This window comes from Arachis hypogaea, chromosome 7 (genome assembly GCF_003086295.3).
Source record: "Arachis hypogaea cultivar Tifrunner chromosome 7, arahy.Tifrunner.gnm2.J5K5, whole genome shotgun sequence".
NCBI lineage: Eukaryota > Viridiplantae > Streptophyta > Magnoliopsida > Fabales > Fabaceae > Arachis > Arachis hypogaea.
The window spans coordinates 13786711-13844548 of record NC_092042.1 but is presented as its reverse complement, the minus strand read 5'-3'; the positions used below and the strand labels follow the sequence as shown (position 1 = coordinate 13844548).

At 29.3% G+C, this 57838-nt stretch overlaps 2 protein-coding genes across 2 annotated transcripts; one reads left to right on the top strand and one right to left on the bottom strand.

Annotated features, from left to right (window-relative positions):
• Window positions 1–16078: 16078 nt before the first annotated feature.
• LOC112702548 (15.7 kDa heat shock protein, peroxisomal) lies at window positions 16079–16947 on the bottom strand. The gene is made up of 2 exons (XM_025753638.2): window positions 16741–16947; window positions 16079–16529 (listed from the first exon to the last, which is right to left on the bottom strand). The coding sequence occupies exons 1-2, from the start codon at window positions 16880–16882 to the stop codon at window positions 16234–16236; spliced, it is 438 nt and encodes a 145-aa protein (XP_025609423.1). The 5' UTR covers window positions 16883–16947; the 3' UTR covers window positions 16079–16233.
• A 9290-nt stretch (window positions 16948–26237) lies between these two features.
• On the top strand, window positions 26238–29982 carry LOC112702547 (mitochondrial succinate-fumarate transporter 1). The gene is made up of 3 exons (XM_025753637.3): window positions 26238–26536; window positions 26854–27300; window positions 29160–29982. The coding sequence occupies exons 2-3, from the start codon at window positions 26872–26874 to the stop codon at window positions 29694–29696; spliced, it is 966 nt and encodes a 321-aa protein (XP_025609422.1). The 5' UTR covers window positions 26238–26536; window positions 26854–26871; the 3' UTR covers window positions 29697–29982.
• The last annotated feature ends 27856 nt before the right edge of the window (window positions 29983–57838 follow it).

Genomic DNA, 57838 nt, shown 5'->3' with positions numbered 1-57838 from the left:
TTGACATAAATATTGAGAGTTTTTTTTTTTAAGTTGAAAAGAGGATTGAATTAAAAAACAAAAGAAATTATATACTTTAAGATAATTGGTGCAGTAAATCAAAAAAATAGGATATTATTTTTGCTTTTGAATTTATTTGAATGACATTAAATTGTTAAAAAAACATTTTTTAATAAAAAATATTTTTTATATCTTTAAATATGTTTGATAAATTTTTAATATTAAAAACAAAATATTACAAAAATAAAAAACATCTTTTTTAAAAGTTATAATCTATATTTTTTTAAAATATCTCTTTTACTTTAGAAAAGATGTTTTAATGTAGTAAATAAATAAAAAATTATTTTTATGTCATTGTGTTTAAATATAATTAATAAATAAAAAATATTTTTATATAAAATATCCAAATATAAAATTATTTTTTATTTATAATTTTTTTTAAAAAATACTTAAAAATATTTTTTTAAATTCATCCAAATAAACCCTTTATCCTATACGAAAAAAAAAATAAATAAGGGAAGAAGATGACACAACCATGTATTTTGTAATGACCCAACTTTTAGCATGTCGTCACTAATGCTAGCCGTCAGACGCTACTTCACGGCTTTTTCTAGAGACTCTAGACCTTATATTAAATATATACATATGAGTATATAGCGCTAGTCGAGATCGTGTGTGGAAGTAAAAGAAGTCGCTCTAACCCTCCGGTAATGCTACTGTTGCTCGTTAGTCTCAAGGCTAAAAACTCAAAAAAAGATCTCGCCGGTTTGCATCTGCGGAACGGGGAACTAAGGGGTGAGAACCTAAGATTTTCAACAGGGTACTACATAGGAATCCTAAAGGGTTCCGCAACCTAAGTCTAAAACTTCGCGCAGTTAGGTCCGTAAGTCACACAAACAAGTACAAGCACAAGTATATAGCAAAATAGTAAACAAACACAAAGTACATGAAGTAGAGATAAATCACAATCATAGATAAATGCAGCAACCAAGTATGATGCATGCCTAGTCCTATGCAGGTTATAAACTCACGTGTCGGTTTACATTCCGCAACCCGACATTTTCTAGGAACTTGTCCTAGATATAGTTTCCCGATTTGTGTCCGATCGTGCATACGTGTCGATGTGGTCAAGAATACCACCAGTCTGTGACAACAAGCAATCGTCGCAAAGCTTGACGCCATAATATATGTATAAAGGGGAAGTGAAGTTTTAGCAGTCAGTGGGTAATACCCATCTCTAAACAACCTCAAGCACCTTGGGGCTTACAGTTTTTTTTTTCTGCAGCACATCTCAATAAAATTGATCTCTAAGGGACTTCTCTGCTCTTCTTTTTGAAAATTTGTATCCGGTCCTTTCTTAAAATATCTCAACCTTGTCACATATTTTATTAATTTGCCCTTGGTATTTTTGTACGTTTTCAATTTTACCTTTTTTGTACATAACTGTGTTTTTCTAGTTTTCTTTAGGCTTTTAGTGATGCTTTTATCACTAGTGTTATTACTTCACCATTTTACCCGCATATTTTTTTCTTAAAAGACCTTCTTACCCTTCATTAAGTTAATTAATAATTTTTAATTTGACTTTATGCCTAAAATTACTAATATACCACTAAGTACTCTAGTTTTACCGTTTAACCTGATTTAGCGTCAAAATGTTACCGGATTAATTCTAATATTTTTTAATGACCAAATAATCGATAATATTTTTAATTAATTTCAATTAAAACCTTAGGGACCTAAAATATCAGTTTACCCTTTATTAATTTATTTACTTATTATAGTTACTGTTTTTTTACCGTTTTACTTCTAATTTTTATTTAAACTTTTATTTAGACCCAAAACTTTATTGTAATTATAATTTGACCCAATTAATTTATATATTTACTAATTTATTTTTTATGATACTAAATTCAGAATTTTATTTATTTTTCATTGAGATTATATTTTTAACCCTCTTTTTACCCAAAAATGACCATAACACCCTTTTTACTTTTACACATTTGTTCAATAGGATTAAAACCAGTTTTCTAACTTATTTTCAACCCTTATACATGTGAACTTCATGATCATTTAGTGACTGAATTTTCAGGGGAGCAATTTTTTATTTTTATATACTTTTATTGACTCTTAAGACTTGAAACTTAAATTCCAAGTGCTCAAAATAATTTCAATAATTTCATACAATTTTTAGAGGCACATAAATTTCATATATCACTCAAATAACAACCTAAAAATATAGAAGCATCACTAAATTTCAAGAATTAAGAATCACACAAAATCACCACAAAGTGGCTCATATGAACACCGAAAACAAGTACAAACATACTCTAACTAATCCTAACACTTACCTCTTATGTACTTCAGTTATTAAAAAACGTGCACACAAGGGCAAAAACATAGCTAATGATGGTGAGTTTCGTTTTTGGCCTAAAGTGTCGCAAAACGTCGAAATTCAACCACTTTGAGCTCGAATCTCTCTAACTCCTTAAGCGTGTTCCATGGGTGCTTCAAGAGGAGTTCTCTATACATGAAGGAGAGTAAGAATTCATCATGGCTACTATTTCAAAAAAAATAGAAAATAAAAGGAGAAAGAACAAGAGTTTACCTAGCCAAAATTTCGATATAAACGCAAGGATTAACGAAAACGGGCAATAGTTTGTTCTTGTATGATTTGAGTCTTTGAAGAACATATGAATAAAAATGGAAGAAGAGTTGAAATAGGAGCTAGGACGCAGAGAACAAGTTCAATAATTTTCTCTCTTTCTCTCTCAAGAATTCGGTCAAAAGAGAGTAAAAACGTGTAAAGTGTTTTGTGAATTTTGTGGCCAATACTTCCTTAAATAAGAAATCAAACTCTTTTTGAATTTATGATGATAAAAGAAGCTGAATTTTTCGTGGTCAAGGGATGGCTTTAATGAAAAAGGGGCGTTAAAATGAGGAAGCTTGGTCAGCGCTTGCGTGTCGAGCTTATCCACAATTAATCGCAGTTAGGTACTCGAGATTAAAAACACAGCAGAGGGAGGTGAAAGATTGAGATAGTCTCAGTCCAGAGGCTGAGAAGGAGAGATAAGTTACTTGGATAGCAAGTAAGAAGATTTGGGGTCTCTAGAAGTCATTTGTGGAATACTAGTCAGAAATTCGATTCGGAGTAAATTTTACCGTGTGGTAAAATAATTAATGGCTAAGATTTATTCTTAAAGAAATAAATCATGAATAAATAGCTAGTATTGATCTTGGGATACAATTACTAAAGTAGAAATTATTTTACTACTGATTTTGAAGTTTTTGGTTATAACAATTTTTCTTGGCACATGCAAAACCGTCACAAAAATTGAATTTTCGGCTCAAAAAGTCTATAGTAACAAAAATAAACCAATGGTAAGCTAATATTTATTATTTACTAATCAAACTTGACTTAGGATATTAATTACCATCATAAAGTCAATTTTGATCTTATTAATGACTCTTTTCTATTTAATTTTTCATTTTTTCTTTAATTTTCACTTTTTCTTTCTATTTTTTTTTACTATTGGGTCAGTCTCATTATTTCTTATTGGACCTTGGTTTGGAATTTTTTAAAATAAATTTTAAAATAACCAGAGAAGTCTGAAAATTAGGTTGTTACATATTTTGACTCAGATTTCGTATGCAAAGAGAATTACATCCGGTTTAAACCATAAACTATGACGGAATTTTTACTATAGTGTCTATAACTTGGTGTCTAACTTTTGTCTAATTTACTTTTTACGATCAATTTTAAATATTTAATAATTATTTATTTTTATATTTTAAAAATTAAATATAAACTTTTAATCTTTTATAATAAATTAGAGAAATACTTTTAGACATCATAACCATTACCTATCACTATAATCAACATTATTACAATGACTAATCCAATAGTTCAAACCAAGTTCTTAACACCTAAATGTAACCTACCTTAAAACACCTCTAAATACTAACACAAATGAGTGAAAAAAAAATTATATGAGTTCAATCTAGCCATATTTCTTGAAATCTAACACTCTTATTTTTTGTCACTCTTTACGACTTTTTTTTATCTATTTATTCTCATACAATAAAATCAACTTTTTATAGAGTGAGATTTTCATATATAAAGGGAGTTGCCATAACAAAATGATATTTTCTTCTTTTGTTCTTCAGACTATTGTTACATCTAGAACTTATTATATCTAGAATTGTGAGAGTTTGTATTGAATGAAAATTATTTATTATTTTGCTTAATTTGATCTCGTAAAATCTTCTCTTTTGATACCATTTTGTTTTGATAAGATATGTCACATTGAATGTTGATTTACTTGATATGTGTCTTACTGAAATTCAGATTCTATATTAATTTTTTTTCTTGACCTGCGTGCAACACTTAGACTTGATTTGATAAAGATTTTTAAAGAGGTATTTGTACTCTTTAAAAATACAAATAACTCATTTTATATTTTTGAGTAAACTATCATTTTTATCTACGAAAGTTTTATACGCTGATAAATTTACTCACGAAAAAAATAAAATTACAATTGAACCCATAAAAGATAGATTCTATATAACAAAATTATCCAAACGTTGAAAAATAACTTAAAAATCCCAAATTACTCTTTTTCTAACCCTAATCTCAATACCTCTCTCCTAAATCTTAACCCTCTCTTTATTCTTTTCATAAATTTTACCACCTTCTTCACCAACACCATCATCACCGCCATCGTCACCAATCGTCAGCCTCATCTTCTTCCTTTTTCATTGTCACAGCCATAAACAACAACAACTATAAGTAATGAAACTACAAAAATATTCAGATTTTCTTTTTCAAAAAAAAAAATTAATAATAAAGAAGAGTTATGGAAGTGAAGAGAAGTATTGCGAGAGGGACTCCAATCCAACTAAGATGTGCCACTGCTGTCCACACTATCCCTATTTTTTTTTGTTATGATTCCGCATATTGGATTTGCAGATGTGGAGGAGGAGGAGGAGGAGGAGGAGGAAGGAGAAGGGAGCACTATTCGGAGGAGGAAGAAGAAGAGCATGTATCGTCTTTTGGAAAGATAAAACTGAAGAAGGGAGCACTATTCAGACCCAGGAGGAGAACGAAAGAGAGTTTTCAAGGTAAGGGAACAATTACTTCACTGTGGGATGATCGATTCAATTTTGACAGTCACATGCGCCAACACTTACTCTTTTACAGCGACCATAACCAGCTTCGCGCGCCGGCAACTCCTCCATTGCCCAGTTTGTGAAGGTCAACGCCTTCCAGATCGGGGTAGGAGCTGATATCATAGAATTGGAGATTGAAATAAGCCACAAAGAGGTGTGTCGTCTCACATCGGAGCTAGCAGAGGAGAAGAACGTAAGGCGTAGAGTAGAAGAGCAGTTGCAGGAAGCAAAGGTTGCAAGAAGTAAAGGATCATCACTGTTGTTGTTGTTTATGACTGTGGAGAAAGAGAAAGGTGAGATTGACGGTTGGTGGCGGTGGCGATGGTGATGGTGGTGGTGGTGGTGGTAAAGAAGGTGGTGAAATTTATGAAAAGAATAATGGAAGGGATGAGATTTGGAAGAAGGGGGTTGAGATTAGGGTTAAGAAAAGGATAATTTGGGATTTTAAATTAATTTTTCAGCATTTGGATAATTTTTTCATATGAAACCCATCTTTTCTGGGTACAATTGTAATTTTATTTTTCTCATGAGTAGATTTGTCAGCTTATAAAATTTTCGTGGATAGAAATGGTAGTTTACTCTTTGGTAAATTAAAAAGCTCATATGCTTGTGCTTGCAGCTTTTAAAAGTTAGGAGTAATTTTGAAAGCATCTAAGGGTGAATTTTTTAAATCTAGTCTGTGCTTATCAAAATAAAAAGTCTAATATAATTTTGTATATTAATTAATATCCAAATTTAATTTTTACATTAATGTCTATTATAATATTTTTTATTTTTAAAAGTTTTTTTTATCAAATACACTTCTTTTGCTTGTGCTTTAAAAGTTATTTTTAATTTAATTTACTAAACATAAATGCTATAATTTTTAAAACATTATCTTTTAAAAGCAACTTTTAAAAAGTAAAAATTTTACCAAACTAAGTCTTAGAATAAAGGATTCATTAATACACATATTTAATTATGGTTATTAGAATATGCTATAAAGTAATTACCAAATCAGCCCTGAGATTTTTAAGACCGGACACTTTAATCCCTCAACTTTTGAAATACACAAAAAACTCTCCTAAGTTTAATTCCAGCAGACAAATCAGTTCCTGGCCTTGTTTTTCCGTCAATAATAAACAAAAAAATGCTAACATAGAGGCATGTACTAGTATACGTGTCAGTCAGTTGTCCACGTATGCAAATAAGACAAATTAATCTATGGACTTATGGTTCCAAAACTGCGTTTGATTCCCTTCTCCCTTCTCCCAAGAATACCAACCCCAAGAATGCCAACTTATACCCAATCAGATTCACCTACATGACGGTATCCTTAATCACCGACCATGAAAGCTTAATCAGGAGCCAATCCTTCACCACTCCAACAAAGTTCATGGTCAAAGCCGAAGTCTTTCCAATGAGCAAGAACATGACAAGGTTCAAAGCAAAAGCACAAAAGGAGTTAGTCCCAAAGAGGACGAAATCCATATGGAAACTAAAGTTATCCCTGAGAGAAGGGTAATCCATAAGCGGCGAATGGCAACATCGAATGAAATGGAAAGCATGTTGCTTATGGTCTTGTTCTTGAAACTCTCCTTCTTGAAGAGAACACCGATGGAGTAGATACCAACGGGCATGAGAGCCTTCAGCATTTAGATGAAGGAGACGGAGAGATAGATATAGGTGAAGTTGGAGAACAAAAGAGAAAGAGAGTAAAGAGTGCCAATGGAGAGCATGTTTGCCATGTTTTCGTGGGTTCATTGCTCTCTACCATAACCACTTCTTTCTTTCCCAATAGGTACAACGCAAGTGGATCAGAACTAAAATTCGAATCAAAGTTCGATTGAATAAGGAAATTACGAGAAAAATAAGAGATTCGAGCAACGAGAGACTCAGGAGGTGGTGACCGAGGAGGGATAGAGTCTAGAGATGGAGAGGAATCAAATGCTGCGTTTTTTGTATTCTCCAAAACGACACAGTTTTTAAACCTAAGTTCAGAAACTAATTTGCCTTGTTTGTACGCATGGATAACTGACCGCCACATGTGCTAGTCTATGTTTCTATGTCACCATTTTTTATTTGTCATTGATGTAAAAATAAGGCCAGGGACTGATTTGTCTGAGTTAAATTTGGGAGAGTTTTTTGTGTATTTCAAAAGTTGAGGGACTAAAGTGTCCAATCTTAAAAATTTAAGGAACTGATTTAAGTAATTATTCTGAATTATATAATAAACTCAATAAATATCTTTTAAGTAAGGATTTAACTAATATATATTTTTAGAATACATGATAAAACTACTATTGATATAAATTTTTAAATATTTTTTTAAAAAAATATATTAAATATTTAAATTTTTGTATTTTTTAAATTATAATCTTAACATATCTTTTTGAGATACAAATTAACTAAACTATTTAAGTAATAATAGTTAAAGAGAAAAGGTATTAACTCTAATAATTAATTTGGGAATTAACTCTTTATTTAATCAATACTACTCATAAGCTTTGATACTAGCTTAGTACTCATTAATAAGGAGTAATATTGTAAAGGATAATGTTAAGTAATTAATGATTTTTTTTAAACAACATGAATAATTATCAATAAAATAAAAATACATTATATTTTCAAATTATTTATCTAAATCTTAATATTAAAATAACTATTAGTACATCTAGTGAAATAAATATCTGATATATCTATTATTCATATTATTCACTAACATTATTGATTATCTATATTTTTTCTATTGTAAATATAAAATGATTAAAGTTTCACTCTAACCCCTAAATATTTCGGTAAATGACAAGCTATTTTCTAACAAAACTAAAATGTTATGTTAACCCCTATAATTTATTTTGTTTGATATCCTAAATTTTTTTTGTTCATATTCATTTTGTTAAAAGACGGATTATCACTCATCAAAAATTCAAAATAGCTAGGAATAGGAGGGAGGTTTACTCATCTAAAATTTTAAATTTATAACCACAGGTCCACAGCCCACAGCCCTTAGGCAGCATTTGGTTTGAGAGACATAAACACTGAGATATAGACATAGTGGTATACGGTGACACATGTCTGCTGTTTGATTTGTTAAGATACAGATTTTCGAAGAACACGGGAAGACACAGATGGACACAGAGACATTAAATTTGTGTACCTCCAATTTGGTGAGACACTAAAACACAACTTGTGAGACACTAATTTTTTACTCTTTTACCCTTATTTAAATTTTAAAATTTGTCCTCTTATCTCCCCAAACCTTTCTTTTTTCTCTTCTTCTTTTAGATTCTATAACTAAATTTATCTTTCTATTTTCTTCAAAAAAAAATTATACATTTAATTTTTATTTATTTAAATTTTGATTAATCTTTGATAAATTCTGAGCTTTAGTTTTTTATTTTTTTCAAAAAAAATATATATTTAATATTTGAATGATAATTTAAGATGATATTAGAAGAAATAAAAAATATTAAAAGAAATAAAAATTCAATGGTGATGACATGTAGTGTTTGGGATAATGGATGTACAGTAATAATAGTAAAATTTGTGGTAAAATGAAAGATAATTCAGTCTTTTTAAAATATGCGTGTCTTGTTATTTATTTTTATCTAACACAATATATAAACACAAATATTTTATATCCATATCTTTAATGTCTATGTCTTTGTATCTATATCTCATCATATACATCAACCAAACAGAGCCTTATTATATTCGTATTCGTTACAGACTTACAGAAGTATTGCGACTTTTCTCTTCTCTTTTATTTTTCTTCTTCTTTTTTTTTTATTTTTTAATTTTTATTTTTTTGAACGAACCCTTTGTCTAATGATTAATAATTTATTATCCAATAAAAATGTTCTGTATTGTGTTAAGATACATTCGCAACGGGGTCTTTTATTTCATGGTACATTTGTACATTAATACCACACCCTTTCCTCGTGCCAAAATATATTAACATTTATACATTTAATACAACATATAACATATAACATAGTAATTAATTTATATATTCTGAGATATTTAACAAATCATCACAACGTATACAAATCTACAATAATAGACATTTCCATCAAATTTATTTTGTTAGGTTAAGGGAAAAAAAATAATTCTTTTTTTTTCCTTTCCAACGAGGGCTAGCTAAGCTTGTTGGTGGAGCCCACGAGAGAACAAATGGTTGGGTTCATGGAAATTCCGAAACGCATTCAATTCAATTGCAATTTGGTTTGCATAGTTTTAGAAGGAAGTGGAAAAAGGAGCTGAATTTGCTCATATCTACTAATAATAACAACTACCCTTTGACATATTCATGTGAGTGTAACTAGCTATGATCATCCTTGCCCAACTACTACGATTTTTATGTTCATTAATTAGTTTGGAATATGTCAAAGGTTATTGACATAGATGGTGAAAAATGATACCATAGCTAATAAGGATCATGCTTGAGTTTTATTTTCACTTTGTTTAATTTTGATGAATAATTTTTGTTTTTTGTATTTTGGCGAATTCATTGCATTCCGTCGATCATACCTAGAGGGTTTAATTTAATGTATTAATTATATGATTGATTGAATAGCGAAATTGTATTCAATGTAACATATTCTCAACTATGATTAATTGATCATCGCTATTTTGGCCTTTAGGATTCTTAATTATATGCCAAAAAAGCTTAGTTAATTATATTCAATTACACCCACTATACATACATTTATTCTGGAAAAACCCTATATATTATTTTTTTGAAAAGAAATTCAACACAACAAGATGAAATATAAAAAACAAACACAAACACCAAAAAAACAAAAAACAAAAAATCTACAAAAATAGTAAAATCAATTTACAATCAACCCATTATCATTTTGGGTATTGCTATCAATAATTAAATAAGTCAATATCTATAAAACATGGACACTTCGTTGAGTTGCTGTATTCGCGTGTCGAATATATTTTGGCCAAGATATTCATCGACACGCGTGTCTGTTGTGTCTAATCGTGTCTTAATAAAAAATAAAAAATTCTTCTTCAGACACGTTTGGACACACCTAAATACTATCACGTGTCAGCGTGTCCAATCTTATTCTTAACATATATTCATGATATAATTAAAACAAAAAATATTTTAAATATTTGATATAATTAAAATAAGATATTAAAATAATTTAAAAAATAATTTATATTTTAATATTAATAAAATATCAAAATATTATTACAATTTATCTAAAAAATATTTTATATTTTATATATATGCGTGTCTCTGTGTCTTATAAGATTTTAAAATTTGTATATCGGCGTATCCAGTGTCGTATCGTATCCTGTATCTGTATTAGTGTTCGTACATTATAGATCAATACGATACCACTCTTTATAACTCAAGAAAAATTTATTAATAAAGACATCAACACATATCTCTTTGTTTCTAAATACTTTTTTTTCTTTTTTTTCTAAATATTTTATGTTACCACAAATAACTCAATCAACTATTTCTTATATATTTTTTCTTAACTAATTTTTTCTATCCAACTCTCAAAAGTGTTATTTTTTTTTTTTTGGTTTCCCACGGTATCCCCCAACCCGGCAGGTCAAGGACTAATCCGTCGCGGTACTGAGCTCCATTTAAGGGTTTGCCGCTGGCCAATGGATTGCTGCATGCACAAGGCGGGATTCGAACTCTCGACACTTGCTTAAACGGACTAGTGAGCTAACCACTAGACCAACCCAACTTGGTTCTCAAAAGTGTTATTTGATGCAACTCTATTTGATGCAACTCTACATATCAATAAAGTGGGTTCAATTTGATGGAGTTTGAGGTCAACTTTCACTCTTTTGAAGTCAAACCAACCTGATAGAGTTTCATTAACGTAAAATATTACGAGGCCTCTATTTTCATTTTCATTCTTAATAAAAACAGAAAAATAAGTTTAAAAATGTTTGCTAGCACACAGTTAAAAATGTTTTCATTCAAAAATATAAAAATCATAAATATTTTCACAAACAAATAATATTTTTATTTTTTTTAATAACTCAACTCGCAAGAATCACTGAATTTGAATTAAAATCGGACTTTGCAAAATACAAATTGCAAGCACCGCTAAATAGCATTTTTTAATATTTTTATGTATATCTAAATTATTTATTAATAGTGTAACTTTTTTTGGGCAAGAAAATAACAGAGCAGCTAGCCTGAAGTAACCTGGCCCAACCCATCACTCTGAATTATTCAACTAAGAACATTTTCGACCATAAATAAATAAAATAAATAAATAGTTATAATAAAGTAGTGGATATTATAATTGAAATAATTTGCTCCAACTTTTCTAAAAAAAAAAGAATTATAGAAAATTTGAGTCAATGAAAATTTTTTTTCAAGTACTGTTTAGTTGACATGAATGTAGTTTGATACTGATACGGATATTAAGGGAGAAAAAAAATCTAGAGTATTCGTTTCATATATGTGGTTATTAATTCATCAATTCATGAAAGGACACTAATATATTCTTATTATAACTTTATTATAATGCCATTTTGTATGGGAATTATAGGGCCGAAGAAGGTGCATCATACTTTTGAGGATGTGCAGTTCAATAATATATTAGATTAGGTCTATGAGATCATTATCACTACTTTGGTTTTGGCATGTCTTCATTGTGCATTTTATGAGATGCAAACAAGAAAAACAGTTACAATGGAGTGGAGATAGTTTGTTTAGACTTCTTTGTGTGTATGCTTTTACACACAACTTTTTGTGTTTTACACACTAATTTTATTATAGTAAATGATTGATGCCAAATACCTATTTTTAAGAAAAGTACTATTTTGATCTCTAATATTTGGACTAAATTTTAATTTTATTTTTTATATTTTAAATGTTTTATTTTTAAATAATTTTAAATAAGTTTAATATCGTCCAACTATTAAATTTAGCACTAATAATTAATAAAATAAGTGAGGTAGATATTAATAATATTACTAGCTAAGTCATATATTTTTCTATGTAATAATTTATTAAAAAAATATAACAAAAAATCTTCTTGTAACAATTTTTTTTTTCAATTTTCTTTTTCTACAAAATTTTAAATCCTAACAATCAATCCTCAATACTTTAAAATTAAAAAAATTATATCAGTGATCATTAGTAAATTAATTTTATTTATATACTGAAATTAAATATTATTGGCTCTTCAATATATGAATTATTTGTGTTAAATTTAATAATAGGACACTATTAAATCTATTTAAAATTTATTCGAAATTGAAATAAGATGTTAAAAATTTTTTAAAACTGAAATAAAATATTTAAAACGTTAGAAATTAAATTAAAATTCAATTCAAATATTAGAGATCAAAATAATACTTTATCCTAATATATATTGTGATAGGAAGAAGTCACAAGGTCATAGATGATTGGACAATGTATCTCTATGATTTTAAAATAGAAAATAAGAATTTGAGTATTAACATAAAAACGTACAAAACGTAAAGTTAATGAATTGAGTATCAAGACATGCATAGTAGAATAATAAATATTCAATAAGACAATAACCATTTTTTTGCCAACCGTATTATGGTGAAGAGTATATTTTAATAAAAATAAAAATACTATATATAATGTATATATTCTTTTAAAAAATTTAATTCCAATTTTCACTCATTATCTAACTCTGTTTTTCACCAAATAAATTCCTTTTCCATACAATTTCTTTCATTTTCATTTCTAACTTAACTGTTCAAGAGCACAGAGGCAAATGTACAGATATTTCCCACAAGAAACAAAGGTGAACAAGGCAATTAAATATTCTTTTGTCAATAATAATCATGAGCCACAAAAATAAGTCTTAACATTCCAAAATTATATAAGCTCAAGTCAACATTTTAACTTTTTAAGTCACTTTAGAGCTTAAACCACTAATTTGCATTGGGTCCTTTATTTGTAGCCCTCTCTACCATTCTCCCCACTAGCTATTTCTTCCAACCTCAAATTTCTTTGGAATCTTGTTGGTCATTTACTGCCAATTAGACAGCTTCTATATAGATATAGTGATGTATCATATATTCATATTATTGATGAATAATAGAGGGATAATAATACATCGCCTATTTAACCTTAGCATTTAGCAGTTTGCATGAATTATGTTATTATCTTTCTTGTAATATGTTGTTGGTCATCAATTATGCTTATAACTAAATGGATATAAGTCAATCTTAAAAATAATTTAAAAATATAAATTATTTTATAATTATATGTTAGAAAATTCTATATTAATTATCTTTCTAAAAACAGTATTTAAATTAAAAAAACCCTTAACCCTTACAAAAAAAAAAAGAAAAAGAAATAAGTATTTAATTTAAGTTATTTCCTTGTAAGTAGATGTAGAAGTGGGTCGGATTATCCAACAAAAATTCGTGGCACAATTTATTTTAGACTTAACTTGCTTCGATTCGTTTTATTAAATAAGTCAAACTTAAAATTTTTGTAAAGCATATTAGTTAAAAAGGTTAGAATATAGACTTTAAAAAACTTACGAAATTCATTGAGTCAGCTCGTGAAAATATTTTTTTATAAAAATAAATTATTTTTAATTTAGACTTTCAACTATTTACTTATATTAAATACAAAATAAAATTAAAAAATTAATGATCAAGATTAGTTAAAATTGTGACATTTTTGTTTAAAAAAAATTTATAAATTATAAGTATGATTATAATATGTGACTAACGATTGATATAAAAATAAATTATACTTTACAAATTATAAATTATAAATTTTAAAATACATTTATGTCAATTTAAAATCTTTTAGTTTATTGTTTTGAGTTATAATTTTTTTCAAATAGACTTGTGGATTTGTTAGTTTTTAAACAGAATGAAGTATTGAACTCAAACCTGAAAAAAAAAACTATGAAAAGTAATAGACACAAGCTTGAATTATTTATTTAGTATTTAGTTACAACATAAAACAGATTCATCAAAACTAAAACTCGACTCAACCTATTTCTATTTATACTTATTACTAGCTTGATTCGGTTCAACCCATTTCTACCACTATTTATAAGTAATCAAAATCCAATTTTTATAAACTTTATACCTCATTTCTACAATTTAACATACATGCGTTGCTAATTAAATATGAAAGAGTTATAGGTGTATATTACCATAAAATCATTTTAACCCTGTGATTTATTTTAATGGAGACAAAATTTTTTGATGGGACGAATTACTTCTACCGTTACAGTTTTGTTAGCACAATTTGACAGCTCAAAATCGTACATTTTTTATAGATATACAATTTATTATAAATTTAATTATTCTGTTGGTCTCTATAGTTTTGCAAAATTTTCAATTAGGTTCCTATATTTTTTTTCCTTTTAATTGAGTTCTTGCACCAATTTTTTTTTTAATTAGGTCCCTTTTAACAGTAATCGGCTTAATTTTATAGAGACCCAACTAAAAAAAAAATTAGTGCAGGGACCTAAATAAAAGAAAAAAAAGTGTAGAAACCCAATTTAAAAAAAATTGGTACAAAGACTCAATTAAAAAGAAAAAAGTATAAGTACATAATTAAAAATTTTGCAAAACTATAGAGACCAACATAGTAATTAAACTTTTATTATAATTATATTTTTGATAAGTATATTTCAGTATATTTGAATTACAGCGAGGTTTTAAACATTTTTTTTGTTTTCCACGGTATCTCCCAACTCGATAGGTCAATAACTAATCCGCCGCGGTACTGAGCTCCATTTAAGAGTTTGTCGCTAGCCAATAGATTGCTGCATGCACAAGGCGGGATTCGAACCCTGACACTTATTTAAACGGACCAATAAACTAACCATTAGACCAACCCAACTTGGTTAGGTTTTAAACATTTTAATACAGAGAATACTCTCTCTTCTAATTTTTTTTTTTATCAAAATTGGTTCTTTTTGCTCCATAAATTTCACCCTACTCAAATGTTCACATGTCCATGTGTTAGTACTTAGTACACACTTCAAATTTAGCCTTAGCTTACACGACATTCCGCCTTTTTCTCATCTCAAGAGTTTCGGGTTCGAGTCCTATCAGCTGCAACTGAAAAGAAAAATTAGTAAGTATATGAAGAATGTGTAGGTATGTATTGTGTACCTAAAATTGAGAATTGTCTAATCTACCGACAAAACAAAATTTATATCTGTACAATTCTGAAACATCTATTTAAAGAATACAAATAAATTATAAGTTGGACTAAATTTACCAGCATAGACATATTGCCAACGAATTTACAGTTCGTCCCCGAGCATCCCCAGGAGAAGTCCCGTTGCCTAACTCACTGAGAAAAATAAGTTGGACTAAATTTAAAATCGTCCGCACCACCCAATTCATAGAATTACAAGTTTATCATTATTTTTTTTAATGAAAAATGATAATTAAAAATATTTTAAATTATAATTTAAATTATATTTTATATTTGATTGATGAAAAATTTAAAGATGTTTAAAAAATATTATTTTATTTTTTACAATGTTAATTTTATTATTTTATTTTAAAAATTTTAATATTTATGAATTTAAAAATTATAATTTTTTTATATTTTTAAAAATTATAAATTCATTAAAATAGTTTTAAAATTATATATATTATTTAATATTTAATAATTTATTAATAAAAAATAAAAAATTAATAAAAAAATTAACAGACCTAGCCTGCCGTTAATGGAACGGAAAAAAATTTCGAAACCGCTCTATTAGAGAAGCAGAACGTACTAGCCCGTTAAATGACAAATTTTTAGGAGGACAGACCGGGACGGACTAATCCGTTTGCCTCATTTCAAACTACAGATAAGACAAAAATGAATGAAATTGAGGAATTAGTTCTAAAATTTTGGTGGCAACTGTTAAGTAATTTATAGAAGTTACACACGGTTCGCATAAATGATAAATCTAAGAGTAAGAAAGAGTAAGATAAAGAAACTCTTTAATTAACCACGCAATCGTTTTTTCTTACATCAAACATTTTACATCACAGGATACATCTTTTTTCTTCTTTTCATCTTTTGTTCTTTGAATTCTTATTATTGACCTTAACAATTTTTTTCCAAAATGATCTTAGACTTCAGAGCTTGCTAGTAATGTTAATGTTACGAACTTTAGGGGATTTAGGTGATGCATCTTTAGGCACAACAACAGTGAGCACACCATTCTCAACATGTGCCTTAATTTGATCAATCTTCACATTCTCTGGTAACTCAATTGCCCTTGAGAAATCACTTTTTCCAGTTGTCCCTCTCTCAGCAACATGCCAGACAGTGTCTTTCTCTTTTGCTTGATTCTCCTCTTTCCCACCTTCACCTTTGATGTGAAGAACATTTCCCTCCTCAACTTGCACCTTTATCTCATCCTTGCTGAATCCTATATTATTATTATGATCCCACACACACACAAATCATAATCAATTAACCAATTTATTATTAACAATAGATTCTAATAACATTGATCTAAAGCTAGATTAATAGAAAATAAAATTTTTATTGTAATCTACTTGAGATTAGAACAGGACTTAGTTTATTCAATCATACACGATGAAGTTATAAGTGATTGAGTTGGGTATAGTTTTATTTACCTGGAACATTGATTTTAAAGATGTGGGAAGTGGGGGATTCAAGCCAATCCAGGAGTGCAGTTGAACCAGACCATTCTCTGAAAATAGGAGGATGACCCAAGAAGAATCGTCTAAAAGGGTATCCGAATATACCATCACCCATTGATAAAGCAGAAAAATTTATCAAGGTCTTGTGAAATCTTGTGATACCAATTTTATATATATATATATATATATATATATATATAATAAATTTGTTGTCCTTAGGATAAGAGTTTGTGGTCAGAGACACTCCAGAATGTTCTATGATTCTTGGTTCTTCATGAAACATCATGGTTCTGGGTTCTTCCTGAAGGAAAGTGATGAAGTGCAAATTGGTTTTCCAACACTAGCCCGTTCTTTTTTTGGGCCTTGTAATTTGTTTTTAGTGAAATTTTGAAGTTATGGGCCCAATGGATGGTTGGTCTTCAAACTATTCAATACCGTCCCAAAAAAAAAAAACCAGAGACCAGTCTCTCTCTCCCCCCTTTCAGACATGCATGTATACAAAATTTGTGTTCATAAAACAATACTACTGTAGTACATAAAGCACGCCCACTCCTCTTGTTCATATTCTTCTCATTTCTCCTTTTTTTTTTATTTATAAAATAGAGTTGCATTTGTTTATCTCTTCGGTCCTAAAAATCTAAATAAGTTAGATTGTAGTTTGGTTATCATTAGATTTGGAAGAGGATAAGAAAGGCAAAAGAAAAAAGTCTTCTTTGGTTTCACATAGATATTGTCAATAATTTCGTTCTTACAATCAAATTAAATAATCGTCAAAGTCTTTGTTCTTATTTTCAATGAGCATCTCTTAATTGCATCAGCTTGTAAAATTTTCTTTCAAAGGAGAGAAAAAAAAATCTCAACATTACTGTAATTTTAACTACTTATTTTTCTGTTAATTAGTTCATGATTTTTTAATTAAAATTTTATTATCTTAATTTATTTTTATTTTAAATGGATACTTGTATTGTTTATATATTTACGGAGCTTGTGAGAGCATAGTAGAAACATCCAACGGTAAAGATAAAAGGCTGATTGAGCTTAATATTGGTAATTTAATAAGAGGAATGGAAGATAATTATAAAGTTTTCTACGCGGTTAGATTCATAACGTAAGAAGTAGTACGAGCCAAAAGAAAGTTGACTGAAGATGGATGTTCAGAATGTAGAAGATAATTATAAAGGTTTCTACTCATTCTCTTAGCACTAATCTTCCTTATAGTTATTTTCTACTCATTGAATGTCCATTCTCAGTTATCTTTTTAGCTCGTACTCCTTCTTGCATCATGATGCATGATGAATCTAGTCAAGAAGTTTTATAGTTATCTTCTATTTCTCTTATTAGGTCATTAATATTAAGTTTGACTATCTTTTTATCTTCATCATTTGATGCTTCTAGTATACTTTTACAAGTTATAATAAATGCATAGGCAATACAAGTGATTAGAAATAAATTAAGATAATAAGTTTTTATTTAAAAAAATGATGAACTAATTAACAGTTAAAATATCGGTGATTTCCTTGTTCTTGTACATTGGTATGAATTTTGATTATCTTAGCACCAATCTTTTTTTTTATCTAATAAAATATTTTAAATGTTGAGACTATTTCCGCTCTTTCTTTTCCGGCGAAGAGAGAGAGAAAATTTTATAAGCTGATGCAGCTAAGAGGGTCGTTGAAAGTAAAAACAAAGACGACTATTTAAATTTAATTGAAAGAACAAAATTATCCGTTATTAATATCTGAAACGAAAGAAGAATTCTTCTTTTCTCCTTTCTTACCATCTTTCAAGTTTATTGATAATCAAGCTACGACTTTTCATATTTAAATTTATAGGACCGAAGAGATAAGCAAATTCCTTTTGGTTTACCAAAAAATAGGAGAAATGAGTAAAAGAAGAAAATGATCATATGAGAGGAGTGGGAGTACTTTATATACTACTGCATTCTAGAATTTTAACTCTATTCCTGATTTGTTCTTGGTTGATTAATTCTGTTACTAGCTTATTACTTGATGATAAATTGATTCGGCTCATTCTTACTTATTCTTGATTGAATAACTGTTTCATGATAGTGAATCAACTTATTTGAGTTTTAAGTTTTTATCTTTAAAAATTTTGTTAATCTTAGTTAAAAAAATTGTACTCTCCTGGTTAATCTTAAAAAAATTTGTTGCTGCTGTGTAACGTTTTATTGTGTTATTTATGATTTAATTGTTTGTATTCTTGCTGCGTAACTTTCAGTTTTTTCTATTGGCGTTGTTACTTTGTTTTAAATTTTAATTGGTGTCTTCGTCTTATAATGTATTATAATTTGGTGTAAATTTTCTACTATCTTTCTATTGGCGTTATTACTTTGTTTTAAATTTTAATTGGTGTTGTCGTCTTATAATGTATTATAATTTGGTGTAAATTTTCTACTATCTTCGTTTTAATGGTTCAGTTATTCTTTTTTCATTGTATTAGTTTTTGTGGTACAAATTCTCTTGATTTAAAGTTTTTTTTGCTCTGGATAAGCCTCTATTTGGCTTAGATGAACTTAGATCTCGTTTTTATATATGCACGATATCAAAAATATTATCGGTATATCAAAATCAGTTACTAAAATTATTTATTAATGTATTTGTATATAAATATATATGTAATTTAATTTATTTTTAATATATATTTATATTCCAATATATATTTTATACCAATAATTAATTTTAGTAACTAAGTTTAGTATACACATAACATAATGAAAAAATACATAATTATATATAGTGTGGTACAATTCTTACAGTAGGAGTACGTACTCCTCATCTAGCGCCCGACGCTCTGCTAGGGTTTCACTGCGCCCCCTCCATGGTTACACCTTTCTTTGTCTTTTCTTCGTCAAACTCTTTTCCATCTTCTTATATTTTTTATTTTCTTCTTAATTTCTTTTCCACTTAACTCCCTAATTTTCGTTTTCTCTCCCAATTTTGCTCTTTTAATTTATTCCATTTTCTAATTCACTCATTCCATATATCTTATGTCTCTTTGGAATCATTGAATACCAATTCTGATTTTCTCTACACCATGAGCAACAAATCAGAGACTCAGAACCCTCATATAATTGCTATGACCTTCAAGTGGCACCCAAAGAAATATGAAACTGCTCTCGTGGAATTGTCGGGGTTTGGGGAGACCCCTGACAATCCACAATCTTGAAGGGATTTGCAAATCCTACTCCCCCGAGGTTGGTTTTATCTGTGAAACAAAAAATTAATCTCGATAACTTGAAAGAAAACTAAGATCTTGTGGTTTCAAGGAATGGTTTATTGTAGATCCGGATGGATTATCAGGGGGTTTGGCAATGGCATGGAGGGATGGTTGCACTGTTCAGATTTTACAGCATGGTAGATTTTTCATTGCGGCATCAGTTCTGACAGCTGGTTCTAATGATCCTTATGGTGTTCTACGTGTTTATCTCAGTTCAAATGATCAACATAGAATGGCTCAATTTGCTGAATTAACTTCAGTCACCCAACAATTCGATGGTAAGGTTGTGTTAATGGGGGATTTTAATGCCATTTCTAATCAATTGGAGAAAGAAGGTGGGGGTGCTAAATCTCCTTCTTCTATTGAAACCTTTAATAGTTTTATTGATGATAATTTCCTGATTGATATTGGTATGGTCGGAAGACCATTCACTTGGTCAAATAGACGGAGGGGTGATGAGTTGATACAGGAAAGACTGGACCGATTCCTGGTAGGAGTTGATTGGCAGCAACTCTATCCCAATGCAACGGTTCTTAGACTGTTAGAATCAGGCTCGGATCATGCCCCTCTTCTCCTAGACTCTAATCCGAGAATTGAGAGATCTAAACGCCGATTCAAATTCCAAGAAAGATGGTGTTCCAATGATGAAATACGCCAGATTATTAGAGAGGTTTGGCATGAACAGGTTGATGGTTCAGCCATGTATATCCTAGCTCAAAAAATAAAGCGTTGTCGGCATAAGATTGTCAAATGGCAGCAAGAACACAGATCTAATTCGAAGGTGGAGATTGATTTACTACAGTCGAAATTAGAGGAACTTCGTTTAGCAGGAATTCATGGAGGCGACATCATTTCAGAAATAGAGGACAAACTTGAAAAAGCATTGCAAAATGAGGAATCTTATTGGAAAGATAAGTCTAGAGTCAAATGGCTCAAATCTGGTGATCAGAATAGAATTTAGAAATTTAGAAATTTAGAAATCGAACCCGAAGGAATAGAATTTGGCAACTAACTGGCAATGATGGTGAAGTGGCTACTTCAAATGCTGATATTGCTTCTATGGCTGAATCTTATTTCAAGGACATCTTTTCCTCCACTTGTCATGAGAACCCTGAACCTCTGTTTACTAATTTTGAACCTAAGGTTACAACTCAAATGAAACGTAGGCTTCAAAGACCAGTGACTATGGAGGAAGTGAAACGCGCAACATTTATCATTCATCCTCAAAGTGCTCCAGGAGATGATGGTATGACAGCAAAATTTTTTCAAAGCTTCTGAAACATACTTAGTGGTGATGTGTTTCGAGCAGTTAAGAGCTTCTTTTCTGGGGGCAGAATCTTGAAGGGTTTTAACCACACTCAGATCTGTCTTATTCCCAAGATTTCTGATGCTAAAGATATGACTCAGGTAAGACCAATAAGCCTATCTTCAGTCTTTTACAAGATTATCTCCAAAGTATTTGTACATAGGCTTCAGAGTATGATGAATAGACTAATTAGCCCTACGCAGAGTGCTTTTATTAAAGGCAGATTAATCTCTGATAATATCCTAATTGCTCACGAGTGTATGCATTATTTGAAGAACAAAAAAAGGGGTCTCGAAAATGAAATGGCGCTAAAATTAGATATGAGTAAGGCATATGATAGGGTGGAATGGCACTTTCTTTGGTTTATACTGGAGAAGTTTGGTTTTGACACTCGATGGATCATGTGGATTCGAGAATTAGTGACAACTGTTTCTTATTCTATTATTGTGGAAGGACAACCTTATGGTTTCTTCAAACCAAATAGAGGTATTCGACAAGGAGATCCTCTATTCCCCTATCTTTTTCTTTTTTGTACAAAAGGTCTCTCCTTCTTGCTACACAAGGCAGAACAAAATAGACTAATTCAGGGTCTTCAGATACATAGACGATGTCCCAAGGTCAACCACCTCCTGTTTGCTGATGATTCCATTTTATTTTGTAAGGCTAATCCTGAAGCATGTTCAAATATCCTGCATTTATTGAATTCTTATGAAAGCATAAGTGGCCAGAGGGTAAATCTTAATAAATCTGCTGTATTCTTTAGCCACAACACTCCATCCACTACTCGTACACTACTGGCTAACTCTATGAATATTAATCATATTGGGGCTCAGGATAAATACCTTGGTTTGCCTTCTACAGTCTCTAAATCGAAAAAGGCTTCTTTTAGTATGATCAAAGAAAAGGTTCGGAAAAGAATCCAAGGGTGGAAGCGCAATCTTCTTTCGTCAGGTGGTAGACACATATTGCTTAAGGCAGTGGGAGAAGCTATTCCTATTTATACATTGTCTTGCTTCAAGTTGCCTGATGGTTTAATTTCGGAAATTCACTCTCTACTTTCTCAGTTCTGGTGGGGACAAAAAGGTTCTGAAAGGAGGATGGCTTGGATTAGCTGGGACACTATGACGCGCCCACGAAAAGAAGGAGGCCTTGGATTTAAAGATCTCAGAATCCAAAATCTTGCGCTTTTAGGCAAACAGTTTTGGCGACTTGTAACACAGCCTACTTCCTTATTATCCAAAATCTTAAGAGGTAAATACTTTAGCAATGGTAATGCTATAACGGCAGAAATTGGAGTCTTACCTTCTTGGGGATGGAGGAGCATACTGGAAGGCTGAAAGATTGTTGAAAAAGGTCTTAATTGGGCTGTGGGTACTGGTGAGGATATCCGAACCTTTGAGGATCCTTGGCTGCCTCCTCCGTATCCTTTAATAATTTCTGACATGCCAAATAGACAGGCTATTTCTGAGTTGTTTCCAAGGGTTAAAGATCTAATTACTGAAGATAGAAATTGGAATCAGAATCTCATTCAAGAACTATTTCCCCAAGACGTTGCAAACAGGATTTTGTCAGTTAAAATTCAGCAGAGTAGGGACAAATTGCAATGGGATTTGAACAAATCCAAGCAATATGATACAGCTTCAGGTTACAGAATTGGCTATTTATTTTACCATCCGCCTCTGGAGCTTTGCCCTAATTATATGCAACAGAAAAAGCCATGGATTGATCTATGGAAGTTGAACTTGCCTCACAAAATTAAGCTATTTATTTGGAAAGCTCTCCATGGCCGACTTCCGGTGCTTGCTCAGATTCATCACCGCATTCCATCTATATCACCAATATGCCCTTGCTGTCATGAAGCAACGGAAACCGTCACTCATTGTTTGATCGATTGCTCTAGAATTAAAGATGTATGGTCTCAGAGTTCTAACGACTTTTGGACATGGTGGACTGCATCAACAGAGATACTTAACTCGTTGAAGAATGCTGACCGTAATCCTCAATTGCTTGCCATCATTTGCTGGAACTGTTGGAAAGCTCGCAACCAGTTGATTTTTGAAGGTTCTACTTCTATGCCGTCTGCCATTCTAGCAAGCTCTGTCAAGTTGCTCCGTGAAATCCAAAGAACTCCCAGTTTAGGTCGTCATCTTCATGAGACAAGCTCTTAGGTGCATTCAATTTGATTTATCATTATTTCTTCTTTAAGATTTTTCTTCGTTTTTCGACCACACACCGTTGGATGAATACCTTCAGTGTAGTGTTTTTGGAAAATCCCCACCTTTTATTATGTTGTCCTGCTTTTGGACATCTTTGTATTTCATTTTTTTTAATAATTAATGAAATATAACCTATTATCTTTGGGAAAAAAAAGTGTGGTACAATTCTTTTTCTTATTCTTGGCCTTTTGATTATTGAGTGGTTGTTTTTTGTTAAATTGTTAACTAATTTTTGTTGTTAATAAATAATGGCTTTTCGTCTGATTATTATTTTTATAATTTTTTTTATTTTTATCTGATTATTATTATTTTTTTATAATAATGTATCTGTATAAAATAATTTGGCTTCTAATTCTTTCCGTTTCAATGATATTTCTAATCCTCCTATTAGATTATAATTGTAATTATATTTTAGTATTTTTATTTATATTTATTTATTATTTTATTCTAAAACAGTTATTTCGATTGAACTATAGTTAAATTTGTCGAATTAGTAAAGCGATAAATCAATAATTAGACCATAACTGGTTTGATTTTTAAAATTTTACTCTTTTTTTTTCTATTCATACACTGAAGGTTGAAGACAAAAAAACGACGAGTGAATATTCATTCTATTCTCTGATCATTTTTTCGAAAGATTACGAAATTTCGATAAAAAAATTCATCCTTTTCAGTTTTTGATATTTAACTTTGAGATTGGTTAGTTTCTCTATTAATGATATCTCTTTAGAACATATTTATGTGGTACGCCAATTGCAAATATATCTTTTATTTAATTTTTATAAATAAAAATAATTAAAAAATTATTAATATTTTTTAGTTAATATATTTAAGAAAAATAATAAAAAAACTAAATAATTTTGACAATTATTATTAAAAGATAATAAAGTTTCTAAGAGAAAAAAATTATGAATTTTAATTAATTTTTGATAGATAAATTAACAGCTTAAGACTTGTTTTGAGGTAATTATTAGGAATTGTTTAAAAAATTTTTTCTCAAAAAAGAAAAAAGAATAAATTTATGACTCTTTGAATTTTCAACATGACAATTCTAAACATTAAATATATAAATTAATTCGACTACATTAAATAAACAAAATATTCAAATAATACATAAATATTTATAAGTTAGTGACTTAATAATATTAATCAAATAAATTTTAATATTATATTAAAATTAATATTTAATGTGTTTAATTCAATTTGAAAAACATTTTATAACCGTACATATAATGTTATAAACTATTTAGATTTATAATTTTAGAGAAATTTTTTCTAAGAGACGTGAAATTTATAATACTTGTTTGCTCAATTCTTACTCTTCCAAAGATGCTCCATTCTCTAATTATAATTAAGTAAATTTTTTTTGTTTTATTACAAATAAATATTTAATTAATTAATAATGATAATAAATATCACGAACCTAGGTTACATTTTAGAAATAAAAAAGAATTATTAAAAGTTTTAACGTAAATTGTTACGGCCGTCGGCCCCTCCTTTTTCCAAATTACAGTTGTCCCTTTTTTTTTTTCAAATTACATTTGTCTGTCCCTCATAACTCATAAGTCATAAGTCACATGCCTAACTTGTGTTATGTCCCACTGCTGACTTTATTTGTTACATAGGTCACTTTTATAAATAAATGTATTAATCCAAATGATTTTCTAATTCATTCTATAAATTTTTGATGTTTTTTCACTTTAAAGACCGATGATTCTATTAAAATTAGAATATATATTAATTTTTATTTTTTAAATATTTATAGATGTTTTACTAAAATAACTCTAATATAAGACTCAAATTAGTTGAAGCTCATCTATTTAGTTCTTATGAAGAGACATTTGTATATATTTCATGGAGTAGTTTTTACCCCATAAAATAATCTTGTTAAAATAAAAAATGAAAAATTTTAAGAAAAATAAATATAATATATAAAAAGTAATATTAAAACAATTAAATTTAAGAAAAGTATGAAGAGTCAATGAAATATTTGTACAATGTATACAATGGAAATTTAGGGAGTATTAGAGATATAACTATTAGTGTTATCTTTTCACATCAGCTTAGAGTTCTAAATCTGAAAGGTCAAAAATTCGATCATTGGTGAATTCCAAAATCAATGTAAACTTTTGGGAAGATGTTTATTATCCCTAGTATTCGAATGATTATTCTAAATAGTATAGAAAATGTTCATTTTGTAACTCAATAACCTATTATACACATTGTACAAATAATTCATTGTCTTCTAACAGAATCCTTAAATTTATTATATAAGGTAAATAAGAATTTCTCAAAGTAAACTCAATCAAAGACCCTCCTGGCTTTCAATCATTATTACTTTTTTTTCATCTACTCACATCATGAAAATAATTTTATAAAAGATAATAATTACGATATAAATGCATATTATGTTAAATAATATTAAAAATAAAGTCAGTTATTATAATTGAAAGAGTACCAATACAGCAACAGTCTAATATTTTTTAATTACTATTTTTAAATAAAGAGATTTTTACATAATAAGTCACTTATTTTATTACAATAATAAATAAATCAGAATCAAAATCCGTGAACAGGTGCTTTATAAAATTTAATTAAAAAATATATAAAAATTTAATAAAAAATTTGGTAAAACCAAAATAATTAAACCAATAAAAAATTCTGATTCTGCATGTGCGTGACAAAATCCCGAATTTTTTATTTTCTTTCTCAAATAACAAAATAAACAAAAGAGACAAGATTCTGTATCTGAGTCCACCACCCTGCGCCTCGCTCCCTTCAACATCAATTCCTCTGACGAAAAACAAAAAGAAAGAAACACAAAAATTGATTAATTTTATTCTAATTCTAAAATTTATAAACACCAAAGGAAGGAGGGATTCTCAAAAAAGACAGAGAGAGAAGCGTAGAAGACGCACCCACCGCGTGCGAAGCTTCCTCCGCCTCCGCCGCCACTCCTCGGTCGCAACCTTCTTTGCAGCCTCGTCGGTCTAATCGGCTGCACTTGAAGGTACTCAAAGCTCCCCCACTGCTTCTTTTTTCTTCTTTATTTTAATTTTCAGTTTTCCTAGTATTTAATTTGTGCATTCTTTTTTCGCATGTTAATGTTACTAGCTTATATAATCATTTTGATTATCTTTACTTGTTCACTGACATTGGCATGATGAAATAAATCAAAGTAGAAATTTTTAATTGAAAAATGAAAAAGAAAGGAAAAAGAAAAAGAAAAGAATCAAAAGATTAAGTCATCAATGTATACCTTTCATTGTTGGTAGCAATTTTTGTTAGTTGGTTTGAATACAAAACAAGGTTAATCCAAATTTGCAGAGCAAAGTTTGATTAGTGATGAAGCAAGAGGATGGTGGTGCAAAAGCACAAGCACAGGGTAACCTAAATTCAGCTCCAAAGGCAGCAATTCCACCTTACATGAAAGCAATCTCTGGCTCCCTTGGAGGGATTGTGGAGGCTTCTTGCTTGCAGCCAATTGATGTGATCAAGACCCGGTTGCAGCTTGATAGGTCAGGGAACTACAAGGGGATAGCACATTGCGGCACCACCATTGCCCGGACTGAAGGCGTGCGTGCCCTGTGGAAGGGCTTGACGCCTTTTGCCACTCACTTGACCTTGAAGTATGCATTACGGATGGGATCCAACGCGATGTTTCAGTCCGTGTTTAAGGACCCCAAGAGCGGGAAGATCAGCAACCAGGGTAGGCTGCTTTCTGGCTTTGGTGCTGGGGTGCTTGAGGCTCTTGCTATTGTCACGCCTTTTGAGGTTTGGGAATTTTATGTTCTTTGATGTGTAATTGTCAATGTCATTAAGTAATTATGCTGGTTTATGCATATTGGACTATGATTAAGTAGCATATGAACCAAAGTTAATAAGTATGACTTCATGAAGGGAAAATCATATAAACAACTTCTAAGACTTTCTTGCTAGCAACCAGTACTAGTCTCTGCATTTTCACTTTTTGATATTTGTTTAAGTACTTGTGGTTTGGATCAACAGCATTTAGTGCTTAGGTTTTTTGTAGATGTTAAGAATTTGAGGAGACAATTTATTTAGCTTTTATCATAGGGCTCTTTATAGGCATATATTACTTTGTCTAGATATTTTCCTTTGCATACTTTGCTATTAAATAATTAGATCTTGATGGTTCAAAATTATAACCTGATCCTTTCTTATATTGTTCCTGTTTGTGTTTGTTATCTTGACTTATCGGTACTCTAAATACCTAATTATATGAGTCCCCGTTGTGCCTTTTAAAACATTAACTCTATATTCCATTGTTCCTAGTACTATAACTATGCTTAATTATATTTATAATCAGATTGAACATGAAATCTTAAATTTTATGTTGAATTAGTTGATCAATGTCATTTCGATTATCCGAGGATTCCTTTTACACTGAACTACAATTTACAAATTATATTTCATCAGATATTCATGCCCATATTATCTGCCTGTGCCTTGTGATAGACTAAAGTTTAGTTGTTTACAAATGACATGTTGATAAACTGTTTGGTGCAAGGTCCTGGTTGAACACATAGGATTTTATGTCTTGGAATTCATAGTTTTACACAGTAGCCTTTGTTGGTTAAAAACATTTTCAAGTTCGTATCTAAATTCTATTGGATGGTTGGATAACATTCCTTTAATGTCAGTTGTACTGGTTGTTCTTGGAATTTTAATGAATAAATTCTTACAATGTCAATGGTCATATTTTATTTAAGCTGCACATGGTCTGTCAGATCATACATGATGCATGGAAATTCTTAAAGATTTCTTTTTAAAATGCCAAGTCAACTTGACTAGTGGCTAAGATTTGTAAAATCTAATGACCATTAATTGTGGTAAGTGCTAGGAAGAAGGTTTGTGCCTTGACCCTTAATAGTTTATATATTTTGTGTATAGTACAAACTAATAAATCATGTCATTGATTTACTTGGGTGTAGCATGTTACTATGCATTCCCACAATGCTACCTATTACATACTCAACTCAATCAATTGAAAATGCATCCACAATACACTTACAAACCGGCCCATACTACTTAAATGTCGTTGGTTCTCTGATCATGGTATCTCATAATGACTGTTAAGAGCTTTTAAGATTACAAACCTTTGAGACCAATGATAGGACTAGTACTAAAAAAATAAGCTGCAGATATGTATAGAGATGGGTGTGTATGTATCTTGATTAGAGAGATCAAAGTATTCAAATGTTACTAACACGGAGAACCCTTCCCTCTTTTCCTTTCTCATTTTTGTTTTTCGCTAACTTCTTGTTGTCTCTAGCTCTTTCTCATGCTTTCGCGTGAACTACCAGCAGATATTGTCTGTGCATTTGCCCAATGATATAAATGCACTATTCATTCGAGGCCTAATTGCTAACCTGCACATCCTCCTTTTAATTCTTCCTAACATAGTTTTGTGTGTTGCAATGATGAGTGCATGACTAAATGATACTTTTTTTTTTGAATTTTTTATCCTAAAGTAATTGTAATAAGGCACTTTTTTTTTTTCAAGAAGAAAAGAGAGAGTTAACATTGGTGTTGCTATTCAGCATAAGGCATCACTAACATGTTTGGCATGTGGTTGCTCATGTTCATAATATGTGTTCGTGTCTTTGTAGGTTGTGAAGATTAGGTTGCAGCAGCAGAGGGGACTAAGCCCCGAGCTTTTAAAATACAAAGGTCCCGTGCATTGTGCTCGAATGATTGTGAAGGAGGAAGGCATTCTTGGGCTTTGGGCAGGGGCTGCTCCTACTGTAATGCGTAATGGGACAAATCAAGCTGCCATGTTTACTGCCAAAAATGCTTTTGATATACTTTTATGGAGCAAACATGAAGGAGATGGAAAAGTACTCCTACCATGGCAGTCTATGATTTCAGGGTTCCTTGCTGGCACCGCAGGCCCTATTTGTACTGGTCCCTTTGATGTGGTGAAAACAAGGTTGATGGCTCAGAGCCGAGAGGGGGGCGAACTGAAGTACAAGGGTATGATTCATGCCATCAGAACAATATATTCGGAGGAAGGACTTCGCGCCTTATGGAAAGGTCTGCTGCCTCGGCTCATGAGGATCCCGCCTGGCCAGGCCATTATGTGGACAGTGGCCGATCAAATCATTGGTTTGTATGAGAGGAGACATCTCAAAATGGCAGAATTATAGGTAATGTACTAATATTTTCTTTCTTTTCCTTTTTCTTTTTGGCAATCATTAGTTTTTTAAGCCAATTTCAATGCAAGGATAGAGTTAATAATCATTTTTGTCCTCTTTCTCTAAGGCTTATTTAGTTAATTCCATTGAATTTGATGAGTGGACAATTGGGGTCCATATAAAGCTTAGTGAATAACTAGCAATTTTAGCCTTAAACAATTTTCTAAATACTTGCACTACTAGCTAGCAAGTCATTTTATGCGAAGTTGTAGCAATCTGGAATAAAGTTTTCATGCTATTTTCTGGAGTGTATTTATATTGTTTATCAGTATTAAAATCAAAAGCAGCATTTAAGAAGTTGAAGCTTTTCAACAATGTGGTGGACGATGAAATAAATAGCGCCAAAAGAGAACTATTAGCTTCCCCTAATTTCTTGCCAAAGCCACTCTTTTGCAGCCTGTTTGTTTGAACCGGGAAACATTGGACTCGCCCAAATGTTCCACCAACACCGCAATAAAGCATTACAATCTTCTTTCTACACTAAACACTCTTGATACGTACAAGCATAAAATTATAATTGTTATTAATTAATTTTGTATTTTGGGGGTTTCAAATTTCACCTTATACATACAACATTTCATTGGTTAGTGGCAAATTCTTAACTGGAGCTTAAATCTAAAGCGGATTAGACATTAACCTATCGAGTTGGGAGATATTGTAAAAAATAAAAATAAAATATATTTAACTAGAAATAACGGTTTTTTTGTATTAACTAAAAATAATGTTATTTTGGGCCTCAACATTATTTTTCTATTATGGTGCCCAAAAACTATATGGATTACGGACTCATTACATTAACTGACGTGGGGTTAGCTCATTAGATGGAGAAATCAAAACTAAATTTTCAATGGGATTTAGTAAATCTGTCAAAAACGGAGAACAAAAAATAAGCCTTCACCAACCAGGCTTTGTTTACTTTAAACATAAAGTTGTATTTCTTTGCATCATATGCAATGTTTTTCGCCAACCAAAAACTAATTCTTGAATTTTGAAATGAAACGGCCACTAATTTTATTTTACTTTTCATTTTTTTAAAAGACAGAAATGAAACAAAATAATTCGGTAAACTATATTTAACTTTATTTGTGTAAACTATATCTAAATTTTATTCATACAATTTAATTTAAATTAATAATACATAAAAATATTTGTTTAGAATGAAAGAACATTAAATTCCTTGACTTAGTTGTTTTGCTTTATTTTATTTTATTTTTTTTTGGGTCTACGACTTAAATTCCTTGACTTAGTTGTTTTGCTTTATTTTATTTTATTTTTTTTGGGTCTACGACTTAGGTTATGTCAAAAGCAGGTCGTCTGAAAGAGGGAAAAGTTTGAACATGGTGCGTTGAAGTGATCATAATATTTTTAACTTTTTTTTTTTTAACTCCGGTTCAAACTTGAAAAGGGTTATTATCCGCTAAAATTCTATGCATGGAGCTTTAAATATAAAAGATTTTTTTTATATAATTTACTTTTTCTGGTCAATGAGTTGGTAGGTGTTTTGACTATTTTCCATTCCAAACACATTTAATGTAAATGAAGAATAAGCGATAGTTATAAACCAGACGCTTGGTGAAAAAGATGGGGGATCAACCCCTGCCAAAAGAAAAATAAAAAATATTATTTATACACTAAAATTAATTATTATATATTTGTATATAACTATATATATTGATTAACTTATTTTTAATATATATTTTATACAAATAATTAATTTTAGTATATATTTATCACAGTTGTAAAATACATTCTAATAAATTAGTGTTTGAAAATAATAATTGAAGTTTACACCAACCCGAAATATCTCAGCTATATATTTAGGTTTGGTAAGACTTTTAGAGTATCTAATCAATCGTTTTTTCTAGTGAACATATGATGCTAGCGTTTCTTCTGCCTAATAAATTTAGAATTGTTGCACTTATTATTGTCTGAAAATATTATTGCACTTAAGTTATATGATCCAGTATTATGCTAATTAATTTTAATATATAGTGACGTATTTGATGATCTTGCCGTAAATGCAATGTTTTTGACACAGGTCACACTGCAACAATTCGAAGAAAATATATATATGCATGCAAATGCAATGCATAATAGGATTTTTATGAAGTGTCATACATTAAATTGAATTGGAGAAGAGAGAAAAAATAATCATAATTGGGCCCTTATTTTCTCTTTTTGGAAATTTCTCGTACCACTATCTTAGTTCTGCTTTGAGAGTTTGTGGTGTTTAGAGTAGCACCTAGCAGCCAGCGAATCATATTAAAAAGAATTTAAATTAAGTTTTTCTAAAAAGAAATTAAAAAAATTTATATTAAAAATAATTTATAATAAATTATTTTGTGTTTAATTTTTTAGTTATAAAAAATGTTTATTTTAAAAGAAGAATAATAAAAAAATTATTATAAAAAAATTATTTTCTTATTTTTTTATAACAATTTTTTAAAAAATCACAAGTTAGTTTTAAAAATGATACTAAATATTATTGCTATAAGCGTTTATATTAAAAGTTAAAAATGACTTATAAACTTATTTAAACTGAGTTTAAGTAGTTAGTTTACTTATTTGTTTAAATAAATATCGAAAAATTAAATTCTGCTTTATATATATAATAATTTATTGATTAATAATAAATTCTTAAATAAAATTTAAATTTTTGAGAAATTAATTTTTAATCGGCTGATTTAAAAAATACCGTAAATAATATAAGAATAGCAGCCAGTACAGTGTGACAAAAACAAAGAACTAGCAGCCAGTAACATCTAAGTTGACTAATAACTCAGCATATATAACGTCAAACGTTAATCTTCCTGTGGTAGAAAACAGTGATGTAAGCACTTGCAATGTAATGAAGAGAGGAATGAATTGAATTTAACTACTAATAAATAATTAAGGAAGAAAAAGACATCTATAGTATGTATTTTTCAATCAGCCAAACTAAGAATTAATTAGTCGTAAATTTAAATTGTATTTAAAAATTTATTGTTATCAATAAATTACTATATATATAAAATAGTATACAAATTTTTTATACTTAATTAAGGAGATGAGTAAACTAATTATTTAATCAAGTAAAGTTGATTAATAATATTTTAGTTTAATAGGTTTTTTCCAGCCATGAATCTAGAAAAATTTAGCAACAAAAATAAAGTAAAATATAAGTATTAATATATATATATATATATATATATATATATATATATATATATATATTCTTTTTTAACTTCCCACTATATATCCAACAAGTTAAAAACTAATTTTTCGTGAATCTAAACTTTATTTAAGGGTCTGTTATTGACTAATGAATTACCACACATACGAGATAAAATTTAAATTTTCGACACTTATTTAAATAGATAACTAATTTGATCACTTGACTAATCTAAATTAATTTAGATATATTTAAAATTTTAAATTAAAACTATCTATATGTATTGATGAAAATTAAAACTATAAAGGCTGACGTCTATATATACAAACATCACTTATTATAGTATTTAAAATAATAAAAAATAATTTCATACACATATTATAATATTTAAAATAATAAAAATATTTTATAATGATTTTCTCGCTCTTTATATTTAACATAACTAAATATTATTTTTCTATATATATTTTTAAGCAAATATTTTACTTTTTATTATCTCATATTTAATTGAAAACCACTACAATAATATAGATTATTTTTTAGGATTATAATGTGTAAAAGAAAAATAAAATTTGTCAAAAAAATAAATTTTGACACTATTTTAACTATGAAAATATGTTAATAAAAATTTTGTCAAAAATAGTATTTTTAACATTTAAGTGATTGTGAAAAAAATTTAAATCTTATTTTAATAAATATTGGCTGTCAAAAATAATTTGTTAGAAAATTTTGAGCACATATTTTCTGTGATACTTATTAATTGTCAAAAATACTATTTATTTTGACACTTATTGACTATAAAATATTCTCAACAAAAAATTTTAATAAAGAATGAGATGAGATCTTGAAACTAAAGAATAAATTGAAATTTTGAAGATAAAGAATAAGTAGTATAATCCTAAACTGAGAGTAGTATGATGTCAAAATTAACAGAACCCAAAGAAGAAGAAAAATAGTGGAGTAAATTGAAAACAAATGAGTGTCAAAATTGAGGAATAATTTTCTACGGTCAAATTGTTTATCAAGAAAACATAGAAAATTTAAAATTTGTGATATTTGTCAAAAATATATATTAATTTTGATATTTAATTATAGTGTTAAAAAATAAAGTGTTAAAATAATTCTATTTTCTTGTAGTAAACTCTACTCATTATAGTTTTTATGTGGTCAACCAAAATAGTTATTATAATAAGATCATTTTTTAATAATTTATTTAATAAAGTATAGTAATATATAGATAATATTTCTTTTATTTTAAATAATTTTTTAAAAAAATTACAAATAACTTAAATTATATTTAATTAAAAAATTAAGTTTTAATTTAATTATCAATTAATTAACTAATATCATGAAGTTATTTATCATTATTTTTTTAGTTAATTAATTAATTAATTTATTTTTATTTTTATACTAAATTAAATTTAATAATATAATTATTATTATATGTTAAGTTAACAAAATATTTTTAAGATAAACACAAGAAAATCGTTGCTATTTTATTTTGGGAACAAGCAGAATATAACAATGGGTAAATATATACCTCTATATATAAGTATTAGTATTTTTAAAAAAAATTTGTGGGAGCAGATGCTCCATCTTTATTGGATGTGAATCTGTTTTTGCTTTGTCTTTTATTTTTCATTTAAATTTAAATATTTTTTCATATTTCATTTTTTTGTCCTTCAATTAATCATTAAGGATAATTTTTAAATTAATTCATCATTCACTAAAAAAAAGCGCAATTCTGAATAAATAAATAAATTATTAAATTAAATTAAATAAACTGAAATGACTCGCTTAATATTGATTCACGAGTCTTTGTTGCTGTGATATAATAATTTATAATTAGTTGTCACTTTGATTTATTTATATTTTTATTTTTAAAATCACAACCTATAAAGTTTAAAACCATAGGTCCCTAATCCACCTCCTAATTAATAATTGAGCGAATCGGAGGTTGAGATATCTTTCCTTTGTTTAGAGCCATACGCCTGCACTTGTTTTAGCTTAAAAGGTGTTAACAGAGTTTGGATCAAATCTAAACGGTGGATTTTAGTGCAATTATGTTATAGTAATTATAGTGATTATATAAATATTGTTAAAATTAAAATTATATTTTTTTATATTTTTGTAATATTTTTTTAGGTAATATTTTTTAAAAATATGGTTTAATAATAAAATATATATATCATTTTAATTTTAACATATTTTTTAAAATATTATATCATCGTAATATAGTTGTACTAGAATGACTCAATTTAAATACCGTACGTAATTAATTTTTTATTAATTATTATGTTCTATTAAAAATTTACCATTAGATTATGATGATAATTGATAAATTTCCAAATACAACATATATATGGAAAGCTAGCTAATACCTAGAGTTTCATGATCTCTCAAAATGTTTGCTTCTTTTAGTATAAAAGCAATTTAATTAGTTATTTCATTGGATCATTTGGAAAATACATACATTATTATATATCCCTAGAAATTTGTAACCCTATATCATGAAGGTTGAAACATTTTTTACGTAATAACATAGGCATTATCATTGTTCACTCAATGAGTTTGTGTACGACAATTCTGTCTCACTCAGGCAAGAGTAAGTGGGTGCATACATCAGCCATACGTTAGAATGACATAAAAAATAAAGAATATATAGATTTTAAAAAAAAAAGTGACGAAGTCAAATATCAAAGTCACCTAATTAGCCCTACACTATATGTGTCTTATAATTAGTTGGCACTACTTTAGTTTGTTGAGAGGTTGCTACACACACAAGTCCAAGATTGGTAGTGTGTGTGTCAAAGATTTATTTATTATTTATACTCCAATATAATCAAACTTATTTTAGTAATTTTTACTAAATGTAAAATTTGAATATTAAACGTTTGGGATCTTAATTTAATATTTTATTTTCTTATTTTTATTTGAATTTAGAAAAGTGATTGAAATATATGGAAATTATAAAATTTAAAAATAAGTTAATATAAAATTATATAAAAATACTATCCGTATGTTAAAATTAAATTAACCACTAAAATCAGTCATTTATATATTTGTGTATAAATACATATGCGATTTAATTTATTTTTAATGTATATTTATATTTTAACATATAATTTATACCAATGGCTAATTTTAGAGTATATGTAGCATAATCCAAAATTATAGTTAAGAGTAATAATAGTGCTTTTAAAAATCCTTAAAAAATATCTCAAATACACTTTATTTTTTTAGTTAATTTTCTAGCGTTTAATTTACGAAATATCTTAATATTTTATATAATTAAAAAATATATTAAAAATAAATAAAATATTAATTTATATTTTAAAATTAATAAAATATTAAAATATTATTATTATTCATCTAAAAAATATTTTATATTTTGTACATATGTCGTGTATCAGTGTATTCCATATCATGTCGTATTTCAAATTCATGTTAGTGACTCTATATCATAAGTCTATTATAAAAAATAGGGTTAAATATGATTTTGATCCTTAAGGTATAGGTAAAAAAATTTTTTCATCCTCAATTTTTCTTACATACAGAATCATTTTTAATGTTTAACTTAATTTTAAAATTGTCCTTTTTTATCTAAATTTTAAATTTTATTACCAAATTATCTTTAACAAAAAAAATTATAAAATAAAAAAAGAGAAAGAAACGGATAAAAGGGAGAAGAGAATCACCTACTGCGGGAGGGGGGTGAGAAGAAGGAAGAGGGGGGAGGGAATCGATACCATTCTTCTTCTCCTTTACCTACCATAGCGCCGCCGCACTTCTTTTTACCCTCCTCCCTTTTCTCCCCTTTGCGCTAGTTCTGTCGTAGCAAACTCTCTATCCCATCTCCGTGAACTCGAAATTTTTCGAACCTTAGCACTGCCGTCAACACTCTGGCCACCGCGACGTCTCCCTCCTTCGTCCTTTCCCAACCTAGCTGTTCACCTCTGCCCGCCCCCTGCCCCGTGACCCCAAAAGCCTCCCCGTTCCCGCCCCATATTCATGACGGATAATGGGGACCAGTATCCACCGGATATCCGTATCTCCGCGGGTACCCACGGATTAAAAAAAACTGAAAAAATAGAAAAAAAGTAGATAAAAAATCAAGGATCAAAGGCCATAAACATAACCATTTAGAGGCCATGAACATAACCAAAATAAAAAATCTGGAGGCCATGAATATAACCAAAATTTAAAACATAACTAAAACTCTATCCCGAAAATCAGTACAAAAAACACGTCATTTATAACAAAACAATCAGATGAAAAAATAAATCAGAGAAAAAATAAACCAGTTTAGATCCAAAGAAAAAATTAAAGGACGGCGGCTCTGAGAACTGCACAAGAGCGACAATACAAAGAACACATCATTCAGAACAAAAAATTCTGATGCAAAAAAAAAAATCATTTCAGATCCAAATAAAAAATCAAATGGCGGCGGCACTGAGAACTGCATAGAGGGCGACGACACTGCCAACGAAGGAGGCGTTGCAAACTGCATAGAGGGCGATGACGGCGCTGCGAACAAAGGAAACACAGCAAACGAAGGAAGCCGACGGTGGCTGCGGAAAAGGCGACGACTACTGCAAAACGGATGAAGGGACGCGATTATTGTTACTTCGGTGTGACGCTGTCCGCCGACGAAGAGTGAAGACCAACTAGAGGCGGCCATATGGAAAAACGGACAAGCAATCTCGCCGATGAGAGTGAGACCGGCGGCTGACAGCTATGAGGGTGGCAGATTGGCGGTGACCAGCGAGGGTTGGGAGAATAGGCAGAGATGAGACATTAGGAGAGAGAGGAGAGTGAGAGACGGAGTGACGGACTGATGGGGGAATAGGGATTAGTGAGAGAGGATTAGGGTTTCTTAAATTATATATATAAGGGCTATTTTAGTAATTACACACTAACGGGCATTATACGGATACCGACGGGATGAAGACTTCATCCCCTGCCCCCGTCCAGTTTATTTAACGGGTTCCCGCTCCCCCCCGGTATTCGTGGGTAGAAAAATCTACCCAAATCAGTCTTCCGGCGGGTAAATTTTTGCGGATACCCGCCCCGCCAGAAGAAATTGCCATCCCTAATTTCCTCACTGAACAGAGACCACCGAAGTTGGCCTCTTTTCTCCAACAAGCTGCCGGTGACGTCACCATCTTCATCAGCTTCTCTTTTACTAAACTAGACACATAGGACAACTCCTGTTCCACCTTCATTAGCAGTTGTCAACATTGCCACTGCAACTCCACCTATTTTGTTTTTGTTTCTTTTGTTAATTACATTGTTAGATTTGTTGATTTTGTATTTAATCACATTGTTGTTATTGACTTTGATTTTATTCTAATTGATTCCATTATTTTTCTGTTTCTTCTGTGTTTTTTGTTTCTGATTCTATTCTTCTGCTTCTGATATTTTGTTAGTTGAAATTCTATTTTGATTCTTTGATATTCGTTGGTTGAAATTTTATTGTTACTGTTGAAATTTTAGTTAAAATTTTGTTGAAATTTTAGTTGAAGAAAAAGAAAAAGAAGAATAGATATTGTTGTGAAGATATTACTGTGATGGAGAAAAAGAAAAAGAATAATAAAAATAGAGTATTTTAGTAAAAAAGAAAAAGAATATTTTAGTTCAAATGATAATTTTAAAATCAAATTAAATGTTAGAGACAATTCTATAAATAAAAAAAGATTGAAAACAAAAATTTTTTTAGCTTATATCTTAAAAATTAAAATCGTATTTAACCTTAAAAAAATACTCGTATCAAAGTAATATTAAATGAGTGTGACATTTAAAATGCGTTCATTAAAAGGCTCGATAACTCAATTAATAACCAATCGTTATCCGTTCCTTTAGTTAATACTTTCATTTCGTTTCTATGTTTATATATCGTGTGTGTCTCAATTCTCAAACCAAATTCCTAACTTTAAATTAAACAGCACATACATGCATTATAAAATTAAAGTATTATAGAATTGAGACACACACGATATATAAACATAAGAATTAATTTAAATATATTAACATAAGAATCAAAGTAAATATGATATAGCAAACTTATTCATAGTATTTTTTATGAAAAATGTTAAGAGGGCAATAAATTTATGATTTGTAATTATTAATTAGTCATTATTAATATTTTTAATAATATAAAATTATATTTAATAATATAAAATTATTTATTTATTTTTATTAATTAAATGTTAACTAAATTTTAATAAAAATATTAGTCTCTGTATTTTTTTTAATAAACCAGGACACACAAAGATAATAAGAAAGAATCAGTAGTAGTATAAACCTGCAGTTGTTTTTGTGCACGAAACCAGGGACATCACAGAAAGATAGGGAATGAATACAAATTAAATTCAAAGTCAAATAAAATATACATTCAAAACAATGCTGTGAATTGAACACCCTGAAGCTTAATTATATTAATTAAACCTACACAATCTTTATATGAACAATTATAGTTGCAACTTGGGACCAGTTAGAATGAAACAGTATTAATGTATACCCAAGAAATTCTTCATATTATACTTATTTATTTTAATCTATAGTTATCCAATTCGGAGACCCAACTTGATTGTTGGGACATATAGAAGAGTAATTATTATTATTATTATTATTATTTGTAATTAAATAATGTCAAGTATATAGATTTTTTAAATCTTAGACTATGACAAGGAAACTCAACGAAACAGATTAAACAAAACAGAGTTGTTAATAAAAACGATGCTATCTGCCAATGAAGTTTGATTTCAACGATGTATAAGATTATATTATAAAGAAGCTTAGCTAGATTAAAATAACTAATTAACCTCCCAAGTTACAGCTTATGATGATATTAGTAGTCTTTTATTTAGGGGCGAAATTATGGAAAATCAAGTTTTAGGGTCAGCCATATTTTAATAAGAACCATGGAAATATATCCCAATTGAATGTTAGAAAATATGGAGGTAGAATTAACAATTATTCATCTAAAAAATGGTAAATTCATTAGTAAAATATTCCGATCCCTACCATTGACATTTTTCTAATAATGATTGAAGAGGAAACTCAATGCAAATATTAAACAAAAAACAGAGTTGCTATCCCCTAAAACAAGTTTAGTTTGCTTTCAGAGTTGAAGCCAAGGATCTAAATATAATAACCCCCTTAATAAACTGAACCAAATTATATTAATAATCTTTAGAGAGAAACTCAATGGATAACGATGTTTGGAACAGCAAACCAGCCATATTAAAAGAATAATGTGTATCCCATTTGACAATAAAAAAGAAGGAGAAGAAAATGGTAAGATATATAGTACAAATTAAAACACTGAGAAAGATTACTTAGGAACCACGGTATGAAAAATGAACAAATACACATTAAAGTATTTTGCATGCTTATCCAAGTTTGAAGAAGGAGTTAACACTTATTATTATCTCAGAGTTATGGTAGCAAAAGCAACATTATTGTTAAACCATCACTGTAAGAAGTAGTATTCGAAATTAAACCACCGCTATCTATTGGTTTTGTGATATCATTAGACAATAATCACACACAAAGAACTAAAAATTTTGGTTGCATTACTATGTATCTTGAGGAAAAATATTATTACAAGTCTCGTATTTATAAAGAATGTCAAATAAAAAAAAAAGTCTTTAGATAGTTTATAAACATAACTATTAGATATTTTTTACTCTATAAATTAGTTTTAAGAATGGAGTTAGATTTACACAATCTCAATTTTAATATGGTATCAATGTCTATTCGATTTAATATTGTTAGACCATTCACCTGCAAATATTTACGTTTGAGATGATCATTTTTGAACATGAAAAGGATATATTACAAGTTTCACATTCCATGAACTAGTTTTTAGAGTTGAATTACCACTCAATCTCAATTCTAATAGAAAAGAGTAGAAATAATAATTGATAATTGATATAGTGTCTAAAAAATAGTGTCTAGTTTGCTAAAAAAAATTAAAAATTAATATTTAATTTAAAAGATATAAAAATGAATAATTTTTAAATATTTAAATTTTATTATAAACAATAAGTTAGATAAAAATTAGACACTAGAAAATTGGCCATAAATGATAACAAAAAATATTTTTTATAATAATTTTTTTTGAAAAATTCTTGGAGATCAATAATTTTTAGTATTTTTAGTTATTATTTGATCAATACAAGTATTAAATTGTCTTTAACAAATAAATTTTACTAATTTATGTGTATAAATTCTAAAAAATATAGATACAAACTATATTGATTTATGTTTGCAAACTCTGATAAATATAAAAGCAAACTATATATTTTTTATGTAAAATCTCTTGTAAATATAAGTATAAATTATTGCTAGTCAAGTACTAATAAAAAATAATAATATTTACTGACCATGTAATATTATTTTTTTATCAATGACTATTTAAATAAAGTTATTTTTATATAAAAATAAAAATTAAAAATTATTAAATAACAATTTAATCAAATATATCAAATAATAAAACTATATTCTCATCATTTCTTATCTTTATATAAAAATAACTTTTTGTAAATAGTCATCTTTATATAACTTTATAATTTTAACTCATTATTATTCCAGCAGCACTAACTTCTTTCCTTTTCAATACCACCTCCACCCTGGCTTTGTTGTATTTTTAAAAAAATAAAATAAAATTATCCGATCCATTGAAATTTTCCACATGGCAATGCAAGTAACGTAAGTTCTCTTTGTCATTCCTCAATAGGTATAGGCAGAATTGTTCGAATTCCAAACCAGTGCCACTTTTTTTCAATAAAAGTTAGTTAAAATGGTAAGTAAGACAGTGGATGAAAAGAATTAGTGTATGTTTTCTTACAAATAAATATTATCACTATTTTTAAAGTCATTATCTACTATTTATTAATATACATGCCGTATAGGTATTCCTTTCTTTCTCCCATACATAATTAGAGAAAACTTTCGTTTTCTTAATCATTTATGAAAATAGGACTAATAATATAATTAATTAGAAAACAATTATTATTATTATTATTATTATTATTATTATTATCACATACACATACATCGATCTTTCGTGTGTGAAAGAACAATTAGCATAAAATAACTTCCCGATTGAGTTCACTCACTAAAATATTGTGCTGACACAGTGTAGTCAAAGCAGATAAAAAGATATTGATTTGGATATGTATTGTGATGAAAAATTCAAAACTTAATTGGGAGTTGTTGCTATTTCATTTTCTCCCCTCAAAATTAACGGGCTAGATATATATAATTATATACCTACGCAAATTTATTTCGTCACCAATGACACACACAACTATAAACTATAAAATAAGTTAAAATTTAGAATAATACTCTAATTTTTGTTGAAATAATTTTGTTGGATGCTTTTTTTTTTCCGTAGATCTCAATTATTAAATTAGTTTTCAAAAATTTTATCTGTATATAAATTAGTATTCACATTAACTTATTCGCTTACGTAGAAAGATTGATAATTTGATATGAGAATTTAAATTTTTTTTTAAAGAATTTCATGTTTTTTTTAAGTAATGATAAGAATTAATTTGTTTAATTTTTTTAATATAATTGAATGTGAAATTAATTTATCTGACAAAATAAATAATTAAAACTTGCTAAAAACTAAAGTACAATGTTTCACTAAAAATATTTAGAAACTAATTAGAATATTTACTGTTCATCTTATGCACATAAAACAATTATATTAAGCGTCCTATAACTTAAAAAAATTTGGTACATTCTTTTATAAATGAATGAATATTATATAATATTTTTTAATTAACCGGTTTCATAGGTCATAAGAGAGTTAAATATAATTTTCTCATTTCATAATATAGCATAACGTTATATATATTAAAAAATGTTCTTGATGTGGGATTAGGATTACTTTTTATAGTAGTCGAATATGAATTTATAAAATCAGAATACGAGGATTACAGTCAATTTTCTTGCTCTGAATCAATATTTCTACAAGGGTAGAACTGTACTTTTAAAAAATTCTGTTACTTAAAAGACGGTGACGATGTTTGTGTGTTATCAGCGTTATCGCTGTCACCTGTAATAGGACTGCTGTCAGTGGCTCGCATCTGGATTTGGTACACCTTCATCTGAACTTCCATACGCTGCATTCACTCCAACGACATCCTAAATTCTAGCCTGAGCTCATTCGTAGACATCACGCGGGTGAGAATCTCCTGATACCTCTCGATAATCGTAGAGATCCTAAGCCTGTTGGTGAAGGCTGCGCTGTAACTCTTACACCTGAAGCCTCAAATCCACATCTTTCTCGGGCTGGACAACTCAACTGGTGGCAGAGTCTGACTACAGCCTCAACGTCGAGGTGTAAAGACTACTGGCGAAGAACGACACCATCCCGTATACGCGGTTCTGGTACGGGGTTAAGGCGGTCTCGTGCCAAACCGCATCGGGGTCGACAACTGAGGCCGCAGATCCATCAGTGGCATCCTCCCCACTTTGCTGAAACTGAAGGAACTGTTGAGTCGTGGCCTCTAGTCTCTGTGTGTAGGACTTCTGTGCAATCAACACAAGTTACTATGATTAGTAAAACAGATATACATTTAATCTCTACTAATTTCATAGCAGAAGATAATCAGATGTGTGAGTATATACATTTAATCTTCACTAGTTTCATAGCAGAAGATAATTAGATATATGTTTACTCACATAATGGTCCTGATACCGCTGTTAAGCAAATCTTGCTTTGTTCTCCTTCAACGTGAGGGTGTACTTGAACGTCTCTGCTAGTGTGGCATCGCAGTCCAACGACTTCGACTACACAAGTTACATTCAAATACAAAATTATTAAATGCCTTTTAATGATATGCAAAACAAATAATATAATAAAGTTATTAACAATATTAAATTAAAGGAACTACATACCAGCCTGACCTTCATCTTCATGAAAGTCGCTGAGCTACCGGTGTACTTGGACAACCAGGCCAATGCCTTGTTAGCTCGGTTGATGAGACGTCGATGCCTGAACCCTGCATCGGTCTCCCAATGAGCTAACAGGCCCTTCTTTACCTCCGGTCGGAGCTAGTTCGTCTGCTGGTCCTACCCATGACGAATATCATCCTGCATCTGCTGGAGCTGCCGGCCCATCCTACGGTCGAATATCTTTTGGATGTCCAGGTCGTGCTCAGCATCCCAAATGAAATGCAGTTACAACAAAGAAGCTTTAAATTTAGTTAAACAAGATAAAGGATATAAACTAGATAAAATGGCTTAAAACAGAAACAATGAAAGTAATTACCGCCCATTTCTCAAACCATCACTGCTTGGTCTTAGCAGAGATTTTCGTGTAGTTGGGCCAGGACTAGTTGTACATCAGCTTGATGACATTCGTCATCTCCTGAGTATACACATTCGTGTTTGGTAGAAACCTAACAACAACCCACAGACAAGAATCAACTCTAATCATTAAATCTAGAAAACAGGAATCATTAAAACTAGAAAATAATAACCAGCAATCCAAATCAACATAAATCCACTAAACAGGAATTTGGTTTTAGGAACTTTCAACAATAATAGGAATCATAATAATGAAATCTAGAAAACAATAACTAGCAATCCACATCAACCTAAATTCACTAAACAGGAATCAGGTTTCAAAAACTTTCAGCATTAACAGGAATCATAATAGTTAAAACTAGAAAGTAATAACTAGCAATCCACATCAACCTAAATCTACTAAACAGGAATTAGGTTTCAGGAACTTTCAACATTAACAGGAATCATAATCATTAAAACTAGATAACAATAACTAGTAATCCACATCAATCTAAATTCACTAAACAGGAATCAGATTTCAGAAACTTTTAGCATTAACAGGAATCATAATCATTAAAACTAGAAAATAATAACCAGCAATCCAAATCAACCTAAATTCACTAAACAGGAATTAGGTTTTAGGAACTTTCAGCAATAATAGAAACCATAATAATGAAATCTAGAAAACAGTTATCAGAATTCCAAATCAACCTAAATCCACTAAATAGGAATCAATTTTCAGAAACTTTCAGCAATAACAGGAATCATAATAATTAAAACTAGAAAATAATAACCAGCAATTCACATCAACCTAAATCCACTAAATAGGAATCAGGTTTCAGGAACTTTCAGCATTAACAGAAATCATAATCATTAAAACTAGAAAACAATAACTAGCATTCCAAATCAACCTAAATCTACTAAACATGAATCAATCTTCAGAAACTTTCAGCAATTAAAAGAATCATTTATCATTGAAATTTAAAAACAATAACAAAAAATTAACACTTAAATCAACTAAACTAGAAACAATTCAAGCAGGAAATACATAAGCATTGAACGTGATACTTACCATGTGCCATCATCAGGATAAATACACAACCGTCCGATGGGAGGTGGTGGAGGGATATCAGTTGCTGTCTCACTTCCGTGATTGGACTCTAGGGCCGCAGCATCTGTTGCTGGAGTCGGCGTTGCCGTGCATGCAGGCTGCTGAGCGGTAGGAGCGAGGTGGCATCATCGTAGTGGATGGCGGTACGTAGTTAGGGTTAGAGACCATGATGAACGACTAGTCCGCTAAACCCACAACCTGTGGCGTGACCGGGGTGGTCGGAGTAGAGGGAGAGGATCCAAAAATTCTGGGGGTGTCGGAAGAAACCCTCCCTTTATCTCGACCACGGCTACGACCACGACCAGCAGCCTGATTCGCAGCACCTCTTCCTGTCGTCATGTTTGCATATATCTAAACAAACAACAATATTTAAACAATTTCAAATAACTCCAGCAACAATATTCAAAAATTTAGTTCAATAATCAAAACACTTTTCAAAGTTGAAATTCAAAGTTCAAATTCAAATTCAAAATAAGAAAAACCAATTCAACAATCAACAAAATCTCAACATATTCATAAACTCGAATTCAGTCATCTTCAAACACGTATGAAAATGCAGTCTCCATATTCATCATATACATCATCTACCTAGGTTTTTATAGGAAAAAGGAAAAAATAATTAAATAGAAAACAAAAAATTTTTCAACCTAAAAACAAAATATGTTAGGATAATGGTTCATTCAATATATAGTTTACATACATGTGGATATAATCTATTAAAAGAAAAACAGTTGGATATAAACACCTATCTCCACTTTTATCAAATAGAAGAAAAGGTTAAACTAGTTTTCTTTTTCAAATATGCATCCTTAATAAGCAATATATGCTTCGATATAACTTAATTTCTCAATCATTTTTGGATCTATTAAAATGAATAGCTTGACAATTTTTTCAATTTCCAACAAAATATTTTGGCCTAATATAGAGATTTTAATTAACTCAATATAGAGATTTCAATTAACAAAACAAAGTATAATCTAATCGAATTTCAACATGCATCAGCATTAAGCAGACAAGCCTCTATTATTAATATTAACATTTGAATCTGTTATCTATTGTTGTAGAGACAAAATCGATTCGAGAAGGTGGATGACGCACGATAGCATGCAGGCAGCACAACCAAGAAAGCACAAACGACCTTCCACGAGCAGCAAAAATCATTCACAGAGACGGCGGAGCGGCAGAGGGAGGCGCAGCGAGATGTGAGGAGGGAGAAAGATGAAGCTGGACAATGGCGGTGGTGGCTCTGTGGTGCGGTGCGGCAGTTCGGAGGTTAACGATGAAGTGGCAAGGAGAGAAGAGGAAGAAGAAGAAGAATGAATGGGTCTCAGCGATGGGTGGGCTGACAGAGAAGGGGCTGTGATGGTGACGGTGTCGGCGGCGATAGATGGTGATTTTGGGAAGAGGGAAGGAAATGGTTTAGTAGGGGTGTAATCGGTTCGGTTCTACAATGCTGCCAACCGTTTGGTTTGCTGTTTTTTAGACAACCGAACCGAACGATTGGCGACATTATAGAACCGAACAGATAAGTTCGGTTAGTTTTCGATCCAAAACCGAACCAAACCAAACTGATTACATCCCTAGTGAGAAAGGGAGCGGATTTCAAATGAGGGAGAAGAGAGTTTGTGATTTGAATTTACGTCCCAGTTACCATAGAAAAAATCTAATGATAAAGCATTACGGGTCACCAAAACGCATCGTTTCACTAATTGATTTTACCGTCAGAAAAATCGGACAGTAAAAAACACGCTATTTTATTTTTGTTTTTATCCAAATATTACTGATAGATTTATCGTCGGAAACCAAAATCTGTCGATAATTACCTAACCTTACGAATTTGATGTTATTACCGTCGATAAATCTACCACTATTCTATGACATTAAATCCAAAAGTACTCAACGTTTTTTTTATGGTGAATGCATGTAGATATATTCAGTTAAGAATTAAATTTCTTTAATTTAGCAATTTGTTAGTAACTACTACTTATTTAATAACCATATAAAGTTTGAAAGGTAACTAACATGCAACTACTCATTACACACACACATATATATATAAAATAAAATTAATTTGACCTTATTTTATTTTCTGTTGATTCCAAATCTATGTCTCTTATATACACCCAGTCACACACAGAATTAAAGATGAGATAATGTATCAGATGTGGAATCACAATAAAGAAGATACTAAATTAATTAAAAGATCAAATAAAATGATATATATATATATATATATATATATATATATATATATATATATATATATATATATATATATATATATATATATAAAGAAAAGCTTCATTAGTGTTTTTGTTCCATAATATATCAAAATGATATAGATGGTGACTCCAAAAGTTACCAAAATGTTTTGTATATTTTCATAATAATTTTTTTGAGGATAAGTATATATGATTAATTAATTTGTTGTAGGAAGGATACTATTCTGTTTGAATTTATAATTTTATATTTATATATATTAAGTCTTCTTTTCTAATTTTATCAATCTCTTTTCTTTTTGCATGTATTTTTATTTGAACACCTTATCATTTTCTATTAATTTGTGTTGTTGAGATGTCCTTTTCATATAGGAAGAAAATAAATATAAAATAACTAATATAAAATTAGGAAGTGTAATTATTATTAATTAGAAAAAAATTGACCACTAAGAAAATAAATACGTAATCAGGTTCCTTGATATTTGTATTCTTTCAGTTATATTATATTGTTTTCTAGATCATTAACTCACTATTAAAATGTGAGTAATTTAAAAATCTTATACATGTGTATCAATAATCCCACAATTATATTAATAGTGAATTATGGTGTGCTATGCTGAGGCAAAGTTGCAAAGATTCATTAACTAGAGACAAAAATTAAAAAATAACACCTAAACATTTAATTAGGTGGAATTATTTACATTATTAATCAAAGTATTTAAATGCAAGACTTATATATATATATATATAGTAACGCTAGATTATTGATTTTTATTTTTATTTATTCAATTTTTTGTGTGTCTCCGTAGCTAAATATAAATTATTCTTTCATTTTTCATTTATTTATTTTGCTATTGCATTCTTATAATTACAAGATATAACATTATTCTCTTTTGGACTTAAAAAGTTGAAGTGTAAATTTTATATTAACTTTTTTTTCTTATACTAATTTTTTTAGAGAAATTCTTGGGAATTAATTATTACAACTAACATTTAACTTAAGGAAAATAAATTTAAAATTCTTAAAAAAAAAAATCCAAAACTCAATTAAAAGAAATATTTAAAATCTAAACTTAATTAAAAGAAATATTTAAAATCTAAACTCTATAGTGGACGACTTTTTTAACTTATTATAATATGAATAATGCTACACATCTAAATTTCTTTATTAATTAAGTCTAATTAAATTAGTCTATCATAATAAAAATTAGTTATGCCTAGCATTATTCAGTCTTATTTTTAACTTAATTAAACTTAGTTTATAAAAAGATTTAGATGTGTAGTATTACTCTTATAGTATTGGCCGAAATTAATTGCTATAATATGAATTCCTTAGCATTATATTTTATTAATAATAAAGATCAAACAAATTATGAATAATTATACCTCAAATGGTTATGTTTTAAATAACAAAATAAAGAATCAACTTTTAGTAGTTTATATTATATAGTCATTCTAGTGTTTAAATTTATAATTTAAAATTATAATTAAAGATTTAACATTTAAAATATATAAAATAATTTTACGTATATATTTTTTTATTAATATATATTTTTAAAATTAAATAATTGTGATGAATTTTGATGTCACCAATAATACAGTGAAAGAAGCGTTCAATATTTAGTGTAAGATTTAGGTGGAGAAAAGTCACAATTTTATCAGAGTATTGTAGAATTTTTTATTATTTTACATTTTTTCAAGTTGGTGACTATGCTTATTTAGAACTTCAATACCATATGTTTGTACATCTAATAAAACCTGCACGAATATTCTATATATCATTAACAATATTTAGTAGTTGAAATTTAAAATCAAGGAAATATTGTATGCTTGAAGGATTTACATCCTTAACTCTTAAATAGATTTTTATTCTAAAATGATATTTAAATTTAAATAATTTCAAAAATTTATCTATGAATAGTTACGAAGATCAGAATCAAACTCTAAATAACAAATTATATCAAATCAAATTTCAATTTCAAAAATTTTAAAAATGATTTAAAATTATTATATATATAATACAATGTATCATAATTTGAAAACCATATTTTAATGGAAAGTTTTGAACCAGTTGAAGAAAAGGTAGAACAAGGTAATCCTAATCCCATAAATAAAGGATTTGAGAAAGACAATGAAGAATAAGGTAACCCTAATCCCATGAACAAAGGATTTGAAAAAGACAATGAGATGGATCAAGGTCGGTGTGATCGAGAAGCTAAGTTAATGGCAGCATTCTTGAAGAATCAAATTAAAGAGAAGCAAAGGGTTCCTCAGATCATGAACGAGGGTCTTGTTTTATCCGTGATCAATCACCAGGATGAGGGTTATGCTTATCATAGACAAAAGTATCTTGTCACAAACAACCCTTTCAAGAATTTCAGGAGCGACGAAAAGAAGTCTGTGAAGAACAAAATGCACAAGTGGTTTGGAATGAAATCGAACAAGCATCGTCATAATAATAATCCAAAAGCTAAAGCTACTGCCGAAGACGACGAATATTCGTTATTTTCTGCCTCTTTCTCTAAAAGTGTTCTCTAAGAAGTGTTACACAAGAAAGATGATGTTGAGATGTATTCTATGGTGTCTTAGCCTATTCCTTTCTAACAAGGTATATATGAAAGTGGTCTTTCAATTTATTTAGGTGTTTTTTTTAAATATATTGAATTTTTGTGTAATTTGAATTGGATTGACACCTCTTCTTAACTAATTTAGATTCTTTAAATTTTAAATTTTCATTTTAAAGAGTAAAGTGTTATCTCTCTCACCCTTGAATGATTTTTTGTTTTCTCATATTTTTTCTTGATCTTACCTATGAAATAAATGGTGAGAAATCATACTTTACTCTCTGAAGTAAAATTTAAAATTTAGAAGATCCAAATTTCTCGTTAACTAATAGTATATCTTCTTTTTGTTTATCAATTTTACTTGAAAATAATAAAAAATATATATCATCTTCTCGTTCAATATTTTGGATATTTTCTAGATTTTTCAGAAATTACAAACCTTTTAAAAGGTTATATCTTCTTAAATTAAAATTACATACTATTTGTATGAGTTACCTACCATTAATTAATTATTTGATTTAAACAATTTGATGAGTAGCCGCTAAAATAACATTTATATTATATCATTGATATCTGTGGCAAAGAAATTGTGATGTTCTCCATTTTTTCACAAGGAGTTAGACACTTAATTAGACCACATTTAATTTGCTCACGAAAATTCATAGAAATTTCATTTTTCCCCTTTATTTTTATGTTCTTCAGGAAAAACAATTTAACAACTTTTTTGTTAAATTTTTGTTTTGTCATGAGGCTAACTATCATAAAAATTAAGTGAAAGACTACTTTTAATATATACTTGCCTATTTTGGATTTAAACATTACCTATAATTATCGAAAAAATTACATTATATTTTCTTAATTTTAATTATATTTTGGATAAGATTTATAATTTTATGCAATATGCAATGTAAGATTCGGTCTCTGATGGTCATATTCGATGATTCAATCTTGCTGTATTGTCAAGTTACTAGAATAGTTTAACTTATCACAATCACAATTTAGCTAATTAGGTTATGAGTAGATTGATAAAAAATTAGGTTTAGTTTGGTAAAGATTTTATTTTTAAAAATTGTAATATTTATATTTGGTAAATTAAATAAAAAATAGTTTTTAATAAGTACAAGCAATAAGTACGTTTGGTAAAATAACTTTTAAAATTTAAAAGGATCATAATAAACATAAATATAAGAGTTAAATTTAAAAATTAATTAATATATGAGATTATATTAGATTTTTTAATTTTGATAAGAGGAAACAATGACTCGCCAATGAGTTATAGTTCAAATGGCATAGTCTCTCCATACTCAACTAAGAGGTAGTGGGTTCGACCGTTCGAGTCTCCCTATCTTTGGTAAAAAAAAAAAAAATAAGAACAACCCATTTTTGAAAACTCTACCTTAAGATTTGATTTAATAAAATTTTTATTTTTTAAAAGTGTTACTTTTTAAAAGTTATAACATCTATATTTGATAAATTAAATTAAAAATAATTTTTAATAAATATAAATAACAACAACAATAAATATGTTTAGTAAAATAACTTTTAAAATTTAAAATATTATAATATACACTAATATAATTAAATTTGAATATTAATTAATATATAAAATTATATTAGACTTTTTAATTTTAATAAGTAGAAGAAAATTTTAAAAAGTTGCTTCTTCGATACTTTCGAAAATACTCTAATTTTTAAAAAATTTAAATACAAACACATAATTTTTTTAATTTACTAAACAAAATTATACTTTTAAAAAGTACAAACATTTTTCAAAAAATTTTAAACTAAGCCTTTCTTTACGCAACCTATTTCACTTTCTTATCCCGTAATCTTCACCTCTAGCTATTAGATTTTGCAAACCTAATTGATGTAAAGAAATAATTAAGAAGAACTAAGAGAGAAGTTAATGATAAATAAACCAAAGATAAGGTTCTTACTAAATTTGGATAAGACATTTAAAAAGTGAAAGAAAATACTTAATTAGTTAAGGCTAAAATTGTCAAAATTGTAACTGCAATTTTATATGATTCACAAAATTCAAATGACCTAAAGTTTTTAAAAGAAAATAAATTTAATCAATTTATAGGTTTAGAAATCAAAATTTATTCTAATTAATTGCATATAATTTTTTTAAATAATTATTTGAATATTCTCGCAAAGATTCAAATCAAACATATACATTATTTATCAAAAATAAAATTTGTTTGTTACTTATAAAAAATGGTTTTTTTTATTATTTTTATCATCATGTTTTTAAACCGTAAAAAAAATTATTTATCGTATGTATCTTTTAAAATTATATATTTCAATAATATATATAACCTTTCAGTACCGTCTTGCGTGTTGATGGTTTATCCATTGTATATAAGATATGGCTTTCCTACGTATTATTGCTAATTTATGATGATGTACGGATTAATAATATGTGACTGTGGTTATTTTGTCTTCCTGGATATATATAATAGCAATAACAAGAATATTATTAGTAAAAAAAATGAAAATAATGTATTATGAAAGAATAAAAAATTCTTAGAGGTTTTTTCAATATACACAAGTTGGTAAATCGTCAATTACCGTAACCAAATTGATATCACAATGTTGTATGTTATCTTTTTCGTGCCTCTATGGATATTAGTATTAGCATAGATACATGTGTAAATAACATATCCTTTCTATCCTTTCACAATTTCAAGCTTGATTTTGTTTGCTTAATTATTTTGGTAATAAAATAGCAAAAACTCAAAAGTCTTATTAATTTCATCTAAATTCTAAATAAATGTATGCATCTAATGTCTGTTAAAATTCTATGATGTTGAGGTAGAATTTGGATCGGGAATGAAGTTAGAGCTATGAGGAAATAGAGTAAATTTGAGAAAAATACAAAAGTAGAATTGTAATTATGGTTAATCTCAAGTTATTACATTAACATTTTTAGTTATATATATAACTTACCAGGATCTAGATCTAATTAACCAGTCAACTAACTTAACCATACAAATAATTAACTTAGTGCCTGGCAAATTAGTTTTAATTAACTAACTGAATTCAATTTTATTAATTTTAATTTAATTACAGTTAATTTGGATTACGCATGAGTTAGGTTTATTATGGTAAGCTGCAGTGTTGAGCTTCTCTTTCATCCAATAGCCTCCCTTAAGCATGGAATGCAGACATCAATCATTCCAATAGCTTGTGATAAAATAATGAAAACGGATCGGGAGCCAAGCTCTTTGTGAGAACATCTACTACTTGCTTTTTAGTGAAAATTGGCAGCAGCTTGAATGACCCATCTTAAACTCTATCCATCATGGTGTGGCAGTTGATTTCTATGTATTTAGTTCGCTCATGAAATATGGAGTTAGCTGCAATATGCATAACAGACTAATTGTCATAATAAATGATGATAAACTTGTTTATTGGTGTCTGAAAATCTCTCAAGATGTAACTCAACCATCTTTCCTCGTACGTTGCCAGAGTTAAGGCTCTATACTCTGCGTATGCCAAGGATCTAGCGACCATCACCTATTTTCTACTCTTCCATGAGACAATTGATGATCCCAAGAAGAAGCAAAAATCTAGAACAAATCTTTGTATGTCTGGACAAAATTTTCAGTCTAAATCTAAGTATCCAGTGATGAACAGATTTGATAAGATAGTAACAAAAATACCTCGAATTAGTGCTTGTTTGATGTATCTGAGTATATGTAAGGTTGCTTTAAAGTGTGCATTTGTTGCACAATTCAAATACTGACTCAACTTGTTGAATGAAAAAGAGATGTCAGATCTTGTGTTTCTGAGGTACAATAGCCTCCCTACAAACCTGCGATAGGGAGTGAAGTCAGGGAGAGGATTCTCTGACAATTTCGACAACGGGGTGGCATAATTCATTGGCATCGAAGTGGGTTTGGCATCCAGCATGCCAAATTCATTGAGAAGATCAATGGCATATTTCCTCTGTTTCATGACAATACCTTGCTTGTTGCGAGCAATTTTGAAACCCCGGAAGTACTTTAAATTGCCAGTGTCCTTGATTTTGAACTTGTCATCCAAGACCTTCTTTACTCTATTAATTTCAAGCATGTTGTTACCAACCAAAACCAGATCATCCACGTGAACCAGAATGACAGTGAAATCATCTCTAGTCCCTTTAGTGAATATGGAAGTATCTGCCTTGGATTGAGTATATCCTAAGGCTTTGAGTACGCTGCAGAGTTTGTGATTTCATTGGCGACTTGCCTGTTTAAGGACGTATAGTGAGCGTTCAAGCTTGCAAACACTATTTAGTGGATCTGGAAGCCATGGAGGCACATTCATGTAGGCTATTTTAGGAAGATCGCCATGGAAGAAAGTAGTGTTTACATCAAGTTAGTGGAGAAACTAGCCCTTTGCTACAGCCAGAGCAAGAAAAACTCGAAAGATAGACATCTTGATCACTCGACTAAATGTGTCAAAGAAGTCGAAACCAGGCAATTGAGTGTAAACTTTTGCAACCAGCCTTGCTTTTTATCATTCTACACTCTCATCAGGCTTCAATTTGATTTTGAAAACTATTTGCACCCTATTGCCTTCTTGCCTTTAGGTAAAGAAGTTATGATCCAAGTCTTATTATCTTCAAGAGCTCGAAGTTCACTTTTGATTGCATCTTTCTAGCAATTATATGCTGGATTTCTTGCTCATAAGTTTGTGGCTTGGTGATGTTGTCAGTAGCCAAGGTCAGAGTTTTGTGGGTAGAAGATAGCTTGTTGTATGAGAGATATTATGAGAAAGGATATTTGGTATATGAAGATGATGGTTTCTAATTAACTTTACTGACCTGTAGACATTGGAAATCAGAAAGGTATGTGAAGGTTTCTTAGTTCTAAGTGACCTTCTAAGTGGTGCTATAGTATTGGTAGTGTGCGGTAGTAATGCATTAGTAATAGAATCAGTAGATACATGAGGTGAGGGAGGTGTAAGGGACAAGTGAGTGGGTGCATTAGTGTTATGTGAAGTGTCAATAGATATATCATGAGATGTTGAAATGTCTATAGTGTCTAAAACGTGGACAGTGTTATGATAAGATTCTACATTAAGAATCTTATGTGTGATGGACATAAGAGGATCGAAGACATCATCAAAACAATGATTATGATGAATTTGGTGATTATGCATTAGAGGTGTGATGTAACAGTATTAGAGTCAGTTGAACTAGATGAAGAATTTTGATGAAATAGAAAATTTGTTTCATAGAATATGACATTTCTTGAAATGAAGGTGTCATTAGTATGTAGGTTCATCAATACATATCTTTTAACACCAGATTTAAAACTTAGAAAAATTGATTTTCTTGCTCTTTTTTCTAATTTTGTTCTATGTGCAATGAATGTTGATGCAAAGGTTAAACATCTAAAGATTTTAAGGTGTTGGATTGAAGATATCTCATCAAACATTATTTGATATGGACTTTTGGAGTGTATTGAAGAGCTTAGGATTCTATTTATAATATGAATTGAACAGTAACAAAGTACAAAAATTTCTTTGGTAAATTGCTCTCAAGTAGAAGAGCTCTAGTCATGTTCAGAATTTTTTGATGCTTCCTCTCTATCATTACATTTTGTTGTAGATACTCAACACAAGTAGTTTGATGGGTTATACCTTTTGAACGATAAAAATTATGCATAATGAATTTTTTGTCATTTGTCAGTTCTAATGATTTTGATGGTTTTATTGAATTGGATTTCAATTAACTTAACAAAAGCTTTGACTAAACTAGCTGCTTCCATTTTAGGTTTAATGAAATAAACCCAGGTGAACCTACTAAAATTATCTACGATTGTTAAAAAATATTTGTAACTTGTAATAGATGAAACTACTAATAATCTCCAAATGTCAATATGCAGTAAGTCGAAACATGCTTTAGATTTAATGACACTGTTTGGAAAAGGAGTTCTTTTCTGTTTTGCATAATGACAAGGTGCACAAGATATAGTGTTTATTATTGAAAAAAAAATCACGATCCTTTTTCAAAATATCTAATCTTTCTAATGATATGTGTCCTAACCTACTATGTCATATATCCTTGGATGCCGAATCTATGGTGAGTGTTGCTATGAGTGCAAGATTGTGTTTATTTTGTGGTGTATGCAAATCTAAATTAGTGTATGACTTGAACTCCAATGTGTACATCCCAGATTTGGCTCTAGCAATGCCAATCATCTTTAAGATTTTTTATTTCTGTATCTTACAATGTAACTCATCAAACAAGAATCTGTAATGTAGGCTTTTTGTAGCTTTAAATATGGAGATAAATAAAAATCAAGGGACATTTAGAACATTTGTAAGATATAAGTTGTTTTGAAAATATATTGTGCCATAGATGGTGGAGACAGTTTTTGAACCATCAGGCAATTGAAGATTGATTGGATTTATTTTATAGTAGTTTTTGAAGAATTTTAGAAAAAATAACACATGTGTTATTGCTCTAGTGTCTAAAATTTAATTATTTTGCTTCAATTTGTGACTTGATATTGACAAAATGTGATTTATACCTTGAGAAGAGTTTACATTTCAATTGGCTGATTTTTGTTATGAGCAATCTCACCAGCATCATCTTGAAATAGAGCAATAAGAGCTTGTTGATAAACCCCATTTGTAGGATTTATCTTGTAGTAATTTTTGGAGATTTTATCACATTTTACCCACATTTATTCAACGAAATAGCATGGTTTTGTATATTCTCCTTTAATTGTGCTTGAATGTGAAAACATGCTTTTTAGATCTTAAAATAGCTAAATTTAATTCACCTTGATTCTATTAGATGCCTTGATATGTTTGATAAGTAATTTCAGAATTAGGAGGAAAAGATTGGATCAAAGGGAATGGAGAAAAAACATGTAGAAATGGAGAACTCATGAAGAAATGAAAGAATCGCAAAAGCTGTCAAGCCAACCTCTTTGTACTTAATTGATCATAACTTGAGCTACAGAGGTCCAAATGATGCGGTTCTAGTTGGGTTGGAAAGCTAACATCCGGGGCTTCAAAACGATATAAGATTTGCCATAGTTGCATCGCGCATAGGGGCACGCACGCGCATGGTACGCGGACGCGCCGATGGTGGCACATGACCCACTTAATGCAATATGTGGCTAGCGATTTTAGAAGCCTTGTGGGTCCAATCCAACTCATTTCTGATGCTATTTAAGCCAATGATTGAAGAGGAATCAACATACTTTAATCATTAGTCATAGTTTAGTTTTAGAAGTAGTTAGAGTTAGAGAGAGAAGCTCTCTCTTCTCTCTAGAATTAGGATTAGAAATTAGGGTTAGATTAGGATCTCATAGTTCTAGGTTTAATTCAAGTCTTCTTCTACTTCTACCTTCAATTGATGATTGCTACACTTTGGTTCTTCTTTCTATCCCTATCCTCTTGTTGTAATTTCTCTTATTTTGTTTCTAGGTTTTATAATTGAGATACTCTTGTTCTCTTTGTTTTCTTTTAATAATGCAATTTGAGGTAATTCATGATAATTGTGATTTCCTTGATTGTTGTTCTTAATTCTTTGTATTCAATTGTAGTTAGAATTCATTCTTGTTGTGATTTACTATACTTTTCTTTTGTGCCTTCCAAGTGTTTGATTAAATGCTTGGAAGAATGTTAGACTAGAATTTTATGTTCTTGGCTTGGAAAGGTAACTTAGGAACTCTTGAGTTACTAATGTCCAAGTAATTGATGATTGGGATCCATTGACTCTAGTTCTCACTAAT

Bases quoted from the DNA above. Each gene is read 5' to 3' on its own strand.
- LOC112702548 (XM_025753638.2), bottom strand. From the start codon at position 16,882: ATGGGTGATGGTATATTCGGATACCCTTTTAGACGATTCTTCTTGGGT. The intron at 16,530-16,740 runs GTAAATAAAACT...ATAATAATATAG, and splicing joins CTTTAAAATCAATGTTCCAG to GATTCAGCAAGGATGAGATA.
- LOC112702547 (XM_025753637.3), top strand. From the start codon at position 26,872: ATGAAGCAAGAGGATGGTGGTGCAAAAGCACAAGCACAGGGTAACCTA. The intron at 27,301-29,159 runs GTTTGGGAATTT...GTGTCTTTGTAG, and splicing joins CTATTGTCACGCCTTTTGAG to GTTGTGAAGATTAGGTTGCA.